The sequence below is a fragment of the Salmo salar genome, chromosome 02 (assembly GCF_965601325.2).
Source record: "Salmo salar chromosome 02, fSalSal1, whole genome shotgun sequence".
Classification (NCBI taxonomy): domain Eukaryota; kingdom Metazoa; phylum Chordata; class Actinopteri; order Salmoniformes; family Salmonidae; genus Salmo; species Salmo salar.
In genome coordinates this window covers 83,860,215-83,924,742 of record NC_138292.1, presented here as the reverse complement: position 1 = coordinate 83,924,742, position 64,528 = coordinate 83,860,215, and the positions used below count along the sequence as shown (strand labels likewise).

General features: G+C 46.8%; 2 protein-coding genes across 4 annotated transcripts; one reads left to right on the top strand and one right to left on the bottom strand.

Moving 5' to 3' along the window:
* Window positions 1–4,926: 4,926 nt before the first annotated feature.
* Window positions 4,927–38,241, bottom strand: LOC106593793 (eukaryotic translation initiation factor 3 subunit B). Its single transcript, XM_045713062.1, has 18 exons — window positions 37,973–38,241; window positions 36,922–37,123; window positions 36,387–36,506; window positions 35,768–35,825; window positions 35,530–35,658; window positions 35,158–35,315; window positions 33,829–33,960; window positions 32,012–32,078; window positions 31,082–31,128; window positions 10,609–10,819; window positions 10,329–10,422; window positions 9,648–9,773; window positions 9,293–9,371; window positions 8,381–8,519; window positions 7,996–8,121; window positions 5,904–6,090; window positions 5,644–5,753; window positions 4,927–5,554 (listed from the first exon to the last, which is right to left on the bottom strand). The coding sequence occupies exons 1-17, from the start codon at window positions 38,070–38,072 to the stop codon at window positions 5,656–5,658; spliced, it is 2,073 nt and encodes a 690-aa protein (XP_045569018.1). The 5' UTR covers window positions 38,073–38,241; the 3' UTR covers window positions 4,927–5,554; window positions 5,644–5,655.
* LOC106593780 (integrator complex assembly factor BRAT1) lies at window positions 37,474–62,092 on the top strand. 3 transcript variants are annotated; one of them, XM_045713034.2, is made up of 13 exons: window positions 37,474–37,570; window positions 38,766–38,907; window positions 39,815–39,969; window positions 41,755–41,902; window positions 47,570–47,838; window positions 52,871–53,034; window positions 53,323–53,433; window positions 53,838–54,219; window positions 54,527–54,701; window positions 54,792–54,865; window positions 54,998–55,082; window positions 55,964–56,193; window positions 60,992–62,092. In XM_045713034.2, exons 2-13 carry the CDS (start codon window positions 38,781–38,783, stop codon window positions 61,925–61,927), a joined length of 2,856 nt encoding a protein of 951 aa, XP_045568990.2. In that variant the 5' UTR covers window positions 37,474–37,570; window positions 38,766–38,780; the 3' UTR covers window positions 61,928–62,092. The 3 variants fall into 3 exon arrangements, with proteins under 3 accessions (XP_045568990.2, XP_045568989.2, XP_082823756.1); XM_045713033.2 differs by lacking the exon at window positions 37,474–37,570 and adding an exon at window positions 38,392–38,528; XM_082967630.1 differs by lacking the exons at window positions 37,474–37,570; window positions 39,815–39,969; window positions 41,755–41,902 and adding an exon at window positions 38,392–38,528.
* The last annotated feature ends 2,436 nt before the right edge of the window (window positions 62,093–64,528 follow it).

Below are 64,528 nucleotides of genomic sequence, written 5' to 3'. Positions count from 1 at the left end.
CAAACAGTTTAATCAATTTTAGAATAAGGCTGTAAAGTAACAAAATGCGGGAAAAGTCAAGGGGTCTGAATAATTTACGAATGCACTGTATATACTGTATTCTTGTCAAGGCTCATCCTATAGAACTACTGGTGTACACACCTTTTCTATTCATATACTGTCCATACGGTATATACACACCATTATATACACACATACAGTACTAGTCAAAAGTTTGGACACCTACTTATTCAAGGGTTGTATTTATTTTTACTATTTACTACATTGTCGAATAATAGTGAAGACATCACAACTATGAAATAACACATGGAATCATGTAGTAACCAAAAAATATATTTTAGATTATTCAAAGTAGGCACCCTTTGCCTTGATGACAGCTTTGCAAACTCTTGGCATTCTCTCAACCAGCTTCACCTGGAATGCTTTTCCAACAGTCTTGAAGGATTTTCTACATATGCTGAGTACTCGTTGGCTGATTTTCCTTCACTCTGCGATCCAACTCATCCCAAACCATCTCAATTGTGTTGAGGTCGGGTGATTATGGAGGCCAGGTCATCTGATGCAGCACTCCATCACTCTCCTTCTTGGTCAAATAGCCCTTACACAGCCTGGAGGTGTGTTTTGGGTCATTGTCCTGTTGAAAAACAAATGATATTCCCACTAAGCCCAAACCAGATGGGATGGCATATTGCTGCAGAATGCTGTGGTAGCCATGCTGGTTAAGTGTGCCTTGAATTCTAAATAAATCACAGTGTCACCAGCAAAGCACCATCACACCTCTTCCTCCATTCTTCATGGTGGGAACCACACATGCGGAGATCATCCGTTCACCTACTCTGCATCTCACAAAGACACGGCGGTTGGAACCCAACATTTTGACTAATCAGACCAAAGGACAGATTTCCACCGGTCTGATGTCCATTGCTTGTGTTTCTTGGCCCACGCAAGTGTGACAGGTTAAAGGAAATACTCATAGCCTGTTATACATTAAAAAGTATTAGTAAGTTCATAGTATGTGAGGATCTTAAAACATCTAAGGTTAAAAAGATCATGCATTCTGTATTAGTTGATAGAGATTGATAACATTCATAATTGTGTTAAAGTTAAAATCCATCAAGCGTACAAAAGGTAAGAATTGTAAAAGGAATGTTATATTGATTACTTTATTTTGTGGTGCCTAATTGAAGGGGAAAAGTGTTAATCTATGATCTACTAAATGCTCTTTAATCTATGAGCCTGAGATCGATTGCTCTGGTCTCCACCCAAGTTCGCGGGGAAATCGCGGTCTTTTCCTCATTACAGTAAAAGTTCTCACTGAGGAAATAATACCGTATCACTCTCGTGATTATTTCTCCCCTTTTTCAGGGGCGTAACACAAGTCTCTTCTTATTGGTGTCCTTTAGTGGTTTCTTTGCAGCAATTTGACCATGAAGGCCTGATTCACATGGTCTCCTCTGAACAGATGATGTTGAGATGTGTCTGTTACTTGAACTCTGTGAAGCATTTATTTGGCCTGCAATCTGAAGTGCAGTTAACTCTAATGAATTTATCCTCTGCAGCAGAGGTAACCCTGGGTCTCCCTTTCCTGTGGCGGTCCTCATGAGAGCCAGTTTCATCATAACGCTTAATGGTTTTTTTCGACTGCACTCGAAGAAACTTTAAAAGTTCTTGAAATTTGCCGGATTGACTGACCTTCATGTCTTAAAGTAATGATGGACTGTCATTTCTCTTTGCTTATTTAAGCTGTTCTTGCCATAATATGGACTTGGTCTTTTACCAAATAGGGCGTCTTCTGTATACCCACCTACCTTGTCACAACACAACTGATTGGCTCAAATGCATTAAGAAGGAAAGAAATTCCACAAATTAACTTTTTCTTGCCCCTGTAGGTTACGCAGTATATCAAACGAGCACGGCAGACAGACAGGCAGTCAATGGCAATTGAATGTGCAAATATTGGCTATTGGGAGTTTACGTTGTCAAACAAAACGCATGGCAATATCCGTTACAACAGGCAGAGAAGGTTGTAGCCTTTATCTTTTTGGAATGTTCCTTCAAATCACTGCCAAGTTATTATTTCAGCTGTTCAGAAATATGAGACATACTGTAAACTACATCATGTTCAGACCAGGGTGAGTCAACTACATCATGTTCAGACCAGGGTGAGTCAACTGCATCATGTTCAGACCAGGGTGAGTCAACTGCATCACGTTCAGACCAGGGTGAGTCAACTACATCATGTTCAGACCAGGGTGAGTCAACTACATCATGTTCAGACCAGGGTGAGTCAACTGCATCATGTTCAGACCAGGGTGAGTCAACTGCATCACGTTCAGACCAGGGTGAGTCAACTACATCATGTTCAGACCAGGGTGAGTCAACTACATCATGTTCAGACCAGGGTGAGTCAACTACATCATGTTCAGACCAGGGTGAGTCAACTGCATCATGTTCAGACCAGGGTGAGTCAACTGCATCACGTTCAGACCTGGGTGAGTCAACTGCATCATGTTCAGACCAGGGTGAGTGAAGCAGAAAGAGAGAAACTTGTAAAATAATGTGTGCAGAATGAGATTCAGATCCTCAGTTTGAGAGAAGTTTCCAGAGGGGCAGGACTGAGAATCTACTGTATGTAAAGGACCAGACAACCTACCTACCTCTGCTTTATGTAAAGGACCAGACTACCTACCTCTGCTTTATGTAAAGGACCAGAGTACCTACCTCTGCTTTATGTAAAGGACCAGACTACCTACCTACCTCTGCTTTATGTAAAGGACCAGACTACCTACCTACCTCTGCTTTATGTAAAGGACCAGACTACCTACCTACCTCTGCTTTATGTAAAGGACCAGACTACCTACCTACCTCTGCTTTATGCAAAGGACCAGACTACATACCTACCTCTGCTTTATGTAAAGGACCAGACTACCTACCTCTACTTTATGTAAAGGACCCGAGTACTTAACAACCTCTGATTTATGTAAAGGACCAGACTACCTACCTACCTCTGCTTTATGTAAAGGACCAGACTACCTACCTCTGCTTTATGTAAAGGACCAGAGTACCTACCTCTGCTTTATGTAAAGGACCAGACTACCTACCTACCTCTGCTTTATGTAAAGGACCAGACTACCTACCTACCTCTGCTTTATGTAAAGGACCAGACTACCTACCCACCTCTGCTTTATGTAAAGGACCAGACTACCTACCTCTGCTTTATGTAAAGGACCAGAGTACCTACCTCTGCTTTATGTAAAGGACCAGACTACCTACCTACCTCTGCTTTATGCAAAGCACCAGACTACCTACCTACCTCTGCTTTATGTAAAGGACCAGACTACCTACCTCTGCTTTATGTAAAGGACCAGAGTACCTACCTCTGCTTTATGTAAAGGACCAGACTACCTACCTACCTCTGCTTTATGTAAAGGACCAGACTACCTACCTACCTACCTCTGCTTTATGTAAAGGACCAGACTACCTACCTACCTCTGCTTTATGTAAAGGACCAGACTACCTACCCACCTCTGCTTTATGTAAAGGACCAGACTACCTACCTACCTCTGCTTTATGAAAAGGACCAGACTACCTACCTCTGCTTTATGTAAAGGACCAGCCTACCTACCTACCTCTGCTTTATGTAAAGGACCAGACTACCTACCTACCTCTGCTTTATGTAAAGGACCAGACTACCTACCTACCTCTGCTTTATGTAAAGGACCAGACTACCTACCTACCTCTGCTTTATGTAAAGGACCATACTACCTACCTACCTCTGCTTTATGTAAAGGACCAGACTACCTACCTACCTCTGCTTTATGTAAAGGACCAGACTACCTACCTACCTACCTCTGCTTTATGTAAAGGACCAGACTACCTACCTACCTCTGCTTTATGTAAAGGACCAGACTACCTACCTACCTCTGCTTTATGTAAAGGACCAGACTACCTACCTCTGCTTTATGTAAAGGACCAGACTACCTACCTACCTCTGCTTTATGTAAAGGACCAGACTACCTACCTACCTCTGCTTTATGTAAAGGACCAGACTACCTACCTACCTCTGCTTTATGTAAAGGACCAGACTACCTACCTACCTCTGCTTTATGTAAAGGACCAGACTACCTACCTACCTACCTCTGCTTTATGTAAAGGACCAGACTACCTACCCACCTCTGCTTTATGTAAAGGACCAGACTACCTACCTACCTCTGCTTTATGTAAAGGACCAGACTACCTACCTACCTCTGCTTTATGTAAAGGACCAGACTACCTACCTACCTCTGCTTTATGGTAACTAAAAACTCACATGTTCCATTGGAAGACACCGTGAAGACAGGACACCAGTTATTTACATTTACGTCATTTAGCAGACGCTCTTATCCAGAGCGACTTACAAATTGGTGCATTCACCTTATGATATCCAGTGGAACAACCACTTTACAGTAGTACATCTATATATTTTTTTTTGGGGGGGGGGGGATTACTTCTTCCTATCCCAGGTATTCCTTAAAGAGGTGGGGTTTCAGGTGTCTCCGGAAGGTGGTGATTGACTCCGCTGTCCTGGCGTCGTGAGGGAGCTTGTTCCACCATGGGGTGCCAGAGCGGCGAACAGTTTTGACTGGGCTGAGCGGGAACTGTGCTTCCGCAGAGGTAGGGGGGGCCAGCAGGCCAGAAGTGGATGAACGCAGTGCCCTTGTTTGGGTGTAGGGCCTGATCAGAGCCTGAAGGTACGGAGGTGCCGTTCCCCTCACAGCTCCGTACCGTTATGAACGGTACGATGCACGAAACCGATGTTGAATGCACTGCCTGCACTACGTCACACTGGTATGAGAACGTCTGGCTAAATGAAGAAAATATAAAACACTTTCAACACATGCAGAACAAAAAAAACCTTAAGCACATGTAAAAACCAGACACAGTGAATGATTTGTATGACCTTTATCTTTATTGACGTAGATGATGATGTGATAGTTGTGGTCTAGTATGACAACAACAACAACAACAGGTAGTCTAAATGGAGGAGGATACTGCCACTTCAACACAGTACTACTACTACTACACAGCCTTGAACGTTTGGTCATCAGGAGAACACACTCTCTAGCCTCACACACACTCTGCCACGTCACACAGCCCGTTCTCATCCCTCCCGGTGGTGCAACGCTCTCCGTCTCTTTATGGTAAGGTGGGACCGTTGCCACGGTAACGACGGTTAAGACTGCAAGGGGGTGTAGTCAAGATAAGGATAAAGTGAGCGAGCGAGGATAGATTATGAGAAAGGGAGAAAAAAAACGACAGAGTACTGTTCTATTTCAAAAAGTGCCAGAAAAAGACCAAGGTGTTGGAAGAAAAAAAAGAGTTTAAAAGTTTGTTTCCTCCCTCCCTCCTTCCTCAGTTGCTAGCTTGCTGTAGTCGCTATACCACAAGGCACACTTTGATGATGTCACAAAGAGAGAATGGTGGAACTCTGGCAACTCCCAAGATTCTCAGCGTAGTTTTCCCTCCTCCAGTCGACACGGCAACGCCCCCCTCTAGTCCCCACGCAAAAATGGACCTGGAGAGAAAGAGGGGGAGAGAGACCGTCAAAACCACAGCAAGGTAGTGTGTGTGTGTGTGTGGGTGGGTAGTGTGTGTAAGTGTTACCTGCGTAGGGGACTACTCTCCGAGGGGAATGATTTCTTCGTTGATAAAAAACTCAATGGTCTCCTCCTCCCAGTCATCTGTGTTACTGTCCAGCTCATCAGTGTCCACTCCTAGAGACAGAGAGAGGTCAGGGGTCAGGCTTAGTAAGCCTGGTCCCAAGCCACAACGGCCTACCTCCCCGTTTCTGTAGCGTGAGGCAGTTGGATGAAAGTGTCTGGGCCGTCATAGGTGCAGACGGTCAGGGGGGTTTATCTACGTACCTCCTCGGAGCTGCAGGCGGGCGGCTTTCTGTTCATCGTGTTGTAGCAGGGCAGCCTCTCGGTAGGTACGGTAGTCCTCCATCATGCTCCTCCTCTTGTCCACCAGCTCCTTGGAGGCCTTCGACTGGCTCAGACGATCCTTCTGCTCAAAGATCTTAGAGTACTTCTTCAGGTCCTTCTTGATCACCTGGGGAACGTGTCAAAACCCAGAAGAAAACATGTTATACGTAGCAACAAGACTGTCAAGGGTCCCAGCTAAGCCCATGTTATACGTAGCAACAAGACTGTCAAGGGTCCCAGCTAAGCCCATGTTATACGTAGCAACAAGACTGTCAAGGGTCCCAGCTAAGCCCATGTTATACACTGCTCAAAAAAATTAAGGGAACACTAAAATAACACATCCTAGATCTGAATGAATGAAATAATCTTATTAAATACTTTTTTGTTTACATAGTTGAATGTGCTGACAACAAAATCACACAAAAATAATCAATGGAAATCCAATTTATCAACCCATGGAGGTCTGGATTTGGAGTCACACTCAAAATTAAAGTGGAAAACCACACTACAGGCTGATCCAACTTTGATGTAATGTCCTTAAAACAAGTCAAAATGAGGCTCAGTAGTGTGTGTGGCCTCCACGTGCCTGTATGACCTCCCAACAATGCCTGGGCATGATCCTGATGAGGTGGCGCCAACTCCTGGACAGTCTGTGGTACAACATGGCGTTGGTGGATGGAGCGAGACATGATGTCCCAGATGTGCTCAATTGGATACAGGTCTGGGGAACAGGCGGGCCAGTCCATAGCATCAATGCCTTCCTCTTGCAGGAACTGCTGACACACTCCAGCCACATGAGGTCTAGCATTGTCTTGCATTAGGAGGAACCCAGGGCCAACCGCACCAGCATATGGTCTCACAAGGGGTCTGAGGATCTCATCTCGGTACCTAATGGCAGTCAGGCTACCTCTGGCGAGCACATGGAGGGCTGTGCGGCCCCCCAAAGAAATGCTACCCCACACCATGACTGACCCACCGCCAAACCGGTCATGCTGGAGGATGTTGCAGGCAGCAGAACGTTCTCCACGGCGTCTCCAGACTCTGTCACGTCTGTCACATGTGCTCAGTGTGAACCTGCTTTCATCTGTGAAGAGCACAGGGCGCCAGTGGCGAATTTGCCAATCTTGGTGTTCTCTGGCAAATGCCAAGCGTCCTGCACGGTGTTGGCCTGTAAGCACAACCCCCACCTGTGGACGTCGGGCCCTCATACCACCCTCATGGAGTCTGTTTCTGACCGTTTGAGCAGACACATGCACATTTGTGGCCTGCTGGAGGTCATTTTGCAGGGCTCTGGCAGTGCTCCTCCTTGCACAAAGGCGGAGGTAGCGGTCCTGCTGCTGGGTTGTTGCGCTCCTACGGCCTCCTCCACGTCTCCTGATGTACTGGCCTGTCTCCTGATAGCGCCTCCATGCTCTGGACACTACGCTGACAGACACAGCAAACCTTCTTGCCACAGCTCGCATTGATGTGCCATCCTGGATGAGCTGCACTACCTGAGCCACTTGTGTGGGTTGTAGACTCCGTCTCATGCTACCATTAGAGTGAAAGCACCGCCAGCATTCAAAAGTGACCAAAACATCAGCCAGGAAGCATAGGAACTGATACGTGGTCTGTGGTCACCACCTGCAGAACCACTCCTTTATTGGGGGTGTCTTGCTAATTGCCTATAATTTCCACCTGTTGTCTATTCCATTTGCACAACAGCATGTGAAATTTATTGTCAATCAGTGTTGCTTCCTAAGTGGACAGTTTGATTTCACAGAAGTGTGATTGACTTGGAGTTACATTGTGTTGTTTAAGTGTTCCCTTTATTTTTTTGAGCAGTGTATATACACAGTCAAGACACATGACAACAAAACTCTCAACACACAGAGGTTTAGACAGGAGTCACTACTTGTCCAGACACTGAACAGGTTTTGGATTCTATTGGTTTAAAACAACTTTGATACCAGAGTAAATACCCTTTATAAATACTGGGGCCACACACACACACCACACCAACATACCACACACTACACACACGGGTTCGTACCTTGATGGCGTCCTGTGTGAGCAGGGTAGCAGGCCGAGGTCTCCAGAGTAGCTGACAGAAGCGGTCCTTGTTGTTCTTCTGGAGGAGACGACCCTGGAAGGTCCACAGCCAGTAGGCATTGTCCACCTGATGGAGAGACAACCCCTTTTAAGAACCCACTTGATCTGGCTCAGATAAAAACACACCATTGTTCTTTTCAACCTCAAAACAAAAAGGAAACAAAAGTACAGGATCAACAGAAGGGATTTTCTGAAGTTGTGTCTGTGTGTTGTGGTACAACCTTACTTTTGTTGAACCTCCGTTTAAAAAACATGACAGTAGGAATTTATTCCCTGTGTGTGTCAGGTCTGTGTGTGTGTGTCAGGTGTGTGTGTGTGAGGTGTACCTTGTGACTCCACCAGGACACAGAGGTGACCAGGTATCGTCCTGTAGGGTCCCACTCTACATCAGAAGCCATGTAGTGTTCAACCATGTTCATCATGGTGCAGTCAGAGGTATCCACAAACGCCAGGGCCCCGTTCATACTGGAGGAGAGGACAGGGTTAACACAGGGCCCCGTTCATACTGGAGGAGAGGACAGGGTTAACACAGGGCCCCGTTCATACTGGAGGAGAGGACAGGGTTAACACAGGGCCCCGTTCATACTGGAGGAGAGGACAGGGTTAACACAGGGCCCCGTTCATACTGGAGGAGAGGACAGAGTTAACACAGGGTCCCGTTCATACTGGAGGAGAGGACAGGGTTAACACAGGGCCCCGTTCATACTGGAGGAGAGGACAGGGTTAACACAGGGCCCCATTCATACTGGAGGAGAGGACAGGGTTAACACAGGGCCCCGTTCATACTGGAGGAGAGGACAGGGTTAACACAGGGCCCCGTTCATACTGGAGGAGAGGCCAGGGTTAACACAGGGCCCCGTTCATATTGGAGGAGAGGACAGGGTTAACACAGGGCCCCGTTCATACTGGAGGAGAGGACAGGGTTAACACAGGGCCCCCTTCATACTGGAGGAGAGGACAGGGTCAACACAGGGCCCCGTTCATACTGGAGGAGAGGACAGGGTTAACACAGGGCCCCGTTCATACTGGAGGAGAGGACAGGGTCAACACAGGGTCCCGTTCATACTGGAGGAGAGGACAGAGTTAACACAGGGCCCCGTTCATACTGGAGGAGAGGACAGGGTTAACACAGGGCCCCGTTCATACTGGAGGAGAGGACAGGGTTAACACAGGAGGGGAGATCTCTCTCACACACACACATACACACACACACACATACACACACACACGCCTTGTACCTCCTGAGTCCAGCCAGCACCATGAACTGTCCCTGAGGACTCCAGAAGATGCTGTTGGCCTGCTGCTTGTCAAACATCTCTGGAGAGAGAGAAGAGGGGAGAGGAGAGAGAGAGGGGGGGAGAGCGTGGGGAGGGGAGGAGAGCGGGAGGAGAGAGAGAGAGAGAGGGAGAGAATGTTACAGTAAATCTGGAAGCTGGCTATGTTACAGTACCAGACTGTGTTGTTTGCCAAAGGACTGAATACGACATCTGACAACAGTAGAGACGGAATAACAATCCTTCTAGACATTACAGAGTCAATGTTTTTAAAGGTTCCTTTCAGCGTGTGATATTTTCAGGTAAACGTTGTACTTACTGATGAGTTCTATCTTTCCGTTGTTCTTGACGTGGTAGAACGAGGCGTTGATTCTGGGAGATTCACCGTGCAGGACGGCAAACTTACTGCCGTTAGGCTCCCATGCAAACGCTATGATGCTCTCCGCTAGGGGACGACAACACTGTTACTGTACCTGGTGGTGTTACTGCACATTATCAGTGGGGGTTGTCTGTCCGTCTTGTCAGAGCGGGGGGTGTCTGTCCGTCTTGTCAGAGCGGGGGGGTGTCTGTCCGTCTTGTCAGAGCGGGGGGGGGTGTCTGTCCGTCTTGTCAGAGCGGGGGGTGTCTGTCCGTCTTGTCAGAGCGGGGGGGGTGTCTGTCCGTCTTGTCAGAGCGGGGGGGGTGTCTGTCCGTCTTGTCAGAGCGGGGGGGTGTCTGTCCGTCTTGTCAGAGCGGGGGGGTGTCTGTCCGTCTTGTCAGAGCGGGGGGGTGTCTGTCCGTCTTGTCAGAGCGGGGGGGTGTCTGTCTGTCTTGTCAGAGCGGGGGAGGGTGTCTGTCCGTCTTGTCAGAGCGGGGGGGGGGTGTCTGTCCGTCTTGTCAGAGCGGGGGGGGGGTGTCTGTCTGTCTGTCTTGTCAGAGTGGGGGGGTGTCTGTCTGTCTGTCTTGTCAGAGTGGGGGGGTGTCTGTCTGTCTGTCTTGTCAGAGTGGGGGTGTGTGTTACCAGTTTTAGATTCCGGGTCTCCCTTCATCTCCACCACGTCAACAGGAACCTGCTTCTCTCTCATCCTGAAGATCTCAAAGTTGGTCACCACACCCTGATAGGAGAGAACGATAGGAGAGGACAGAGAGGAGAGGGAACGATAGAGGAGAGGACAGACAGGAGGAGAGGACCATGAGAGAATGACAGGATGAGAGGACAGAGAAAGGAGACTTGTAAATGAGGTTTAGCAACAAAGCAGTCACATTTACCCTCCCTCTTTTCTCCTCCCCCCTTCACTAACCTGAGTTCCTTTAGGTGTCCGGTCCACCTTGACACAGAGGTAGTCTCCCTGTCTCTGCCAGTGGAGTTTACAGTCGACCACATTGAAGAGGTTCCTGACTCTGATCTCCTGTCTGGAGGGAAGCTGCATCAGAGTCACTCTGGCTGGGATGTCTTTGTCCTCGGGTACCCAGAACGCTATGATGTTATCACCTGGGGACCAGGAGAAGTCCCTGCAGAGGAGAGGAGAGCATTAACACACACACCACTATGATGTCATCACCTGGGGACCAGGAGAAGTCCCTGCAGAGGAGAGGAGAGCATTAATACACACACACCACTATGATGTCATCACCTGGGGACCAGGAGAAGTCCCTGCAGAGGGGAGGAGAGCATTAATACTAACACATCACTATGATGTCATCACCTGGGGACCAGGAGGTCCCTGCAGAGGGGAGGAGAGGATTAATACTAACACATCACTATGATGTCATCACCTGGGGACCAGGAGGTCCCTGCAGAGGGGAGGAGAGGATTAATACACACACACACCACTATGATGTCATCACCTGGGGGCAGGTGGTGTTCATCTCCTCTAACTAGTCTCTGTATGCCGTCTGACAGGTGGTATTCCTCTAACTAGTCTCTGTATGCCGTCTGACAGGTGGTATTCCTCTAACTAGTCTCTGTATGCTGTCTGACCGGTGGTATTCCTCTAACTAGTCTCTGTATGCTGTCTGACAGGTGGTATTCCTCTAACTAGTCTCTGTCTGACAGGTGGTATTCCTCTAACTAGTCTCTGTATGCTGTCTGACAGGTGGTATTCCTCTAACTAGTCTCTGTCTGACAGGTGGTATTCCTCTAACTAGTCTCTGTATGCTGTCTGACAGGTGGTATTCCTCTAACTAGTCTCTGTCTGACAGGTGGTATTCCTCTAACTAGTCTCTGTATGCTGTCTGACAGGTGGTATTCCTCTAACTAGTCTCTGTATGCTGTCTGACAGGTGGTATTCCTCTAACTAGTCTCTGTATGCTGTCTGACCGGTGGTATTCCTCTAACTAGTCTCTGTATGCCGTCTGACCGGTGGTATTCCTCTAACTAGTCTCTGTCTGACAGGTGGTATTCCTCTAACTAGTCTCTGTATGCTGTCTGACAGGGGGTATTCCTCTAACTAGTCTCTGTCTGACAGGTGGTATTCCTCTAACTAGTCTCTGTATGCTGTCTGACCGGTGGTATTCCTCTAACTAGTCTCTGTATGCTGTCTGACAGGTGGTATTCCTCTAACTAGTCTCTGTCTGACAGGTGGTATTCCTCTAACTAGTCTCTGTATGCAGTCTGACCGGTGGTATTCCTCTAACTAGTCTCTGTATGCTGTCTGACCGGTGGTATTCCTCTAACTAGTCTCTGTATGCTGTCTGACCGGTGGTATTCCTCTAACTAGTCTCTGTCTGACAGGTGGTATTCCTCTAACTAGTCTCTGTATGCTGTCTGACCGGTGGTATTCCTCTAACTAGTCTCTGTATGCTGTCTGACCGGTGGTATTCCTCTAACTAGTCTCTGTACGCTGTCTGACAGGTGGTATTCCTCTAACTAGTCTCTGTATGCTGTCTGACAGGTGGTATTCCTCTAACTAGTCTCTGTCTGACAGGTGGTATTCCTCTAACTAGTCTCTGTATGCTGTCTGACCGGTGGTATTCCTCTAACTAGTCTCTGTATGCTGTCTGACCGGTGGTATTCCTCTAACTAGTCTCTGTATGCTGTCTGACCGGTGGTATTCCTCTAACTAGTCTCTGTATGCTGTCTGACAGGTGGTATTCCTCTAACTAGTCTCTGTCTGACAGGTGGTATTCCTCTAACTAGTCTCTGTATGCTGTCTGACAGGTGGTATTCCTCTAAACTAGTCTCTGTATGCTGTCTGACAGGTGGTATTCCTCTAACTAGTCTCTGTCTGACAGGTGGTATTCCTCTAACTAGTCTCTGTATGCTGTCTGACCGGTGGTATTCCTCTAACTAGTCTCTGTATGCTGTCTGACAGGGGGTATTCCTCTAACTAGTCTCTGTATGCTGTCTGACCGGTGGTATTCCTCTAACTAGTCTCTGTATGCTGTCTGACCGGTGGTATTCCTCTAACTAGTCTCTGTATGCTGTCTGACAGGTGGTATTCCTCTAACTAGTCTCTGTCTGACAGGTGGTATTCCTCTAAATAGTCTCTGTATGCAGTCTGACCGGTGGTATTCCTCTAACTAGTCTCTGTATGCTGTCTGACCGGTGGTATTCCTCTAACTAGTCTCTGTATGCTGTCTGACCGGTGGTATTCCTCTAACTAGTCTCTGTATGCTGTCTGACAGGTGGTATTCCTCTAACTAGTCTCTGTCTGACAGGTGGTATTCCTCTAACTAGTCTCTGTATGCTGTCTGACCGGTGGTATTCCTCTAACTAGTCTCTGTATGCCGTCTGACAGGTGGTCTTCCTCTAACTAGTCTCTGTCTGACAGGTGGTATTCCTCTAACTAGTCTCTGTATGCTGTCTGACCGGTGGTATTCCTCTAACTAGTCTCTGTATGCTGTCTGACCGGTGGTATTCCTCTAACTAGTCTCTGTATGCTGTCTGACAGGTGGTATTCCTCTAACTAGTCTCTGTCTGACAGGTGGTATTCCTCTAACTAGTCTCTGTATGCTGTCTGACTGGTGGTATTCCTCTAACTAGTCTCTGTATGCTGTCTGACCGGTGGTATTCCTCTAACTAGTCTCTGTATGCTGTCTGACCGGTGGTATTCCTCTAACTAGTCTCTGTATGCTGTCTGACAGGTGGTATTCCTCTAACTAGTCTCTGTCTGACAGGTGGTATTCCTCTAACTAGTCTCTGTATGCTGTCTGACCGGTGGTATTCCTCTAACTAGTCTCTGTATGCTGTCTGACCGGTGGTATTCCTCTAACTAGTCTCTGTATGCCGTCTGACAGGTGGTATTCCATTAACTAGTCTCTGTCTGACAGGTGGTATTCCTCTAACTAGTCTCTGTATGCTGTCTGACCGGTGGTATTCCTCTAACTAGTCTCTGTATGCTGTCTGACAGGTGGTATTCCTCTAACTAGTCTCTGTATGCTGTCTGACAGGTGGTATTCCTCTAACTAGTCTCTGTCTGACAGGTGGTATTCCTCTAACTAGTCTCTGTATGCTGTCTGACCGGTGGTATTCCTCTAACTAGTCTCTGTATGCTGTCTGACCGGTGGTATTCCTCTAACTAGTCTCTGTATGCTGTCTGACCGGTGGTATTCCTCTAACTAGTCTCTGTATGTCGTCTGACAGGTGGTATTCCTCTAACTAGTCTCTGTCTGACAGGTGGTATTCCTCTAACTAGTCTCTGTCTGACAGGTGGTATTCCTCTAACTAGTCTCTGTATGCTGTCTGACAGGTGGCATTCCTCTAACTAGTCTCTGTATGCTGTCTGACAGGTGGTATTCCTCTAACTAGTCTCTGTATGCTGTCTGACAGGTGGTATTCCTCTAACTAGTCTCTGTCTGACAGGTGGTATTCCTCTAACTAGTCTCTGTATGCTGTCTGACCGGTGGTATTCCTCTAACTAGTCTCTGTATGCTGTCTGACAGGGGGTATTCCTCTAACTAGTCTCTGTATGCTGTCTGACCGGTGGTATTCCTCTAACTAGTCTCTGTATGCTGTCTGACAGGTGGTATTCCTCTAACTAGTCTCTGTCTGACAGGTGGTATTCCTCTAACTAGTCTCTGTATGCTGTCTGACAGGTGGTATTCCTCTAACTAGTCTCTGTATGCTGTCTGACCGGTGGTATTCCTCTAACTAGTCTCTGTATGCTGTCTGACCGGTGGTATTCCTCTAACTAGTCTCTGTCTGACAGGTGGTATTACTCTAACTAGTCTCTGTCTGACAGGTGGTATTCCTCTAACTAGTCTCTGTCTGACAGGTGGTATTCCTCTAACTAGTCTCTGTCTGACAGGTGGTATTCCTCTAACTAGTCTCTGTATGCTGTCTGACAGGTGGTATTCCTCTAACTAGTCTCTGTCTGACAGGTGGTATTCCTCTAACTAGTCTCTGTATGCTGTCTGACCGGTGGTATTCCTCTAACTAGTCTCTGTATGCTGTCTGACCGGTGGTATTCCTCTAACTAGTCTCTGTATGCTGTCTGACCGGTGGTATTCCTCTAACTAGTCTCTGTATGCTGTCTGACAGGTGGTATTCCTCTAACTAGTCTCTGTCTGACAGGTGGTATTCCTCTAACTAGTCTCTGTATGCTGTCTGACCGGTGGTATTCCTCTAACTAGTCTCTGTATGCCGTCTGACAGGTGGTATTCCTCTAACTAGTCTCTGTCTGACAGGTGGTATTCCTCTAACTAGTCTCTGTATGCTGTCTGACCGGTGGTATTCCTCTAACTAGTCTCTGTATGCTGTCTGACCGGTGGTATTCCTCTAACTAGTCTCTGTATGCTGTCTGACCGGTGGTATTCCTCTAACTAGTCTCTGTATGCTGTCTGACAGGTGGTATTCCTCTAACTAGTCTCTGTCTGACAGGTGGTAGTCCTCTAACTACTCTCTGTCTGACAGGTGGTATTCCTCTAACTAGTCTCTGTATGCTGTCTGACCGGTGGTATTCCTCTAACTAGTCTCTGTATGCCGTCTGACAGGTGGTATTCCTCTAACTAGTCTCTGTCTGACAGGTAGTATTCCTCTAACTAGTCTCTGTATGCTGTCTGACCGGTGGTATTCCTCTAACTAGTCTCTGTATGCTGTCTGACCGGTGGTATCCCTCTAACTAGTCTCTGTATGCTGTCTGACCGGTGGTATTCCTCTAACTAGTCTCTGTATGCTGTCTGACCGGTGGTATTCCTCTAACTAGTCTCTGTATGCTTTCTGACAGGTGGTATTCCTCTAACTAGTCTCTGTATGCTGTCTGACCGGTGGTATTCCTCTAACTAGTCTCTGTATGTCGTCTGACAGGTGGTATTCCTCTAACTAGTCTCTGTCTGACAGGTGGTATTCCTCTAACTAGTCTCTGTATGCTGTCTGACAGGTGGTATTCCTCTAACTAGTCTCTGTATGCTGTCTGACAGGTGGTATTCCTCTAACTAGTCTCTGTATGCTGTCTGACAGGTGGTATTCCTCTAACTAGTCTCTGTATGCTGTCTGACAGGTGGTATTCCTCTAACTAGTCTCTGTCTGACAGGTGGTATTCCTCTAACTAGTCTCTGTCTGACAGGTGGTATTCCTCTAACTAGTCTCTGTCTGACAGGTGGTATTCCTCTAACTAGTCTCTGTATGCTGTCTGACAGGTGGTATTCCTCTAACTAGTCTCTGTATGCTGTCTGACCGGTGGTATTCCTCTAACTAGTCTCTGTATGCTGTCTGACCGGTGGTATTCCTCTAACTAGTCTCTGTCTGACAGGTGGTATTCCTCTAACTAGTCTCTGTCTGACAGGTGGTATTCATCTAACTAGTCTCTGTCTGACAGGTGGTATTCCTCTAACTCGTCTCTGTCTGACAGGTGGTATTCCTCTAACTAGTCTCTGTATGCTGTCTGACAGGTGGTATTCCTCTAACTAGTCTCTGTCTGACAGGTGGTATTCCTCTAACTAGTCTCTGTCTGACAGGTGGTATTCCTCTAACTAGTCTCTGTATGCTGTCTGACAGGTGGTATTCCTCTAACTAGTCTCTGTATGCTGTCTGACCGGTGGTATTCCTCTAACTAGTCTCTGTATGCTGTCTGACAGGTGGTATTCCTCTAACTAGTCTCTGTCTGACAGGTGGTATTCCTCTAACTAGTCTCTGTATGCTGTCTGACCGGTGGTATTCCTCTAACTAGTCTCTGTATGCTGTCTGACCGGTGGTATTCCTCTAACTAGTCTCTGTATGCTGTCTGACCGGTGGTATTCTTCTAACTAGTCTCTGTATGCTGTCTGACCGGTGGTATTCCTCTAACTAGTCTCTGTATGCTGTCTGACCGGTGGTATTCCTCTAACTAGTCTCTGTATGCTGTCTGACAGGTGGTATTCCTCTAACTAGTCTCTGTATGCCGTCTGACAGGTGGTATTCCTCTAACTAGTCTCTGTCTGACAGGTGGTATTCCTCTAACTAGTCTCTGTATGCTGTCTGACAGGTGGTATTCCTCTAACTAGTCTCTGTCTGACAGGGGGTATTCCTCTAACTAGTCTCTGTATGCTGTCTGACCGGTGGTATTCCTCTAACTAGTCTCTGTATGCTGTCTGACAGGTGGTATTCCTCTAACTAGTCTCTGTCTGACAGGTGGTATTCCTCTAACTAGTCTCTGTATGCTGTCTGACAGGTGGTATTCCTCTAACTAGTCTCTGTATGCTGTCTGACAGGTGGTATTCCTCTAACTAGTCTCTGTATGCTGTCTGACCGGTGGTATTCCTCTAACTAGTCTCTGTATGCTGTCTGACCGGTGGTATTCCTCTAACTAGTCTCTGTATGCTGTCTGACAGGTGGTATTCCTCTAACTAGTCTCTGTCTGACAGGTGGTATTCCTCTAACTAGTCTCTGTCTGACAGGTGGTATTCCTCTAACTAGTCTCTGTATGCTGTCTGACCGGTGGTATTCCTCTAACTAGTCTCTGTATGCTGTCTGACAGGAGGTATTCCTCTAACTAGTCTCTGTCTGACAGGTGGTATTCCTCTAACTAGTCTCTGTATGCTGTCTGACCGGTGGTATTCCTCTAACTAGTCTCTGTATGCTGTCTGACAGGTGGTATTCCTCTAACTAGTCTCTGTATGCTGTCTGACCGGTGGTATTCCTCTAACTAGTCTCTGTATGCTGTCTGACAGGTGGTATTCCTCTAACTAGTCTCTGTCTGACAGGTGGTATTCCTCTAACTAGTCTCTGTATGCTGTCTGACCGGTGGTATTCCTCTAACTAGTCTCTGTATGCTGTCTGACCGGTGGTATTCCTCTAACTAGTCTCTGTATGCTGTCTGACCGGTGGTATTCTTCTAACTAGTCTCTGTATGCTGTCTGACCGGTGGTATTCTTCTAACTAGTCTCTGTATGCTGTCTGACCGGTGGTATTCCTCTAACTAGTCTCTGTATGCTGTCTGACCGGTGGTATTCCTCTAACTAGTCTCTGTATGCTGTCTGACAGGTGGTATTCCTCTAACTAGTCTCTGTATGCCGTCTGACAGGTGGTATTCCTCTAACTAGTCTCTGTCTGACAGGTGGTATTCCTCTAACTAGTCTCTGTATGCTGTCTGACAGGTGGTATTCCTCTAACTAGTCTCTGTCTGACAGGGGGTATTCCTCTAACTAGTCTCTGTATGCTGTCTGACCGGTGGTATTCCTCTAACTAGTCTCTGTATGCTGTCTGACAGGTGGTATTCCTCTAACTAGTCTCTGTCTGACAGGTGGTATTCCTCTAACTAGTCTCTGTATGCTGTCTGACAGGTGGTATTCCTCTAACTAGTCTCTGTATGCTGTCTGACAGGTGGTATTCCTCTAACTAGTCTCTGTATGCTGTCTGACCGGTGGTATTCCTCTAACTAGTCTCTGTATGCTGTCTGACCGGTGGTATTCCTCTAACTAGTCTCTGTATGCTGTCTGACAGGTGGTATTCCTCTAACTAGTCTCTGTCTGACAGGTGGTATTCCTCTAACTAGTCTCTGTCTGACAGGTGGTATTCCTCTAACTAGTCTCTGTATGCTGTCTGACCGGTGGTATTCCTCTAACTAGTCTCTGTATGCTGTCTGACAGGAGGTATTCCTCTAACTAGTCTCTGTCTGACAGGTGGTATTCCTCTAACTAGTCTCTGTCTGACAGGTGGTATTCCTCTAACTAGTCTCTGTATGCTGTCTGACAGGTGGTATTCCTCTAACTAGTCTCTGTATGCTGTCTGACCGGTGGTATTCCTCTAACTAGTCTCTGTATGCTGTCTGACCGGTGGTATTCCTCTAACTAGTCTCTGTCTGACAGGTGGTATTCCTCTAACTAGTCTCTGTCTGACAGGTGGTATTCCTCTAACTAGTCTCTGTATGCTGTCTGACAGGTGGTATTCCTCTAACTAGTCTCTGTCTGACAGGTGGTATTCCTCTAACTAGTCTCTGTCTGACAGGTGGTATTCCTCTAACTAGTCTCTGTATGCTGTCTGACCGGTGGTATTCCTCTAACTAGTCTCTGTATGCTGTCTGACCGGTGGTATTCCTCTAACTAGTCTCTGTATGCTGTCTGACCGGTGGTATTCCTCTAACTAGTCTCTGTATGCTGTCTGACAGGTGGTATTCCTCTAACTAGTCTCTGTCTGACAGGTGGTATTCCTCTAACTAGTCTCTGTATGCTGTCTGACCGGTGGTATTCCTCTAACTAGTCTCTGTATGCTGTCTGACCGGTGGTATTCCTCTAACTAGTCTCTGTATGCCGTCTGACAGGTGGTATTCCTCTAACTAGTCTCTGTCTGACAGATGGTATTCCTCTAACTAGTCTCTGTCTGACAGGTGGTATTCCTCTAACTAGTCTCTGTATGCTGTCTGACAGGTGGTATTCCTCTAACTAGTCTCTGTATGCTGTCTGACAGGTGGTATTCCTCTAACTAGTCTCTGTATGCTGTCTGACAGGTGGTATTCCTCTAACTAGTCTCTGTATGCTGTCTGACCGGTGGTATTCCTCTAACTAGTCTCTGTATGCTGTCTGACCGGTGGTATTCCTCTAACTAGTCTCTGTATGCTGTCTGACCGGTGGTATTCCTCTAACTAGTCTCTGTATGCTGTCTGACCGGTGGTATTCCTCTAACTAGTCTCTGTATGCTGTCTGACAGGTGGTATTCCTCTAACTAGTCTCTGTCTGACAGGTGGTATTCCTCTAACTAGTCTCTGTATGCTGTCTGACCGGTGGTATTCCTCTAACTAGTCTCTGTATGTCGTCTGACCGGTGGTATTCCTCTAACTAGTCTGTCTGACAGGTGGTATTCCTCTAACTAGTCTCTGTATGCTGTCTGACAGGTGGTATTCCTCTAACTAGTCTCTGTATGCTGTCTGACAGGTGGTATTCCTCTAACTAGTCTCTGTATGCTGTCTGACAGGTGGTATTCCTCTAACTAGTCTCTGTCTGACAGGTGGTATTCCTCTAACTAGTCTCTGTATGCTGTCTGACCGGTGGTATTCCTCTAACTAGTCTCTGTATGCTGTCTGACCGGTGGTATTCCTCTAACTCGTCTCTGTATGCTGTCTGACAGGTGGTATTCCTCTAACTAGTCTCTGTATGCCGTCTGACAGGTGGTATTCCTCTAACTAGTCTCTGTCTGACAGGTGGTATTCCTCTAACTAGTCTCTGTATGCTGTCTGACCGGTGGTATTCCTCTAACTAGTCTCTGTATGCTGTCTGACAGGTGGTATTCCTCTAACTACTCTCTGTATGCTGTCTGACAGGTGGTATTCCTCTAACTAGTCTCTGTATGCTGTCTGACAGGTGGTATTCCTCTAACTAGTCTCTGTCTGACAGGTGGTATTCCTCTAACTAGTCTCTGTATGCTGTCTGACCGGTGGTATTCCTCTAACTAGTCTCTGTATGCTGTCTGACCGGTGGTATTCCTCTAACTAGTCTCTGTCTGACAGGTGGTATTCCTCTAACTAGTCTCTGTATGCTGTCTGACAGGTGGTATTCCTCTAACTAGTCTCTGTCTGACAGGTGGTATTCCTCTAACTAGTCTCTGTATGCTGTCTGACCGGTGGTATTCCTCTAACTAGTCTCTGTATGCTGTCTGACAGGTGGTATTCCTCTAACTAGTCTCTGTATGCTGTCTGACAGGTGGTATTCCTCTAACTAGTCTCTGTATGCTGTCTGACCGGTGGTATTCCTCTAACTAGTCTCTGTATGCTGTCTGACCGGTGGTATTCCTCTAACTAGTCTCTGTATGCTGTCTGACAGGTGGTATTCCTCTAACTAGTCTCTGTATGCTGTCTGACCGGTGGTATTCCTCTAACTAGTCTCTGTATGCTGTCTGACCGGTGGTATTCCTCTAACTAGTCTCTGTATGCTGTCTGACCGGTGGTATTCCTCTAACTAGTCTCTGTATGCCGTCTGACAGGTGGTATTCCTCTAACTAGTCTCTGTCTGACAGGTGGTATTCCTCTAACTAGTCTCTGTATGCTGTCTGACAGATGGTATTCCTCTAACTAGTCTCTGTCTGACAGGTGGTATTCCTCTAACTAGTCTCTGTATGCTGTCTGACAGGTGGTATTCCTCTAACTAGTCTCTGTATGCTGTCTGACAGGTGGTATACCTCTAACTAGTCTCTGTATGCTGTCTGACAGGTGGTATTCCTCTAACTAGTCTCTGTATGCTGTCTGACCGGTGGTATTCCTCTAACTAGTCTCTGTATGCTGTCTGACCGGTGGTATTCCTCTAACTAGTCTCTGTATGCTGTCTGACCGGTGGTATTCCTCTAACTAGTCTCTGTATGCTGTCTGACCGGTGGTATTCCTCTAACTAGTCTCTGTATGCTGTCTGACAGGTGGTATTCCTCTAACTAGTCTCTGTCTGACAGGTGGTATTCCTCTAACTAGTCTCTGTATGCTGTCTGACCGGTGGTATTCCTCTAACTAGTCTCTGTATGTCGTCTGACCGGTGGTATTCCTCTAACTAGTCTGTCTGACAGGTGGTATTCCTCTAACTAGTCTCTGTATGCTGTCTGACAGGTGGTATTCCTCTAACTAGTCTCTGTATGCTGTCTGACAGGTGGTATTCCTCTAACTAGTCTCTGTATGCTGTCTGACAGGTGGTATTCCTCTAACTAGTCTCTGTCTGACAGGTGGTATTCATCTAACTAGTCTCTGTATGCTGTCTGACCGGTGGTATTCCTCTAACTAGTCTCTGTATGCTGTCTGACCGGTGGTATTCCTCTAACTCGTCTCTGTATGCTGTCTGACAGGTGGTATTCCTCTAACTAGTCTCTGTATGCCGTCTGACAGGTGGTATTCCTCTAACTAGTCTCTGTCTGACAGGTGGTATTCCTCTAACTAGTCTCTGTATGCTGTCTGACCGGTGGTATTCCTCTAACTAGTCTCTGTATGCTGTCTGACAGGTGGTATTCCTCTAACTACTCTCTGTATGCTGTCTGACAGGTGGTATTCCTCTAACTAGTCTCTGTATGCTGTCTGACAGGTGGTATTCCTCTAACTAGTCTCTGTCTGACAGGTGGTATTCCTCTAACTAGTCTCTGTATGCTGTCTGACCGGTGGTATTCCTCTAACTAGTCTCTGTATGCTGTCTGACCGGTGGTATTCCTCTAACTAGTCTCTGTCTGACAGGTGGTATTCCTCTAACTAGTCTCTGTATGCTGTCTGACAGGTGGTATTCCTCTAACTAGTCTCTGTCTGACAGGTGCTATTCCTCTAACTAGTCTCTGTATGCTGTCTGACCGGTGGTATTCCTCTAACTAGTCTCTGTATGCTGTCTGACAGGTGGTATTCCTCTAACTAGTCTCTGTATGCTGTCTGACAGGTGGTATTCCTCTAACTAGTCTCTGTATGCTGTCTGACCGGTGGTATTCCTCTAACTAGTCTCTGTATGCTGTCTGACAGGTGGTATTCCTCTAACTAGTCTCTGTCTGACAGGTGGTATTCCTCTAACTAGTCTCTGTATGCTGTCTGACTGGTGGTATTCCTCTAACTAGTCTCTGTATGTCGTCTGACAGGTGGTATTCCTCTAACTAGTCTCTGTCTGACAGGTGGTATTCCTCTAACTAGTCTCTGTATGCTGTCTGACAGGTGGTATTCCTCTAACTAGTCTCTGTCTGACAGGTGGTATTCCTCTAACTAGTCTCTGTATGCTGTCTGACCGGTGGTATTCCTCTAACTAGTCTCTGTATGCTGTCTGACCGGTGGTATTCCTCTAACTAGTCTCTGTATGCCGTCTGACAGGTGGTATTCCTCTAACTAGTCTCTGTCTGACAGGTGGTATTCCTCTAACTAGTCTCTGTATGCTGTCTGACAGGTGGTATTCCTCTAACTAGTCTCTGTCTGACAGGTGGTATTCCTCTAACTAGTCTCTGTATGCTGTCTGACCGGTGGTATTCCTCTAACTAGTCTCTGTATGCTGTCTGACCGGTGGTATTCCTCTAACTAGTCTTTGTATGCTGTCTGACCGGTGGTATTCCTCTAACTAGTCTCTGTATGCTGTCTGACAGGTGGTATTCCTCTAACTAGTCTCTGTATGCTGTCTGACAGGTGGTATTCCTCTAACTAGTCTCTGTATGCTGTCTGACCGGTGGTATTCCTCTAACTAGTCTCTGTATGCTGTCTGACCGGTGGTATTCCTCTAACTAGTCTCTGTATGCTGTCTGACCGGTGGTATTCCTCTAACTAGTCTCTGTCTGACAGGTGCTATTCCTCTAACTAGTCTCTGTCTGACAGGTGGTATTCCTCTAACTAGTCTCTGTATGCTGTCTGACCGGTGGTATTCCTCTAACTAGTCTCTGTATGCTGTCTGACAGGTGGTATTCCTCTAACTAGTCTCTGTCTGACAGGTGGTATTCCTCTAACTAGTCTCTGTCTGACAGGTGGTATTCCTCTAACTAGTCTCTGTATGCTGTCTGACAGGTGGTATTCCTCTAACTAGTCTCTGTATGCTGTCTGACCGGTGGTATTCCTCTAACTAGTCTCTGTATGCTGTCTGACCGGTGGTATTCCTCTAACTAGTCTCTGTCTGACAGGTGGTATTCCTCTAACTAGTCTCTGTCTGACAGGTGGTATTCCTCTAACTAGTCTCTGTATGCTGTCTGACAGGTGGTATTCCTCTAACTAGTCTCTGTCTGACAGGTGGTATTCCTCTAACTAGTCTCTGTCTGACAGGTGGTATTCCTCTAACTAGTCTCTGTATGCTGTCTGACCGGTGGTATTCCTCTAACTAGTCTCTGTATGCTGTCTGACCGGTGGTATTCCTCTAACTAGTCTCTGTATGCTGTCTGACCGGTGGTATTCCTCTAACTAGTCTCTGTATGCTGTCTGACAGGTGGTATTCCTCTAACTAGTCTCTGTCTGACAGGTGGTATTCCTCTAACTAGTCTCTGTATGCTGTCTGACCGGTGGTATTCCTCTAACTAGTCTCTGTATGCTGTCTGACCGGTGGTATTCCTCTAACTAGTCTCTGTATGCTGTCTGACCGGTGGTATTCCTCTAACTAGTCTCTGTATGCTGTCTGACCGGTGGTATTCCTCTAACTAGTCTCTGTATGCCGTCTGACAGGTGGTATTCCTCTAACTAGTCTCTGTCTGACAGGTGGTATTCCTCTAACTAGTCTCTGTATGCTGTCTGACAGATGGTATTCCTCTAACTAGTCTCTGTCTGACAGGTGGTATTCCTCTAACTAGTCTCTGTATGCTGTCTGACAGGTGGTATTCCTCTAACTAGTCTCTGTATGCTGTCTGACCGGTGGTATTCCTCTAACTAGTCTCTGTATGCTGTCTGACCGGTGGTATTCCTCTAACTCGTCTCTGTATGCTGTCTGACAGGTGGTATTCCTCTAACTAGTCTCTGTATGCCGTCTGACAGGTGGTATTCCTCTAACTAGTCTCTGTCTGACAGGTGGTATTCCTCTAACTAGTCTCTGTATGCTGTCTGACCGGTGGTATTCCTCTAACTAGTCTCTGTATGCTGTCTGACAGGTGGTATTCCTCTAACTACTCTCTGTATGCTGTCTGACAGGTGGTATTCCTCTAACTAGTCTCTGTATGCTGTCTGACAGGTGGTATTCCTCTAACTAGTCTCTGTCTGACAGGTGGTATTCCTCTAACTAGTCTCTGTATGCTGTCTGACCGGTGGTATTCCTCTAACTAGTCTCTGTATGCTGTCTGACCGGTGGTATTCCTCTAACTAGTCTCTGTCTGACAGGTGGTATTCCTCTAACTAGTCTCTGTATGCTGTCTGACAGGTGGTATTCCTCTAACTAGTCTCTGTCTGACAGGTGGTATTCCTCTAACTAGTCTCTGTATGCTGTCTGACCGGTGGTATTCCTCTAACTAGTCTCTGTATGCTGTCTGACAGGTGGTATTCCTCTAACTAGTCTCTGTATGCTGTCTGACAGGTGGTATTCCTCTAACTAGTCTCTGTATGCTGTCTGACCGGTGGTATTCCTCTAACTAGTCTCTGTATGCTGTCTGACCGGTGGTATTCCTCTAACTAGTCTCTGTATGCTGTCTGACAGGTGGTATTCCTCTAACTAGTCTCTGTATGCTGTCTGACCGGTGGTATTCCTCTAACTAGTCTCTGTATGCTGTCTGACCGGTGGTATTCCTCTAACTAGTCTCTGTATGCTGTCTGACCGGTGGTATTCCTCTAACTAGTCTCTGTATGCCGTCTGACAGGTGGTATTCCTCTAACTAGTCTCTGTCTGACAGGTGGTATTCCTCTAACTAGTCTCTGTATGCTGTCTGACAGATGGTATTCCTCTAACTAGTCTCTGTCTGACAGGTGGTATTCCTCTAACTAGTCTCTGTATGCTGTCTGACAGGTGGTATTCCTCTAACTAGTCTCTGTATGCTGTCTGACAGGTGGTATTCCTCTAACTAGTCTCTGTATGCTGTCTGACAGGTGGTATTCCTCTAACTAGTCTCTGTATGCTGTCTGACCGGTGGTATTCCTCTAACTAGTCTCTGTATGCTGTCTGACCGGTGGTATTCCTCTAACTAGTCTCTGTATGCTGTCTGACCGGTGGTATTCCTCTAACTAGTCTCTGTATGCTGTCTGACCGGTGGTATTCCTCTAACTAGTCTCTGTATGCTGTCTGACAGGTGGTATTCCTCTAACTAGTCTCTGTCTGACAGGTGGTATTCCTCTAACTAGTCTCTGTATGCTGTCTGACCGGTGGTATTCCTCTAACTAGTCTCTGTATGTCGTCTGACCGGTGGTATTCCTCTAACTAGTCTGTCTGACAGGTGGTATTCCTCTAACTAGTCTCTGTATGCTGTCTGACAGGTGGTATTCCTCTAACTAGTCTCTGTATGCTGTCTGACAGGTGGTATTCCTCTAACTAGTCTCTGTATGCTGTCTGACAGGTGGTATTCCTCTAACTAGTCTCTGTCTGACAGGTGGTATTCCTCTAACTAGTCTCTGTATGCTGTCTGACCGGTGGTATTCCTCTAACTAGTCTCTGTATGCTGTCTGACCGGTGGTATTCCTCTAACTCGTCTCTGTATGCTGTCTGACAGGTGGTATTCCTCTAACTAGTCTCTGTATGCCGTCTGACAGGTGGTATTCCTCTAACTAGTCTCTGTCTGACAGGTGGTATTCCTCTAACTAGTCTCTGTATGCTGTCTGACCGGTGGTATTCCTCTAACTAGTCTCTGTATGCTGTCTGACAGGTGGTATTCCTCTAACTACTCTCTGTATGCTGTCTGACAGGTGGTATTCCTCTAACTAGTCTCTGTATGCTGTCTGACAGGTGGTATTCCTCTAACTAGTCTCTGTCTGACAGGTGGTATTCCTCTAACTAGTCTCTGTATGCTGTCTGACCGGTGGTATTCCTCTAACTAGTCTCTGTATGCTGTCTGACCGGTGGTATTCCTCTAACTAGTCTCTGTCTGACAGGTGGTATTCCTCTAACTTGTCTCTGTATGCTGTCTGACAGGTGGTATTCCTCTAACTAGTCTCTGTCTGACAGGTGCTATTCCTCTAACTAGTCTCTGTATGCTGTCTGACCGGTGGTATTCCTCTAACTAGTCTCTGTATGCTGTCTGACAGGTGGTATTCCTCTAACTAGTCTCTGTATGCTGTCTGACAGGTGGTATTCCTCTAACTAGTCTCTGTATGCTGTCTGACCGGTGGTATTCCTCTAACTAGTCTCTGTATGCTGTCTGACAGGTGGTATTCCTCTAACTAGTCTCTGTCTGACAGGTGGTATTCCTCTAACTAGTCTCTGTATGCTGTCTGACTGGTGGTATTCCTCTAACTAGTCTCTGTATGTCGTCTGACAGGTGGTATTCCTCTAACTAGTCTCTGTCTGACAGGTGGTATTCCTCTAACTAGTCTCTGTATGCTGTCTGACAGGTGGTATTCCTCTAACTAGTCTCTGTATGCTGTCTGACCGGTGGTATTCCTCTAACTAGTCTCTGTATGCTGTCTGACCGGTGGTATTCCTCTAACTAGTCTCTGTATGCCGTCTGACAGGTGGTATTCCTCTAACTAGTCTCTGTCTGACAGGTGGTATTCCTCTAACTAGTCTCTGTATGCTGTCTGACAGGTGGTATTCCTCTAACTAGTCTCTGTCTGACAGGTGGTATTCCTCTAACTAGTCTCTGTATGCTGTCTGACCGGTGGTATTCCTCTAACTAGTCTTTGTATGCTGTCTGACCGGTGGTATTCCTCTAACTAGTCTCTGTATGCTGTCTGACAGGTGGTATTCCTCTAACTAGTCTCTGTATGCTGTCTGACAGGTGGTATTCCTCTAACTAGTCTCTGTATGCTGTCTGACAGGTGGTATTCCTCTAACTAGTCTCTGTATGCTGTCTGACCGGTGGTATTCCTCTAACTAGTCTCTGTATGCTGTCTGACCGGTGGTATTCCTCTAACTAGTCTCTGTATGCTGTCTGACAGGTGGTATTCCTCTAACTAGTCTCTGTCTGACAGGTGCTATTCCTCTAACTAGTCTCTGTCTGACAGGTGGTATTCCTCTAACTAGTCTCTGTATGCTGTCTGACCGGTGGTATTCCTCTAACTAGTCTCTGTATGCTGTCTGACAGGTGGTATTCCTCTAACTAGTCTCTGTCTGACAGGTGGTATTCCTCTAACTAGTCTCTGTCTGACAGGTGGTATTCCTCTAACTAGTCTCTGTATGCTGTCTGACAGGTGGTATTCCTCTAACTAGTCTCTGTATGCTGTCTGACCGGTGGTATTCCTCTAACTAGTCTCTGTATGCTGTCTGACCGGTGGTATTCCTCTAACTAGTCTCTGTCTGACAGGTGGTATTCCTCTAACTAGTCTCTGTCTGACAGGTGGTATTCCTCTAACTAGTCTCTGTATGCTGTCTGACAGGTGGTATTCCTCTAACTAGTCTCTGTCTGACAGGTGGTATTCCTCTAACTAGTCTCTGTCTGACAGGTGGTATTCCTCTAACTAGTCTCTGTATGCTGTCTGACCGGTGGTATTCCTCTAACTAGTCTCTGTATGCTGTCTGACCGGTGGTATTCCTCTAACTAGTCTCTGTATGCTGTCTGACCGGTGGTATTCCTCTAACTAGTCTCTGTATGCTGTCTGACAGGTGGTATTCCTCTAACTAGTCTCTGTCTGACAGGTGGTATTCCTCTAACTAGTCTCTGTATGCTGTCTGACCGGTGGTATTCCTCTAACTAGTCTCTGTATGCTGTCTGACCGGTGGTATTCCTCTAACTAGTCTCTGTATGCCGTCTGACAGGTGGTATTCCTCTAACTAGTCTCTGTCTGACAGGTGGTATTCCTCTAACTAGTCTCTGTATGCTGTCTGACAGATGGTATTCCTCTAACTAGTCTCTGTCTGACAGGTGGTATTCCTCTAACTAGTCTCTGTATGCTGTCTGACCGGTGGTATTCCTCTAACTAGTCTCTGTATGCTGTCTGACAGGTGGTATTCCTCTAACTAGTCTCTGTATGCTGTCTGACAGGTGGTATTCCTCTAACTAGTCTCTGTATGCTGTCTGACAGGTGGTATTCCTCTAACTAGTCTCTGTATGCTGTCTGACCGGTGGTATTCCTCTAACTAGTCTCTGTATGCTGTCTGACCGGTGGTATTCCTCTAACTAGTCTCTGTATGCTGTCTGACCGGTGGTATTCCTCTAACTAGTCTCTGTATGCTGTCTGACCGGTGGTATTCCTCTAACTAGTCTCTGTATGCTGTCTGACAGGTGGTATTCCTCTAACTAGTCTCTGTCTGACAGGTGGTATTCCTCTAACTAGTCTCTGTATGCTGTCTGACCGGTGGTATTCCTCTAACTAGTCTCTGTATGTCGTCTGACCGGTGGTATTCCTCTAACTAGTCTGTCTGACAGGTGGTATTCCTCTAACTAGTCTCTGTATGCTGTCTGACAGGTGGTATTCCTCTAACTAGTCTCTGTATGCTGTCTGACAGGTGGTATTCCTCTAACTAGTCTCTGTATGCTGTCTGACAGGTGGTATTCCTCTAACTAGTCTCTGTCTGACAGGTGGTATTCCTCTAACTAGTCTCTGTATGCTGTCTGACCGGTGGTATTCCTCTAACTAGTCTCTGTATGCTGTCTGACAGGTGGTATTCCTCTAACTACTCTCTGTATGCTGTCTGACAGGTGGTATTCCTCTAACTAGTCTCTGTATGCTGTCTGACAGGTGGTATTCCTCTAACTAGTCTCTGTCTGACAGGTGGTATTCCTCTAACTAGTCTCTGTATGCTGTCTGACCGGTGGTATTCCTCTAACTAGTCTCTGTATGCTGTCTGACAGGTGGTATTCCTCTAACTAGTCTCTGTATGCTGTCTGACAGGTGGTATTCCTCTAACTAGTCTCTGTATGCTGTCTGACCGGTGGTATTCCTCTAACTAGTCTCTGTATGCTGTCTGACAGGTGGTATTCCTCTAACTAGTCTCTGTATGCTGTCTGACAGGTGGTATTCCTCTAACTAGTCTCTGTCTGACAGGTGGTATTCCTCTAACTAGTCTCTGTATGCTGTCTGACTGGTGGTATTCCTCTAACTAGTCTCTGTATGTCGTCTGACAGGTGGTATTCCTCTAACTAGTCTCTGTCTGACAGGTGGTATTCCTCTAACTAGTCTCTGTATGCTGTCTGACAGGTGGTATTCCTCTAACTAGTCTCTGTCTGACAGGTGGTATTCCTCTAACTAGTCTCTGTATGCTGTCTGACCGGTGGTATTCCTCTAACTAGTCTCTGTATGCTGTCTGACCGGTGGTATTCCTCTAACTAGTCTCTGTATGCCGTCTGACAGGTGGTATTCCTCTAACTAGTCTCTGTCTGACAGGTGGTATTCCTCTAACTAGTCTCTGTATGCTGTCTGACAGGTGGTATTCCTCTAACTAGTCTCTGTCTGACAGGTGGTATTCCTCTAACTAGTCTCTGTATGCTGTCTGACCGGTGGTATTCCTCTAACTAGTCTCTGTATGTCGTCTGACAGGTGGTATTCCTCTAACTAGCCTCTGTCTGACCGGTGGTATTCCTCTAACTAGTCTCTGTATGCTGTCTGACCGGTGGTATTCCTCTAACTAGTCTCTGTATGCCGTCTGACAGGTGGTATTCCTCTAACTAGTCTCTGTATGCTGTCTGACTGGTGGTATTCCTCTAACTAGTCTCTGTATGCTCTCTGACAGGTGGTATTCCTCTAACTAGTCTCTGTATGCTGTCTGACCGGTGGTATTCCTCTAACTAGTCTCTGTATGCTGTCTGACCGGTGGTATTCCTCTAACTAGTCTCTGTATGCCGTCTGACAGGTGGTATTCCTCTAACTAGTCTCTGTATGCTGTCTGACAGGTGGTATTCCTCTAACTAGTCTCTGTCTGACAGGTGGTATTCCTCTAACTAGTCTCTGTATGCTGTCTGACAGGTGGTATTCCTCTAACTAGTCTCTGTCTGACAGGTGGTATTCCTCTAACTAGTCTCTGTATGCTGTCTGACCGGTGGTATTCCTCTAACTAGTCTCTGTATGCTGTCTGACCGGTGGTATTCCTCTAACTAGTCTCTGTATGCCGTCTGACAGGTGGTATTCCTCTAACTAGTCTCTGTCTGACAGGTGGTATTCCTCTAACTAGTCTCTGTATGCTGTCTGACAGGTGGTATTCCTCTAACTAGTCTCTGTCTGACAGGTGGTATTCCTCTAACTAGTCTCTGTATGCTGTCTGACCGGTGGTATTCCTCTAACTAGTCTCTGTATGCTGTCTGACAGGTGGTATTCCTCTAACTAGTCTCTGTATGCTGTCTGACAGGTGGTATTCCTCTAACTAGTCTCTGTATGCTGTCTGACCGGTGGTATTCCTCTAACTAGTCTCTGTATGCTGTCTGACAGGTGGTATTCCTCTAACTAGTCTCTGTATGCTGTCTGACAGGTGGTATTCCTCTAACTAGTCTCTGTCTGACAGGTGGTATTCCTCTAACTAGTCTCTGTATGCTGTCTGACCGGTCAACATCCTCAGGATAAAGACGTAACTTACTTGATGACAGATTGAACTAACTGATTAAGGGTCAACATCCCCAGGATAAAGACGTGACTTACTTGATGACAGATTGAACTAACTGATTAAGGGTCAACATCCCCAGGATAAAGACGTAACTTACTTGATGACAGATTGAACTAACTGATTAAGGGTCAACATCCCCAGGATAAAGACGTAACTTACTTGATGACAGATTGAACTAACTGATTAAGGGTCAACATCCCCAGGATAAAGACGTAACTTACTTGATGACAGATTGAACTAACTGATTAAGGGTCAACATCCCCAGGATAAAGACGTAACTTACTTGATGACAGATTGAACTAACTGATTAAGGGTCAACATCCCCAGGATAAAGACGTAACTTACTTGATACCACTGATCTTCAGACTCTTCTTGTCCAACAGGCCCATGGACTACGACAGGAGAAAACAGGCTGTTAAGTATGAACACACCAGTCTGTTATAGATACAGAGACACTCAGAGTAATACTGGTCAATCTAACTTACTGGGGTCATAGACGCTCAGTGTGGGGACTTACTGGGGTCATAGACGCTCAGTGTGGGGACTTACTGGGGTCATAGACGCTCAGTGTGGGGACTTACTGGGGTCATAGACGCTCAGTGTGGGGACTTACTGGGGCCATAGACGCTCAGTGTGGGGACTTACTGGGGTCAAAGATGCTCAGTGTGGGGACTTACTGGGGTCATAGATGCTCAGTGTGGGGACTTACTGGGGTCATAGATGCTCAGTGTGGGGACTTACTGGGGTCATAGATGCTCAGTGTGGGGACTTACTGGGGTCCCATAGATGCTCAGTGTGGGGACTTACTGGGGTCCCATAGATGCTCAGTGTGGGGACTTACTGGGGTCCCATAGATGCTCAGTGTGGGGACTTACTGGGGTCCCATAGATGCTCAGTGTGGGGACTTACTGGAGTTTCATAGATGCTCAGTGTGGGGACTTACTGGGGCCAAAGACGCTCAGTGTGGGGACTTACTGGGGTCATAGATGCTCAGTGTGGGGACTTACTGGAGTCCCATAGATGCTCAGTGTGGGGACTTACAGGAGTCCCATAGATGCTCAGTGTGGGGACTTACTGGGGCCAAAGACGCTCAGTGTGGGGACTTACTGGGGTCATAGATGCTCAGTGTGGGGACTTACTGGAGTCCCATAGATGCTCAGTGTGGGGACTTACTGGAGTCCCATAGATGCTCAGTGTGGGGACTTACTGGAGTCCCATAGATGCTCAGTGTGGGGACTTACTGGAGTCCCATAGATGCTCAGTGTGGGGACTTACTGGAGTCTCATAGATGCTCAGAGTGTCCTGGGTCATCCTGGCAAAGAACTTCCCATCGTGACTCCACCTGGAGAAACAGACACACGTTAGAATGCTGCAGTTAGGGAGAGAACCAAGACAGGCCGCTGCAGTTAGGGAGAGAACCAAGACAGGCCGCTGCAGTTAGGGAGAGAACCAAGACAGGCCGCTGCAGTTAGGGAGAGAACCAAGACAGGCCGCTGCAGTTAGGGAGAGAACCAAGACAGGCCGCTGCAGTTAGGGAGAGAACCAAGACAGGCCGCTGCAGTTAGGGAGAGAACCAAGACAGGCCGCTGCAGTTAGGGAGAGAACCAAGACAGGCCGCTGCAGTTAGGGAGAGAACCAACACAGGCCGCTGCAGTTAGGGAGAGAACCAACACAGGCCGCTGCAGTTAGGGAGAGAACCAAGACAGGCCGCTGCAGTTAGGGAGAGAACCAAGACAGGCCGCTGCAGTTAGGGAGAGAACCAAGACAGGCCGCTGCAGTTAGGGAGAGAACCAAGACAGGCCGCTGCAGTTAGGGAGAGAACCAACACAGGCCGCTGCAGTTAGGGAGAGAACCAAGACAGGCCGCTGCAGTTAGGGAGAGAACCAAGACAGGCCGCTGCAGTTAGGGAGAGAACCAAGACAGGCCGCTGCAGTTAGGGAGAGAACCAAGACAGGCCGCTGCAGTTAGGGAGAGAACCAAGACAGGCCGCTGCAGTTAGGGAGAGAACCAAGACAGGCCGCTGCAGTTAGGGAGAGAACCAAGACAGGCCGCTGCAGTTAGGGAGAGAACCAAGACAGGCCGCTGCAGTTAGGGAGAGAACCAAGACAGGCCGCTGCAGTTAGGGAGAGAACCAAGACAGAACGCGAGAGAAACAAGTTCTGCTACAGTTCTTGGCTACTTGAAGATGTAGAGACAGGAACAGAGACATGAAAACAGACAGGTGGGTAGTCAGTCCTTACTAGAAGATGTAGAGACAGGAACAGAGACATGAAAACAGACAGGTGGGTAGTCAGTCCTTACTAGAAGATGTAGAGACAGGAACAGAGACATGAAAACAGACAGGTGGGTAGTCAGTCCTTACTAGAAGATGTAGAGACAGGAACAGAGAAATGAAAACAGACAGGTGGGTAGTCAGTCCTTACTAGATGATGTAGAGACAGGAACAGAGACAGGTGGGTAGTCAGTCCTTACTAGATGATGTAGAGACAGGAACAGGACAGAGACATGAAAACAGACAGGTGGGTAGTCAGTCCTTACTAGAAGATGTAGAGACAGGAACAGAGACATGAAAACAGACAGGTGGGTAGTCAGTCCTTACTAGAAGATGTAGAGACAGGAACAGAGACATGAAAACAGACAGGTGGGTAGTCAGTCCTTACTAGATGATGTAGAGACAGGAACAGGACAGAGACATGAAAACAGACAGGTGGGTAGTCAGTCCTTACTAGAAGATGTAGAGACAGGAACAGAGACATGAAAACAGACAGGTGGGTAGTCAGTCCTTACTAGAAGATGTAGAGACAGGAACAGAGACATGAAAACAGACAGGTGGGTAGTCAGTCCTTACTAGAAGATGTAGAGACAGGAACAGAGACATGAAAACAGACAGGTGGGTAGTCAGTCCTTACTAGAAGATGTAGAGACAGGAACAGAGACATGAAAACAGACAGGTGGGTAGTCAGTCCTTACTAGAAGATGTAGAGACAGGAACAGAGACATGAAAACAGACAGGTGGGTAGTCAGTCCTTACTAGAAGATGTAGAGACAGGAACAGAGAAATGAAAACAGACAGGTGTGTAGTCAGTCCTTACTTGAAGATGGGCCAGTGGGCGGAGCTCTCACAGTGGAAGCCTCTCTTCTTCTGGCCAGTCAGAATGTCCCAGATGATGATGGCCTGGGGGTCTTCCTTAGTGTCCATCAGGGGACTGAACGTCACCACGTACCTACCAAGCATATAACACCTTTATGTAGCTTCATACGGATTCATACAGCTGACATAGACAGGTTATAACCACACTAGGCTAACTGCCAAAATAAAAGGAGACATTTGAGTCAACAAGGGATACAAAGTATGTTGAAAGCAGGTGCTTCCACACAAGTGTGGTTCCTGAGGTAATTAAGCAATTAACATCCCATCATGCTTAGGGTCATGTATAAACATGCCCAGTTGACCATTATCTGGGCTACCATGGCTAGAAGAGACTTTGAAAGAGGGCTCTCAAAGGAGCATAGGGGTTTTAAAGGGTGTGTGAGTCTTAGTAAATTTAACACTTCTGGGAGATTCTGGAGCGGTGCCTGAGACAGTGTTTTTCAACACAACACCAAATTAAGGACTTTATCGTGGAAGAATGGTTTCACACTGTCACGGATCCCTCCGGAACTTTCATTATGCACACCTGGCCCCTATTCCCAGTGATTATATAAGTGTGTCCTTGGTTTACCATTGTCCTGTCGATTTATTGTTACAATGTCCGTTGGTGCGTGTGAGTAACTGTGCTGTGTGTTTTGGACTTTCGTGCCATTCTGCATTGTGCAGATGATTACGGGTCTCGTCCCGTGTCTTAATCATTGTGCGCTTGTGTTATTTATTCGAGGTAATCCTCGCTCTTTTGTTTTGGGGTTTCAACCCTGTGTGTTGTATACGTGTTTGTTTGGTCTTTGTCCCGGTACCTGTACACGGCACGCTGTCATTTGGGTAAAGAAAAAAAAGAAGAAAAAGAACATTACGCATTCCTGCGCCTGTCTCCCGATCCCTTATGCCAGCGTGACACATCCCTCCAATAGAGTGGTGGTCCAACTGGTGGTCCAACTGAGATACTTTATGTTGGGGTTTCCTTTATTCTGGCAGTTACCTGTACCTACCAAGCATTATAACCCCTTTATGTAGCTTCACATGGCTTCATACCGTTGACAGAGCTACACTAGGGCATGGGGTGTCCACAGTGTCCATCGGGACTGAACGTCACGGCAACATACCTATGAAGCGTTATAACACCTTAAAAGGCTTAATAAAACTACATAGTTACATTACGGCCTGAGGGTCCTCAGTTTCCATCAGGGAATTAAGCATTATAACAACTTAATGTAGCTTCATAGATGTGATATAGACAGGCATTGATTATTCATTAGTGATTGGTTACCTCTCGCAGGGGGAGAAGTCGATCAGAGACACTCCCTGGTGGCTGAAACGTTGAATCTGCTTGAACTTCTCTCCGCCCCACAATGCAATGCCTCGCTGGTGGAACGTGGCCAGGTAGGTTCCCTTGGGAGACCAGCGCACATACGTCTCTGTCCAGCGCTACAGGGAAACAACACAGTCAGAACACACAACCTCAGAATCAATCAATATACACCATGGCAGACATTTTGACTTACACAATCAAGCCTTCTACTTTTTAAGCATCAAAGCCATCAAAAGTATTTCTGTAGATGTAGAATGGTCAGTGCAACAACAAAAAAATCTGATTGGTTGAACCATCATCTCACTGCTCTGTCGTGATTGGTTGACTCACCGCCCTCTCCTCGGAGACGATTGGATCCTTGGCGTCGTTGTTGAAGATGGCGGTCCTCTCTCCTGATTCGTAGATGACGCTGTACTGGTCACGACAGTCAGGGTCCTCCATCCAGTGACGCATGTTACCCTGGCAACACAAACAGGAAGTGACCGTTAGTAATGACTTTTCCCCCCTCCACAACCCCGGGTGGGTATTCTCTGAATGTGTGGTTGAAGTGACAGTGTGTAACACTCACAAAGTCCTTGAAGGGCTGCTTCTCAGGAGTCTCCCACTCATCACTGATGCTCATGTACCTGGAACACAACATCACAATCTACAGCAGACAGTTCTATATCATGTATATCTATGTCAAACATTTCTGCCGTGTTTCTGCCGTGCTGGAATGATGCCCTGGACACCCCATATAACAGCTGGAATGATGCCCTGGACACCCCATATAACAGCTGGAATGATGCCCTGGACACCCCATATAACAGCTGGAATGATGCCCTGGACACCCCATATAACAGCTGGAATGATGCCCTGGACACCCCATATAACAGCTGGAATGATGCCCTGGACACCCCATATAACAGCTGGAATGATGCCCTGGACACCCCATATAACAGCTGGAATGATGCCCTAGACACCCCATATAACAGCTGGAATGATGCCCTGGACACCCCATATAACAGCTGGAATGATGCCCTGGACACCCCATATAACAGCTGGAATGATGCCCTGGACACCCCATATAACAGCTGGAATGATGCCCTGGACACCCCATATAACAGCTGGAATGATGCCCTGGACACCCCATATAACAGCTGGAATGATGCCCTGAACCCATGTGTTTGTGTGTAGTGTATTCTTACTTGTCGAAGTCGGTGAACACATTGACTCTGAAGGTGTGCTGCTTGTCCAGCTTGTAGCCGTCAGCGTTCTTCACTGCCTCCAGAGCCTGAGTGGGAGCTCCATACTCCAGGAAGATGTACCTACAGAGACAATATTAACTACAGGTTAACTAACTATAGGTCTGAGTAGGTAAAACTCTACTACTCACCCTACACCATAACAGTGTCAGCCTTGGTAAAACTCTACTACTCACCCTACACCATAACAGTGTTGCCATGATACCAGTATTGTTATACTAACATACCAGATTTCCTTGGCAAACAATAAAACAAAGACTACGCTCTTTGGTCCTTTAAAAACCTACTTTGTGTAAAATATTGTGCTATACCTTGGAAAATAAACGTGACTGTGGTTGACAACATACAGCTGTTTTTCCCAACATTAAGACTGTCTTCCTCAAGAAATTCAGTCTGTTTCATGTTCTTTCCTTCCTTAATACTTAGTATCGTGACAACCCTTTACCCTGCCACAGCCTCCCTGCACCCTACTGCTCACCCCTTAGTGAGTCCTTCAGGTCCATCTACTGTCGGGTAGAACTCGTTGGTGATCTTGCCGAACTTGGAGAATATCTTGTGGATGACGTTCTTCAGTTTCTCCAGGCGCTCGGGGCCGACCTGGGGCACATTGTCCACGACAACCACAGAGTCTATCCCGTCTGCCTCCTGAGGCTTCTCCCGCAGCAGGTCACCCAGCAACTCTACAGGGGGGAGGGAGCGGGTAAAGAGAATGTTATTTGGTGAGGTAGTTTATCAAACCAGGGTTTTCCATACCATTGATTGTGTATAGACAAAGATGGGCCCCATGTAATAATAATGCCATTTAGCATATACTTTTTAATCTAAAGCGACTCATGTGTGCATACATTTTTACATGTTTTACCAATTAACTGGAGACAATGTCACCTAAAGTTAGCTCTGTTGTCCCCCAGAAAGTGAATTTACCATTTTTGCCACACCTGCTGAAAATTAAACTTGGGTAAAGGTTGTGAGGGTGTAGTTTGGGCTATGCTATAGTTTATAAAACATCCGCATTCACTATTATCTGACAGCTGGTAGTTTCGTTAGTTAGCTAGTAATACACTGACGGCGGGGAGTCACCATGTCCCGCTTCAGCTAACAACTGGAAACAAAACAGTGATGCTAAGGTTTGTTGCAGATCGTTTACAATAAGAACATCGCTAACAAACAAATGTGTAAAATGTCACAGGCGTAGTAAATGGTTCTTCTTTGGCACGCCATTTGTATGGACAACTTTGCGTGGATGGGCGAGGTATGAAGGAACCCACTGTTAGCTTTAACAGCTACTGTAGCTGGCTAACATGATCACTTTACGAACGTTCTCAAAAATGATCATTAGCTGATCTTTTCGTTGACCCTTCAAAAAATGATAAATATTTTAACAATTATTTCTACACATTTGGTGTACATGTCATGTATTGCAACGATAGCCTTGTAGCTAACTACATACACTAAAACAGTTAGGTTAGCGAACCCAACTAGCTCTCCAGGCCGCAAAAAAAGCCGGCATCTTTCCTGCATTTTCTCACCCTCGTCGTCGACATCATCTTCGAAGTCTTCTGGGTCACTGAACGAAGGTTCCTCCTCGTCGAAGTCGACATCAGCCGGCATATCCTCCGTGTCGTGCATTTAACAGGCTTGGAAGTGTGTTAGTCTACGCTAAATCGGTGGAAATGTAGATTTCTACAAGGCTATCGGTTAGCCGCTGGTGTACCACCATGTGCGATTACGTGAAAATGGACGACTTGCGGGAAACGTCGAGGAGGAGTTAACTCCAGGTTTCGACTCGCGATAAGCACTAGACACGTAGTGTGTAGATGGGCTGCAGTGCGATGCAATACCGTTTCCATTCAGTTTACCAGATTGTATGAGATCGGAGAAAATGCGCAGTTGCTGTTCATTTTATCGATTTTATGCACACCTTGAATTGTCCTTCTTCCTTTCCGTAGTGAGGGAATCCATGAAGCTCCGGTAAAACGAAACACGGTTTCAGTCCCCCGACATACTTTTCAGGCGGTTGCTAGCTATCAAGCTCCATGAATTTGTCCCTTAATTGCTTCTCAGATAACTTCAACATATACCTAGGTACTGCAGTTAGCATGCATTTGTCATTCAACTTAGTTCTTTGTGTCGCTGACTTGGTTAGCTTGCTAACGAACGTGTTGCCATAAAGTTTCTTACTTTACCTAGCTAGCAAGCTAGCTCTGGTCCAGGGCGGTAGTGTGCTTTACTATTAGACTCGATGAACGCTTCCTAAACGCCCTGGACCAGAGCTAGTGAGCGACTATCTGTCTAACTAAAGTAATATGTTTCCCCCCATAGACATCTATAAGCAGCATGGACAGTGAGTGCCTGGTGTTGTTGCCTCGGGTGTGCGCTGTACTAGCGGACCCCAGACAGTCCCTACCAGATGACACCAGCCTCGAGAAACTGCTGGACTGGTTCACTGGTCTCACCAAGGAGGGTGAGGAGACACACACACACACACAGAGAAAGGTCTCACCAAGGAGGGTGAGGAGACACACACACACAGAGAAAGGTCTCACCAAGGAGGGTGAGGAGACACACACACACACACACACACACACAGAGAAAGGTCTTACCAAGGAGGGTGAGGAGACACACACACACACACACAGAGAAAGGTCTCACCAAGGAGGGTGAGGAGACACACACACACACACACAGAGAAAGGTCTTACCAAGGAGGGTGAGGAGACACACAGAGAAAGGTCTCACCAAGGAGGGTGAGGAGACACACACACACACAGAGAAAGGTCTCACCAAGGAGGGTGAGGAGACACACACACACACAGAGAAAGGTCTCACCAAGGAGGGTGAGGAGACACACACACACAGAGAAAGGTCTCACCAAGGAGGGTGAGGAGACACACACACACACACAGAGAAAGGTCTTACCAAGGAGGGTGAGGAGACACACACACACACACACACGAGAAAGGTCTCACCAAGGAGGGTGAGGAGACACACAGAGAAAGGTCTTACCAGCAAGAATAAGGAGGAGAGACTTCCTATAATCTCTCTCACACACAGCGAGGATGAGAGACTACTGATACTTTACTGAATACTGGCCTTATAACTGGTTTATAACCTTTGGTTTATTTGACAATGTGTTACAGTACTGTTGGGCAGGAATAAAAGTTTGAGCCAAGCAGGCCACACCAGCTCTTTCTGGATATTGGCCATAGCAGCTCTAAGTGATCATGACCTACACAAATGACACCCTGCTATTCCCTACATAGGGAACTTTTGACCAGGCATTATGGCACTGCAGTGCACTGTGGGAATAGGTTGCCATTTGGGACACAGACAATAATACCACCTAATAACACCTGTGGTGATGTTTTCCAGACCATGGCCTGGCCCTGTTGGAGTCCTGCCCCTGTCTGGTGGACTACATATCCACTGTGTGTCTTGATAAAACTACACATCCCAGCATGCTTTCCTTCAGCCTCAAGCTTTCCGGCCTGCTGGCGGCCAGCCAACACGGCTTCAACCTGCTGCAGGTGAACTGACTGACTGACTGACTGACTGATAGATATATTCAATCCATCCAGGTAGTATTGCATGGGTAGAAGGAAATGCACACAAATCAAATCAAATTGGATTGGTCACATACACATGGTTAGCAGATGTTAATGTTACATACACATGGTTAGCAGATGTTATTGGTCACATACACATGGTTAGCAGATGTTATTGTTACATACACATGGTTAGCAGATGTTAATGGCCACATACACATGGTTAGCAGATGTTATTGGTCACATACACATGGTTAGCAGATGTTATTGGTCACATACACATGGTTAGCAGATGTTATTGTTACATACACATGGTTAGCAGATGTTATTGGTCACATACACATGGTTAGCAGATGTTATTGGTCACATACACATGGTTAGCAGATGTTATTGTTACATACACATGGTTAGCAGATGTTATTGGTCACATACACATAGTTAGCAGATGTTATTGTTACATACACATGGTTAGCAGATGTTATTGGTCACATACACATGGTTAGCAGATGTTATTGGTCACATACACATGGTTAGCAGATGTTATTGTTACATACACATGGTTAGCAGATGTTATTGGTCACATACACATGGTTAGCAGATGTTATTGTTACATACACATGGTTAGCAGATGTTATTGGTCACATACACATGGTTAGCAGATGTTAATGCGAGTGAAGCAAAATGCTTGCGCTTCTAGTCGCGTCAATGCAGTAATATCTAACAAGTAATAAAACAAATTCACAACAACTACCTGATACACACATCTAAAGGGATGGAATAAGAATATATACATATACATACATGGATGAGCGATGGCCGAGCAGCATAGGCTAGAGATTAGAGTTGAGATTATCCTGTCCTCCTACTCAGTTATTCAACCATCCATTCTGCTCACTGACTTGCCTAGTAAAATAAAGGTTAAATACAAATAATAAATAAACTGAATAAGACAGAAACACATACAGTTCCCATGAATCCCAACAGGTGTCGTCACTATGGTAATGGAATAGAGTCAGGTGTAGTCACTATGGTAATGGGATAGAGTCAGGTGTAGTCACTATGGTAATGGGATAGAGTCAGGTGTAGTCACTATGGTAATGGGATAGAGTCAGGTGTAGTCACTATGGTAATGGGATAGAGTCAGGTGTAGTCACTATGGTAATGGGATAGAGTCAGGTGTAGTCACTATGGTAATGGGATAGAGTCAGGTGTAGTCAATATGGTGATAGGATAGAGTCAGGTGTAGTCACTATGGTAATGGGATAGAGTCAGGTGTAGTCACTGGTAATGGGATAGAGTCAGGTGTAGTCACTATGGTAATGGGATAGAGTCAGGTGTAGTCACTATGGTAATGGGATAGAGTCAGGTGTAGTCACTATGGTAATGGGATAGAGTCAGGTGTAGTCACTATGGTAATGGGATAGAGTCAGGTGTAGTCACTATGGTAATGGGATAGAGTCAGGTGTAGTCACTATGGTAATGGGATAGAGTCAGGTGTAGTCACTATGGTAATGGGATAGAGTCAGGTGTCGTCACTATGGTAATGGGATAGAGTCAGGTGTAGTCACTATGGTAATGGGTTAGAGTCAGGTGTAGTCACTATGGTAATAGCTCTTATCTCGACAGGTGGAAGTTTCACCATATTGCTTACACCAATCAAATCCTCTCAGCTCTCCACAAGTGCATAGGATTTAGGGGTCCATTTGTGATTGGGCGTTGGCCTATCTTCACCTCCTAGACATTCGTTATCTCTTCATCCCATCTCAGGATCGATCCATCCTGGGCATGGCCTACGACAGCGAGCGCTGGCAGGTGGCTGGCCTATGGGAGGATCCGAGCGTGCGGATTGGCTGGATCCATGGCCTGAGTAACATGATGCGCCACACACAGGCCTTCCACTTCCTGGATCAGGCTGGTAGGTATGCCGCAACTGGCAACTCCGAAATCTCCGACTTCCGACTTCAGTACATTAAAGAGAACTGGGAACTGGTCATCCAACTCGAAATTCGAAGTCAGTAACTCGGGCATCTTTCTAGAGCTCCGACTTTCCAACCTGAAGATCACTGACATCATGATTTGAATGCGTTTTGCTCCGAGTTCCCAGCTGTCATGAAAGCAACAGTAATACTACAGTAGTATACTATCTAGGGCAGCCTTTCTATGGGTTTCTATCAACAGCAGTACTACAGTAGTATACTATCTAGGGCAGCCTTTCTATGGGTTTCTATCAACAGTAGTACTACAGTAGTATACTATCTAGGGCAGCCTTTCTATGGGTTTCTATCAACAGTAGTACTACAGTAGTATACTATCTAGGGCAGCCTTTCTATGGGTTTCTATCAACAGCAGTACTACAGTAGTATACTATCTAGGGCAGCCTTTTTATGGGTTTCTATCAACAGTAGTACTACAGTAGTATACTATCTAGGGCAGCCTTTCTTAAAGTATGGATTTCTATCCACGGGCTAGCAACAACGTCACGAAAACGAAGCACTCTTCAAAGGGGCAGAATGCAGTGTGTTGTTATGGTTCTGGACGGTCGAATAGCATCATCGACAAGAAACTGCCATGTGTGGAATCTGAAGTGGCTCATTTCAGTTCGTTTGAGCTTATTCTGAGGTGGGGTTTTTTGTGTTTTTGCTTATATCGCAAAAAATAAATTGCTAGCTAGCTAAACAACAACTGTAACAGTGTATTTGAGACATGTTCTCATTGTGAAACTTTATGTTTTCAATTAACATTGGAGATTAAATATAGTTTACATGTCATCAACAATATAAGCCAACCCTGTCTGTTTCCCCATAGTTGGGCATCCGTCGGTTTTGTTGCTAAACAACCAACCTGTCTATGTTAATGGTAGGTCTCGACATGTCAGTGACCTCAGTCGGGGTCTCAACATACTGTTGAGAGGTAGAATAGTAGAATACGCATACTGTTGAGAGGTAGAATAGTAGAACACGCATACTGTTGAGAGGTAGAATAGTAGAATACGCATACTGTTGAGAGGTAGAATAGTAGAATACGCATACTGTTGAGAGGTAGAATAGTAGAATACGCATACTGTTGAGAGGTAGAATATGCATGCTGTTGAGAGGTAGAATACGCATGCTGTTGAGAGGTAGAATACGCATGCTGTTGAGAGGTAGAATACGCATGCTGTTGAGAGGTAGAATACGCATGCTGTTGAGAGGTAGAATAGTAGAATACGCATACTGTTGAGAGGTAGAATAGTAGAATACGCATACTGTTGAGAGGTAGAATAGTAGAATACGCATACTGTTGAGAGGTAGAATAGTAGAATACGCATACTGTTGAGAGGTAGAATAGTAGAATACGCATACTGTTGAGAGGTAGAATACGCATGCTGTTGAGAGGTAGAATACGCATGCTGTTGAGAGGTAGAATACGCATGCTGTTGAGAGGTATAATACGCATACTGTTGAGAGGTAGAATAGTAGAATACGCATACTGTTGAGAGGTAGAACACGCATACTGTTGAGAGGTAGAATAGTAGAATACGCATACTGTTGAGAGGTAGAATACGCATACTGTTGAGAGGTAGAATACGCATACTGTTGAGAGGTAGAATACGCATACTGTTGAGAGGTAGAATAGTAGAATACGCATACTGTTGAGAATTAGGATAGTAGAATACGCATACTGTTGAGAATTAGAATAGTAGAATACGCATACTGTTGAGAGGTAGAATACGCATACTATTGAGAGGTAGAATACGCATACTGTTGAGAGGTAGAATACGCATACTGTTGAGAGGTAGAATAGTAGAATACGCATACTGTTGACAATTAGAATAGTAGAATACGCATACTGTTGACAATTAGAATACTAGCCCGCTATCTAAACTGGTCAGGTAGTCTAGCCAGCTATCTAAACTGGTCAGGTAGTCTAGCCAGATACAGTGCCTTCTGAAAGTATTCAGACCCCTTGACTTTTTCCACATTTTGTTACGTTACATCCTTATTCTGAAATGGATTAAATCGTTTTTTCCCCCTCACCAATCTACACACAATACCCCTTAATGAGAAAGCAAAAACTTTGAGCTCAGGTGCATCCTGTTTCCATTGATCATCCTTGGGATGTTTCTACAACTAGATTGGAGTCCACCTGGGGTAAATTCAATTGATTGGACATGATTTGGAAAGGCACACACCTGTCTATATAAGGTCACACAGTTGACAGTGCATGTCAGAGCAAAAACCAAGCCATGAGTTCAAAGGAATTGTCCGTAGAGCTCTGAGACAGGATTGTGTCGAGGCACAAATCTGGGAAAGGGTACCAAAACATTTCTGTAGCATTGAAGTTCCCAAAGGACACAGTGCCCTCCATCATTCTTAAATGGAAGAAGTTTGAAACCACCACGACTCTTCCTAAAGCTGATCAATCGGGGGAGAAGGGCCTTGGTCAGGGAGGTGACCAAGAACCCGATATGTCACTCTGACAGCACTCCAGAGTTCCTCTGTGGAGATGGAAGAACTTCCAGAAGGACAACCATCTCTGCAGCCCTCCACCAATCAGGCCTTTATGGTAGAGTGGCCAGATGGAAGCCACTCCTCAGTAAAAGGCACATGACAGCCCACTTGGAGTTTGCCAAAAGGCACCTAAAGATTCTCTGGTCTGATGAAACCAAGATTGAACTCTTTGGCCTGAATGCCAAGTGTCACGTGTGGAGGAAACCTGGCACCATCCCTACGGTGAAGCATGGTGGTGGCAGCATCATGCTGTGGGGATGTTTTTAAGCGGCAGGGACTGGGAGACTAGTCAGGATCGAGGGAAAGATGAACAGAGCAAAGTACAGAGAGATCTTTGATGAAAACCTGCTCAGGACCTCAGACTGGGGAGAAGGTTCACCTTCCAACAGGACAACGACACTAAGCACACAGCCAAGACAACGCAGGAATGACTTCGGGCCAAGTCTCTGAATGTCATTGAGTAGCCCAGCCAGAGCCCGGACTTGAACCCGTTTGAACATCTCTGGAGAGACCTGAAAATAGCTGTGCAGCAACGCTCCCCATCCAACCTGACAGAGCTTGAGAGGATCTGCAGAGAAGAATGAGAGAAACTCCCCAAATACAGGTGTGACAAGCTTGTCGCGTCATACTCAAGAAGACTCGAGGCTGTAATCGCTGCCAAAGGTGCTTCAACAAAGTATTGAGTAAAGGGTCTGAATACTTATGCAAAGTGATATGATTTTTTTGCAACCGAATGTGTTATCTAATCCACAATTACGTTGATTCCCACCAGGCTGTAATCACTGCCAAAGGTGCTTCAACAAAGTAAAGGGTCTGTATACTTATGTAAATATCATTTATTTTTTATACATTTGCTAAAATAATCTGACAAACACTTAGCTGTTGTATGAGTGATCTGAGGCAGGCATTTAGATTACAAGCTGAACACCTCCCTCTGCAACTGGATCCTGGACTTCCTGACGGGCCGCCCCCCAGGTGGTAAGGGTAGGTAACAACACATCCTCCACGCTGACCCTGAGCACGGGGGTCCCTCGGGTGCATGCTTAGTCCCCGCCTGTACTCCCTGTTCACCCACCACTCCAACAGCATCATTAAGTTTGCAGACGACGCGACAGTGCTAGGCCTGATCACTGATGACGATGAGCTCGCCTATAGGGTGGAGGTCAGAGACCTGGCGGTGTGGTGCCAGGACAATAACCTCTCTCTCAACGTCAGCAAGACGAAGGAGCTGATCGTGGACTACAGGGAACTGAGACCCGAGCACGCCCCTATTCACATCGAGGGGGCTGTAGTGGAGCGGGTCGAGAGCTTCAAGTTCCTCGGTGTCCACATCACTAAGGATCTATCATAGTCTACACACACCAACACAATCGTGAAGAGGACACGACAACGCTTCTTCTCCTCAAGAGACTGAAAAGATTTGGCCTCAGATCCTCAAAGTTCTACAGCTGCACCATTGAGAGCATCGTGACTGGCTGCATCACGGCTTGGTATGGCAACTGCTTGGCATCCGACCGTAAGGTGCTAATAAGGGTAGTGCGTACCGCCCAGTACATTACTGGGGAAGAACTCCCAGCCATCCAGTACTGGTACTCTGTGTATACAGCCATGTTATTACCTAGTACCCCTACACATCAACTCAGTACTGTTACCCCTGTGTTTACAGCCATGTTATTACCTAGTACCCCTATACATCAACTCAGTACTGGTACTCTGTGTGTTTACAGCCATGTTATTACCTAGTACCCCTACACATCAACTCAGTACTGTTACTCTGTGTTTACAGCCATGTTATTACCTAGTACCCCTACACATCAACTCAGTACTGTTACCCCTGTGTTTACAGCCATGTTATTACCTAGTACCCCTACACATCAACTCAGTACTGTTACCCCTGTGTTTACAGCCATGTTATTACCTAGTACCCCTACACATCAACTCACTACTGTTACCCCTGTGTATACAGCCATGTTATTACCTAGTACCCCTACACATCAACTCAGTACTGTTACCCCTGTGTATACAGCCATGTTATTACCTAGTAACCCTACACATCAACTCAGTACTGTTACCCCTGTGTATACAGCCATGTTATTACCTAGTACCCCTACACATCAACTCAGTACTGTTACCCCTGTGTATACAGCCATGTTATTACCTAGTACCCCTACACATCAACTCAGTACTGTTACCCCTGTGTTTACAGCCATGTTATTACCTAGTACCCCTACACATCAACTCAGTACTGTTACCCCTGTGTTTACAGCCATGTTATTACCTAGTACCCCTACACATCAACTCAGTACTGTTACCCGTGTTTACAGCCATGTTATTACCTAGTACCCCTACACATCAACTCAGTACTGTTACCCCTGTGTATACAGCCATGTTATTACCTAGTACCCCTACACATCAACTCACTACTGTTACCCCTGTGTATACAGCCATGTTATTACCTAGTACCCCTACACATCAACTCAGTACTGTTACCCCTGTGTTTACAGCCATGTTATTACCTAGTACCCCTACACATCAACTCAGTACTGGTACTCTGTGTTTACAGCCATGTTATTACCTAGTACCCCTACACATCAACTCAGTACTGTTACCCCTGTGTATACAGCCATGTTATTACCTAGTACCCCTACACATCAACTCAGTACTGTTACCCCTGTGTTTACAGCCATGTTATTACCTGGTACCCCTACACATCAACTCAGTACTGGTACTCTGTGTATACAGCCATGTTATTACCTAGTACCCCTACACATCAACTCAGTACTGGTACTCTGTGTGTTTACAGTCATGTTATTACCTAGTACCCCTACCCATCAACTCAGTACTGTTACCCCTGTGTTTACAGCCATGTTATTACCTAGTACCCCTACACATCAACTCAGTACTGTTACCCCTGTGTATACAGCCATGTTATCGTTACTCGTTGTGTATTTATTATTACATGTTTTACTTCTCTATTGTCTTCTCTCCTCATTGTTGGGAAGGGCCCGTAAGTAAGCAGTTCACTGTTAGAATACACCTGTTGTTTACGAAGAATGTGACAAATTAAAATGTGTTTGATTGTATCTCGTCAGGCCTGACCAAACCCCTCCTCCAGCTACAGACTGACCCCAGCCTATTCGTCGCCTCAGCCGCAAATCACCTCCTGGCCCGCCTCCTAACCTTCCACCAGCCAGCTACAACCTCACACACAACCCAGGGGAATGGCCTCACTGTTCCACCCAATAAGGAAGAGGTAGAATTGGACGTAACCATGGAGACAAGTCCAGGAAGCGGGTGTTCCATCACCATGGAGATCTTGAAGCACCTGGAGAGCTCTCTGGAGTCAGACAGCCACACCCAGGTACGATTGGTTGATTGAGAATATATATTTTTTACAGCAGTGCCCCTAGAGGAGATGGGAGGAAAGGAAAGGAAAGGAGGGGAGGGGAAGAGAAGGAGTGGTTGAAGACAGATAAATATCCACTTTTCACTATGTTCAGACCACATAACAGGGCAACAATATGTTCTTTTCTATTTTTATATGTGATAACGTGCATCTGTATGTACAGTGTGGTCATATTTGAATGCAGCAAATAATTCCATAGCAGGCACAACAGTTGAAACTGGAGCAGCAGCACGGCCAGGTGGACTGGGGACAACGAGTCATCATGCCAGGTAGTCCTGAGGCATGGTCCTAGGGCTCAGGTCCTCCGAGAGAGAGAAAGAAAGAGAATTAGAGAGAGCATATTTAAATTCACACAGGACACCGGATAAGACAAGAGAAATACTCCAGATGTAACAGACTGACCCTAGCCCCCCGACACATAAACTACTGCAGCATAAATACTGGAGGCTGAGACAGGAGGGGTCAGGAGACACTGTGGCCCCATCCGATGATACCCCCGGACAGGGTCAAACAGGCAGGATAAAACCCCACCCACTTTGCCAAAGCACAGCCCCCACATCACTAGAGGGATGTCTCCAACCACCAACTTACCGTCCTAAGACAAGGCCGAGTATAGCCCACAAAGATCTCCGCCACGGCACAACCCAAAGGGGGGCGCCAACCCAGACAGGCAGGCCAGAGTAGGTATGGCCTCTGTCTTTAACCAGAGTCTTAACATGGTTTATCATGGTAGGGATGGCCTCTGTCTTTAACCAGAGTCTTAACATGGTTTATCATGGTAGGGATGGCCTCTGTCTTTAACCAGAGTCTTAACATGGTTCATCATGGTAGGGATGGACTGTCTTTAACCAGAGTCTTAACATGGTTTATTATGGTAGGGATGGCCTCTGTCTTTAACCAGAGTCTTAACATGGTTTATCATGGTAGGGATGGAATGTCTTTAACCAGAGTCTTAACATGGTTTATCATGGTAGGGATGGCCTCTGTCTTTAACCAGAGTCTTAACATGGTTCATCATGGTAGGGATGGACTGTCTTTAACCAGAGTCTTAACATGGTTTATTATGGTAGGGATGGCCTCTGTCTTTAACCAGAGTCTTAACATGGTTTATCATGGTAGGGATGGAATGTCTTTAACCAGAGTCTTAACATGGTTTATCATGGTAGGGATGGACTGTCTTTAACCAGAGTCTTAACATGGTTTATCATGGTAGGGATGGCCTCTGTCTTTAACCAGAGTCTTAACATGGTTTATCATGGTAGGGTTGGACTGTCTTTACCCAGAGTCTTAACATGGTTTATCATGGTAGGTATGGCCTCTGTCTTTAACCAGAGTCTTAACATGGTTTATCATGGTAGGGATGGACTGTCTTTACCCAGAGTCTTAACATGGTTCATCATGGTAGGGATGGAATGTCTTTAACCAGAGTCTTAACATGGTTTATCATGGTAGGTATGGCCTCTGTCTTTAACCAGAGTCTTAACATGGTTTATCATGGTAGGTATGGCCTCTGTCTTTAACCAGAGTCTTAACATGGTTTATCATGGTAGGGATGGACTGTCTTTAACCAGAGTCTTAACATGGTTTATCATGGTAGGGATGGACTGTCTTTAACCAGAGTCTTAACATGGTTTATCATGGTAGGGATGGACTGTCTTTAACCAGAGTCTTAACATGGTTTATCATGGTAGGGGTGGACTGTCTTTAACCAGAGTCTTAACATGGTTTATCATGGTAGGGATGGACTGTCTTTAACCAGAGTCTTAACATGGTTTATCATGGTAGGGATGGACTGTCTTTAACCAGAGTCTTAACATGGTTTATCATGGTAGGGATGGACTGTCTTTAACCAGAGTCTTAACATGGTTTATCATGGTAGGGATGGACTGTCTTTAACCAGAGTCTTAACATGGTTTATTATGGTAGGGATGGACTGTCTTTAACCAGAGTCTTAACATGGTTTATCATGGTAGGGATGGACTGTCTTTAACCAGAGTCTTAACATGGTTTATCATGGTAGGGATGGCCTCTGTCTTTAACCAGAGTCTTAACATGGTTTATCATGGTAGGGTTGGACTGTCTTTACCCAGAGTCTTAACATGGTTTATCATGGTAGGTATGGCCTCTGTCTTTAACCAGAGTCTTAACATGGTTTATCATGGTAGGGATGGCCTCTGTCTTTAACCAGAGTCTTAACATGGTTTATCATGGTAGGTATGGCCTCTGTCTTTAACCAGAGTCTTAACATGGTTTATCATGGTAGGGATGGACTGTCTTTAACCAGAGTCTTAACATGGTTTATCATGGTAGGGATGGACTGTCTTTAACCAGAGTCTTAACATGGTTTATCATGGTAGGGATGGACTGTCTTTAACCAGAGTCTTAACATGGTTTATCATGGTAGGGGTGGACTGTCTTTAACCAGAGTCTTAACATGGTTTATCATGGTAGGGATGGACTGTCTTTAACCAGAGTCTTAACATGGTTTATCATGGTAGGGATGGACTGTCTTTAACCAGAGTCTTAACATGGTTTATCATGGTAGGGATGGACTGTCTTTAACCAGAGTCTTAACATGGTTTATCATGGTAGGGATGGACTGTCTTTAACCAGAGTCTTAACATGGTTTATCATGGTAGGGATGGACTGTCTTTAACCAGAGTCTTAACATGGTTTATCATGGTAGGGATGGACTGTCTTTAACCAGAGTCTTTACATGGTTTATCATGGTAGGGATGGACTGTCTTTAACCAGAGTCTTAACATGGTTTATCATGTCTTTAACTAAAGATAACTTTTTTTTTAAATACTGTGAAACTATTTGTTGTTCCATGTAGAACATTCCAAGGAATAATAATAATAATAATAATAAATATAAGCCATAATAAACTCAATCAAACGTCTGTATATCAAAAAGAAGACAGGTTTTGATTTGTAACCCTGAAAAATGTATTTTAACTTGTTGAGCCTCGTTTCAAATGATCACTTCTTAGAAGAACTGTTCCTGACGTAATGAGGGGTGGAGAAGTACCACACTGTGTCATACTGTATATAAATCATTTCCATTTCTGTTTATTATTAGTCAAACCCTTTTCTTGTTTCTATTTACGGATAGCCAGGGGGCACGCTGCAACACTCAGACATCATTCACAGATAGCCAGGGGGCACGCTGCAACACTCAGACATCATTCACAGATAGCCAGGGAGCACGCTGCAACACTCAGACATCATTCACAGATAGCCAGGGGGCACGCTGCAACACTCAGACATCATTCACAGATAGCCAGGGAGCACGCTGCAACACTCAGACATCATTCACAGATAGCCAGGGAGCACGCTGCAACACTCAGACATCATTCACAGATAGCCAGGGAGCACGCTGCAACACTCAGACATCATTCACAGATAGCCAGGGAGCACGCTGCAACACTCAGACATCATTCACAGATAGCCAGGGGGCACGCTGCAACACTCAGACATCATTCACAGATAGCCAGGGAGCACGCTGCAACACTCAGACATCATTCACAGATAGCCAGGGGGCACGCTGCAACACTCAGACATCATTCACAGATAGCCAGGGAGCACGCTGCAACACTCAGACATCATTCACAGATAGCCAGGGAGCACGCTGCAACACTCAGACATCATTCACAGATAGCCAGGGAGCACGCTGCAACACTCAGACATCATTCACAGATAGCCAGGGAGCACGCTGCAACACTCAGACATCATTCACAGATAGCCAGGGAGCACGCTGCAACACTCAGACATCATTCACAGATAGCCAGGGAGCACGCTGCAACACTCAGACATCATTCACAGATAGCCAGGGAGCACGCTGCAACACTCAGACATCATTCACAGATAGCCAGGGAGCACGCTGCAACACTCATTTACGGATGAAGCGTGTATGTTTAGTGAGTCCACCAGATCAGAGGAAGTAGGGATGACCAGGGATGTTCTCTGTTTAGTGAGTCCACCAGATCAGAGGCAGTAGGGATGACCAGGGATGTTCTCTGTTTAGTGAGTCCACCAGATCAGAGGCAGTAGGGATGACCAGGGATGTTCTCTGTTTAGTGAGTCCACCAGATCAGAGGCAGTAGGGATGACCAGGGATGTTCTCTGTTTAGTGAGTCCCCCATATCAGAGGCAGTAGGGATTTTAGGATTTGTTATCTGTAATAGTTATGATAAATGAGATGTTGTTGCTCACTGTTGGCATATAGATAAATGTGGCCATATTGCTATAAAAATCTTATTTTTGTTGTTTTTGAGCACTCTGTTACAGCGCCACCTATAGGCCAATCTGTGACATTATGTTTTACCATGTTACTCATGGCCTCCTAGTTATTTACATTTTGTACCCCTTTTTCTCCCCAATTTCATGGTATCCAATTGGTAGTTACAGTCTTGTCTCATCCCTGCAACTCCCGTATGGACTCGGGAGAGGTGAAGGTCGAGAGCCATGCGTCCTCTGAAACATGGCCCTGTCAAGTCGCACTGCTTCTTGACACACTGCTCCCTTACCCCGGAAGCCAGCCGCACCAATGTGTCGGAGGAAACACCGTACAACTGGCTCCCGGCCGGCACAAGGAGTCGCTAGAGCGCGATGGGCCAAGGACGTCCTGGCTGGTCAAATCCTCCCCTAACCCGGACGACACTGGGCCAATTGTGCGCCGCCTCATGGGTCTCCCGGTCGCGGCCGGCTGCAACACAGCCCGGGATCGAACCCGGATCTGTAGTGATGCCTCTAGCACTGCGGATGCATTGCCTTAGACCGCTGTGCTGCTCGCGAGGACCTAAGGCCTCTAGTTTCTGGGTGCCAACTTAGAATAAAGTGAACAATCTATGCTTGAGTTACTTGACCATGTCAACAAAATATATAGATTTATGAGAATAACAACAGGTTTCACGCTGCGAACCCTTAATAACGATATTTTATAAAGGTGTTTCTAATGGTCTTCTATTGTTATGATGTGTCACCAGGTGCTCCAGGGGCTGAGGCTGCTGGCCCTGACTATCCCCAAGCTGGAAGCTCCTCTCCGGGGATGGGTGATCAGGCGAGTCCTGAGGCCTCTGGAGGGGTTGGTCCTAGAAGGCCGCAGAGCAGTCACACAGCCTCTAATGGACGTCCTACTGGCTACATACAGGTGTGTTTGGTAATTTAACGGAATTATGGCGATGGTTGATTCTGAACATCGTTTATGTTTCCAAGGTAACCAGGTTGCTACGTCAACGTGGTGTTTATTTAGTACTAAAAAGGAGGGGAAAAAATCACTGAAACGGGGAGGGACTACATGGACTTGTCCAATAAGATTAGTCTCTGTCCTCACTCAGTCCTACACACACACACACACACACACACACACACACACACCTTGTAATATGAACATTTAACGTAAGATTGTTCAATAAGATTGTGAAGTTTTGTTTTGCAGGTCCGGTCCGTGTGACTCCAGACTCGTCTCTCTGATGGCGTCCATGTTGAACTCCCAGAATCCCTCTGACGCTGCGCTGTGTGCCGCCGCCATCCTCCATCCGGAGACCTGGTAACAGACACACACTATTCCGTGGCCAGCGTAGCTGACTGACTAACTGGGTATTGTTTCAGTCCTCCAGGCCTCAGACAGAAGGGCGTAGCTGACTGACTAACTGGGTATTGTTTCAGTCCTCCAGGCCTCAGACAGAAGGGCGTAGCTGACTGACTAACTGGGTATTGTTTCAGTCCTCCAGGCCTCAGACAGAAGGGCGTAGCTGACTGACTAACTGGGTATTGTTTCAGTCCTCCAGGCCTCAGACAGAAGGTCGTAGCTGACTGACTAACTGGGTATTGTTTCAGTCCTCCAGGCCTCAGACAGAAGGTCGTAGCTGACTGACTAACTGGGTATTGTTTCAGTCCTCCAGGCCTCAGACAGAAGGGCGTAGCTGACTGACTAACTGGGTATTGTTTCAGTCCTCCAGGCCTCAGACAGAAGGTCGTAGCTGTTCTACTGGGACCTCTACAGATGGTTACTGGAGTAACTCTGCTGGACTGGCACAATGACAGACACACTGATGGACAGACTGACCACAGACACACTGATGGACAGACTGACCACAGTCACACTGTTGATGACAACAGACAGACTGATGGACAGACTGACCACAGACACACTGATGAAGACCACAGACAGACTGATGGACAGACTGACCACAGACACACTGACACTGACCAGGACAGACAGACGGAGGGTCGTAGCTCTCTCTCTCTCCTGCGGGATCATCTCAATCACAAACCCTCCTGTATCTCTCTGCTCTGTGTCTCTGTGTCCAGTGCTCCCTACATAACAGACATGGTAAGAGACTATCCTCCTCCACCGCTCTGTGTGTTTGTCATTGTGTACAAAACCTTTTTTCTGGCCCTTTGAGCCGGATAGCATATCCCATAGCAGTAGAGGGATTTACAATTGTTACCACCTGAATTTGGAGGCTGCTGGACAAACCCCCTCTTTTTCATATGGTCCTTCAATCTCTCTCTCTCACTCTCACTCTCTCTGTCACTCTCTCTCTCTCTGTCTCTCTCTCTCACTCTCTGTCACTCTCTCTCTCTCTGTCTCTCTCTCTCACTCTCTGTCACTCTCTCTCTGTCTCTGTCTCTCTCAGGAGTCATCTGCCGCTGTCATCCTTGCTGTGGTGTCACTCCTGAGGATCTGTAACGGCCACTCACCCGAGAGCAAGGCTGCTATTGGCTGTAGCAAAGCATCCACCAACCTGATTGGCTGCAGCAAGGTCCAGAGGTGTGGCCTAGACTCCCTGGCTAGTCTTAGCACCTGCCCTGGTGAGAATCTAGACTCTGGGAGCGTGTTCAGGAATACAATCATGTTTAAAAGCGTAAATAATCCATTTTTAAAAAGCGTTGTTGTTTTAGGAGCTGTGGAACGGGTGGTGGAGGTGTTCCATGTTCTAGTGCAGAACCTACAGAACCCTGACTCAGACCCCACCGTGAGACACACCTTACAAACAGCCAACCACAACATCTAACTCAGTTTGGTTTCTCTTCCGCTGGCTAGTTTCCTAGTTGATTAATGACCACTGTGTGTGTGTTCCTTCTTTCGTACTGTCTCCTGTGTTCAGGTGCTCCAGAAGAACTACCAGGCCATGTTGAGGTGGCTTAGTGTGTCTGCAGAGTCTTCCTCACTGGCTGATCTGGTCAATGAAGGTACAGAGAGAACCAATCAAACATCAATATATCTGGTCAATGAATGTACAGGAAGTCAACATCAATATATCTGGTCACTGAAGGTACAGGAAGTCAACATCAATATATCTGGTCACTGAAGGTACAGGAAGTCAACATCAATATATCTGGCTGTTTCTGTTGATATTGCTTAACAGATATTTATACTGATGTTTTTTCCTGTGTGTGTGTGTCGTAACAGACCTCTTTCCTGTGCTAAAGAAGCGTGTGTGTATGTGTGTGTGTTGTAACAGACCTCCTTCCCGTGCTAAAGAAGTGTGTGTGTGTGTATGTCGTAACAGACCTCTTTCCCGTGCTAAAGAAGCGTGTGTGTGTCGTAACAGACCTCTTTCCCGTGCTAAAGAAGCGTGTGTGTGTCGTAACAGACCTCTTTCCCGTGCTAAAGAAGCGTGTGTGTGTCGTAACAGACCTCTTTCCCGTGCTAAAGAAGCGTGTGTGTGTCCTAACAGACCTCTTTCCCGTGCTAAAGTGTGTGTGTGTGTTGTAACAGACCTCTTTCCCGTGCTAAAGAAGTGTGTGTGTGTTGTAACAGACCTCTTTCCCGTGCTAAAGAAGCGTGTGTGTGTTGTAACAGACCTCCTTCCCGTGCTAAAGAAGCGTGCGTGTGTGTGTGTGTGTGTGTGTGTGTGTGTGTGTGTGCGTGCGTGTGTGTGTGTGTGTGTCGTAACAGACCTCTTTCCCGTGCTAAAGAAGTGTGTGTGTGTTGTAACAGACCTCTTTCCCGTGCTAAAGAAGCGTGTGTGTGTTGTAACAGACCTCCTTCCCGTGCTAAAGAAGCGTGCGTGTGTGTGTGTGTGTGTGTGTGTGTGTGTGTGTGTGTGTGTGTGTGTGTGTGTTAACAGACCTCCTTCCCGTGCTAAAGAAGCGTGTGTGTGACGTGCGTTGGGAGGTTCGAGACTCCACTCTAGAGTTCCTCGGCCAGCTGTGTGAGGCGTTCAGCTGCACTGTCACTCCTATCCTGCTGGAGGCGCTGTGTGATCAGGAGAGCTATGTGAGGGCTAGTGCCATCTCTGCCCTGGCCAGGACTCTACCACTCAGTGACCAGCAGGGGGAGCCAGGGAACCAGACACAGGTGAGACTCTGACCTACACATTTCATTTACTGTATAACGGATGCCTCGCTTCACATTTCTCTATCTATCTATCTATCTATCTATATATATATATATATATATATATATATATAAATATTATTTTTTTTAAATGAAGATTTGTTTAATTCGTATAAATCTAATCTTTTAAACAATACATTTTGACGAATCAAATGATTCGATTCGCGATTGTAGTAGTTGGAATTCGGTTCAATCGCGGTGAATCAAACCAAAAATAATAATTAGTGAATCGCAGACAGTGAAAGGACAAAATAGCAGCTGTAGTCTTTGTGATGATACTATAGTGGACAGAGAGTTGATGGGACACGTGGATGATTCTAGTCAGTCTGGAGTCAACACTTCCATGGTCAGATATGCTGTGTACTGAGCCTTCAGAGAGGACTGTCCAATCCTAGGTCAGATATGCTGTGTACTGAGCCTTCAGAGAGGACTGTCCAATCCATGGTCAGATATGCTGTGTACTGAGCCTTTAGTGAGGACTGTCCAATCCATGGTCAGATATACTGTGTACTGAGCCTTCAGAGAGGACTGTCCAATCCTAGGTCAGATATGCTGTATACTGAGCCTTCAGAGAGGACTGTCCAATCCTAGGTCAGATATGCTGTGTACTGAGCCTTCAGAGAGGACTGTCCAATCCATGGTCAGATATGCTGTGTACTGAGCCTTCAGAGAGGACTGTCCAATCCATGGTCAGATATACTGTATACTGAGCCTTCAGAGAGGACTGTCCAATCCATGGTCAGATATGCTGTGTACTGAGCCTTCAGAGAGGACTGTCCAATCCATGGTCAGATATGCTGTATACTGAGCCTTCAGAGAGGACTGTCCAATCCAAGGTCAGATATACTGTATACTGAGCCTTCAGAGAGGACTGTCCAATCCTAGGTCAGATATGCTGTATACTGAGCCTTCAGAGAGGACTGTCCAATCCTAGGTCAGATATGCTGTATACTGAGCCTTCAGAGAGGACTGTCTAATCCTAGGTCAGATATGCTGTGTACTGAGCCTTCAGAGAGGACTGTCAGATATTGCCTATTTAAATAAAGGTTAAATAAAAAATTAAATGCCTTTTGTTATGACAAGCCTAAATAAGTTCAGGAGTCAAAATTAGTTTAATAAGTTGCATGTGATGGGAGAAAACTGAGGATGGATCAACATCATTGTAGTTACGCCACAATAGTAACCTAAATGACAGTGAAAAGAAGGAAGTCTGTACAGAATATATATATTCCAAAACATGCATCCTATTTGCAACAAGGCACTAAAGTAATAATGCAAAAATTGTGGCAAAGCAAGTCCCTTTTTGTCCTGAATACAAAGTGTTACATTTGGGGCAAATCCAGTTCAACACATTACTGAGTACCACTCTCCATATTTTCAAGCATAGTGGTGGCTGCATCATGTTATGGGTATGCTTGTAGTTGTTAAGGACTGGGTAGTTTTTCAGGATAAATAATAAACTGAATGGAGCTAAGCACAGTCAAAATCCTAGAGGAAAACCTGGTTCAGTCTGCTTTCCACCAGACACTGGGAGATGAATTCACCTTTCAGCAGGACAACAACCTAAAACACAAGGCCAAATCTACACTGGAGTTGTTTACCAAGAAGACAGTGAATGCTCCCGAGTGGCTTAGATAGATTTGACTTAAATCTGCTTGAAAATCTATTTCAAGACCTGAAAATGGTTGTCTAGCAATGATCAACAACCAATTTAACAGAACTTGAAGAATTTTGAAAAGAATAATGGGTAAATGTTGTACAATCCAGGTGTGCAAAGCTCTTAGAGACTTACCCAGAAAGACTCATAGCTGTAATCACTGCAAAAGGTGATTCGAACATGTATTGACTCAGGGGTGTGAATACTTATGTAAATGAGATATTTCTGTATTTCATTTTCAAAGAATTTGCAAAGAAATCTAAAAACCGTGTTTTCACTTTGTCATTATGGGGTAAATAACGTCCACTTGACAAAAAGTGTCGTCCTCCACGTGTCGCAGTGGGATTTGATAAGCTATTAGCGGCCGTTGCTATATCAACGGTGTGACAACCTAACGCTTCCAATTTCAAAATTACATTCTTTTCATCCCCGCTATGTAAACAAAGTTGATTTCCTCAACAATTTCACTGCGTAAAATAGTTTTGTTTAGCTAATAAGATGAAAACATTTGTTCAAACGACTTTTGTTAACATTTCAACATCATGAAATCCATGTCTTAAACGTTGCTATGTTTTCTGAAATAGCAAAGTGTGTAATCTGCTTGACACGTTGTTACTTACCTCACAGACCAGGAAGTCCGCTCATTTCCTCTCCATTCATATACAAGTCTGTTTGATTCATACACTGGCTTGTCTGGCTGTTATGCATTTATTTAGAGATTTCCCTGGTCTGTCTACTCTGAGATAATAATTATAACAATAATATTTCAGTTAGTTCTCTATGATGGTTGTTGTATATGTCACATAGCTCATTAGCATTACCCTGGTGGTGTAATATATATGTATGTACTGTAGGTCCTAGGATACAACAATGAATAATGTTGAACTAACAAAATACCATCAAGGGATACCTTACAGTTTACAACAATCAACACCTCAGGAAACAGCTGTTTTTCCCCCCCAGACCTCAAAAGTGGACTTCTGATGTGGTTAAAGCATTTTTCTGGACTTATAACATACATTATTTTGGTACTTTTATACAAAAAAAAAAGTGTGCATTTTTGTGATAACCTGTAAAAATCAAACAGAGAAAACAGAATTAGAGGAGAAAATCGATTGGGTTTTATTAGACCCCTATAAATGGGGTCTATAAATGGGTTAACTGCCTTGCTCAGGGGCAGAACGACAGATTTTTACCTTGTCGGCTCGGGGATTTGATCCAGTAACCTTTCGGTTAAACAACGCTCTAACCACTAGGCTACCTGCTGCCCCCGTTGAGCTTGCTTCAGCTGTCAAAACATATTGTATGGTAGTGGATATGTGGTAAATATAGAATACAACAGAAGCTGAAGAAGTTCAGTAGCAGTAAGTTCAGTAACAGTCTGCTATATATTTTAGCACATCAATTATGAACAATCATAGATCTATGCCTCTGAAAAATGTACTGTGACTAAAACTGGGCTGGGACATGCTTCCAATGGTTCTGTCCAACACCTGGTACCAGTGTAGTAGTTTAGGAGGGGGTACGCTTCCAATGGTTCTGTCCAACACCTGGTACCAGTGTAGTAGTTTGGGAGGGGGGGGGGGTTCCCTGACTGGGATTCAAACCCTGGTCCCTGTGACTGTCATTTCAAAACTATTATACTGTCGCGATCCTCGCTATATGACCCACGTTACAAGTAGGTTCACCCTATTGGCACGTTGCGTAGGGGGTTTGTCTTTCACACCAGAGACACAGGTTCTAAAAGGCTGAAATCTCTTGTGTTGAGGTGTGGTGAGGTGAGGTGAGGTGTGTTGTGTTGTGTTGAGATGTGAGGTTGTGTTGTGGTGAGGTGTGTTGTGAGGTTGTGTTGAGGTGAGGTGTGTTGTGTATTGAGGTTGTTGTGGTGGTATTGAGGTTGTTGTGGTGGTATTGAGGTTGTTGTGGTGGTGTTGAGGTTGTTGTGGTGGTATTGAGGTTGTTGTGGTGGTGTTGAGGTTGTTGTGGTGTTGAGGTTGTTGTGGTGTTGTTGAGGTTGTTGTGGTGGTATTGAGGTTGTTGTGGTGGTGTTGAGGTTGTTGTGGTGGTATTGAGGTTGTTGTGGTGGTGTTGAGGTTGTTGTGGTGTTGAGGTTGTTGTGGTGGTGTTGAGGTTGTTGTGGTGGTATTGAGGTTGTTGTGGTGGTGTTGAGGTTGTTGTGGTGGTGTTGAGGTTGTTGTGGTGGTGTTGAGGTTGTTGTGGTGTTGAGGTTGTTGTGGTGGTATTGAGGTTGTTGTTGAGGTTGTTGTGGTGGTGTTGAGGTTGTTGTGGTGGTGTTGAGGTTGTTGTGGTGGTATTGAGGTTGTTGTGGTGGTATTGAGGTTGTTGTGGTGGTGTTGAGGTTGTTGTGGTGGTGTTGAGGTTGTTGTGGTGGTATTGAGGTTGTTGTTGAGGTTGTTGTGGTGGTGTTGAGGTTGTTGTGGTGGTATTGAGGTTGTTGTGGTGGTGTTGAGGTTGTTGTGGTGGTGTTGAGGTTGTTGTGGTGGTATTGAGGTTGTTGTTGAGGTTGTTGTGGTGGTGTTGAGGTTGTTGTGGTGGTGTTGAGGTTGTTGTGGTGGTATTGAGGTTGTTGTGGTGGTATTGAGGTTGTTGTGGTGGTGTTGAGGTTGTTGTGGTGGTGTTGAGGTTGTTGTGGTGGTGTTGAGGTTGTTGTTGAGGTTGTTGTGGTGGTATTGAGGTTGTTGTGGTGGTGTTGAGGTTGTTGTGGTGGTGTTGAGGTTGTTGTGGTGGTATTGAGGTTGTTGTTGAGGTTGTTGTGGTGGTGTTGAGGTTGTTGTGGTGGTGTTGAGGTTGTTGTGGTGGTGTTGAGGTTGTTGTGGTGGTGTTGAGGTTGTTGTGGTGGTGTTGAGGTTGTTGTGGTGGTGTTGAGGTTGTTGTTGAGGTTGTTGTTGAGGTTGTTGTTGAGGTTGTTGTGTTGTTGTTGAGGTTGTTGTGGTGGTGTTGAGGTTGTTGTGGTGGTGTTGAGGTTGTTGTGGTGGTGAGGGTGTTTACTGTTGTAACAAATGGTTCATATTTTAGTGTTCATCATGATGATTGTATTTCCATTATACAGTTAACTGTTGTTACTGTGTGTGTTCCCTCCAGGAGCAGACCCTGGGTCAGTTACTACACATCCTGTCTCAGGATTCAGAGGGCTTCCCCAGACGTGCTGTGGTCCAGTTCTTCATCAACTGGCAAAAGACACACCCATCATCCTCCTCCTCCTCGCTGCGTTCTGTCCTATCGCTGGGCAGCACTGATCTGGACTGGGAGGTCAAAGTTCACACCCTGGAGCTGGTTGAGCTCCTGATGGAGGAAACACTTCCAGGTCACCAGGAGTCAGAGCTGGGGTCAGCTCCTCCCCCTTACGGTGGCTCTGGAGGGACAAACCTACTAACACACACTGACCTCACACACCCCTACGCTGTGACGCCAAGCCAGCCCTCACCCCTTCTAACACACACCACAACTGACACACACACACCCCCAACACACACATCTGTAGTGTGTGGTCTGTCTCGGTTGGTGGAGCTCGGTGTTGTAACAGCGTTACTCAACGGCCTGTTTGATTGTGACAGACCTGTAGCTTTAAAAGCCTGTAGTCTGTTGCTACGACTACGAGACGCGGTGTGTGTCCCCCGGTCGCTAGGGAAAGGTGCTATGACAACTGACGACGCCACAGCAACCGTTGCCAAGGTGACTTTTGACCTGAGGGGTCAGGTTTGGGAGCGGGAGGTCACGAGGAAGTTACAGGAGAAGAGAGGATCTGGTTGGGTTAAAGAGTCCAGGGAAGTAGGTTGTGATAGGCTGAACAGGAACAGAGTTTCTGATAGGACAGACGGGGCTGGTTCCGAAGCCTGCGATAGGTTGACAGGGAAGAGTGTGTGTGAGGTGCTGTGGTCGTTGGGTCTAGAGGAGAGACAGAGTGTGTTATCACTGAGCAGTGACCATGTCCAGAACTCACCCCTCTCTCTACTGGAGGACATCCTGAACCCTACACACACCTCACTCACTGACGAGGTTATAGTAGACTGTTACTGACCCACACATCACAAACACTACACACCTTGTTATGGAATAAAACCGTTTTATTTGTGATTTTTGTTTCTCCTCTACGTTGACTAGTGAGTACTGTAGTTAGAGTTCCATTGGGACATAACTCTTGATCACCCACCTACCAGGAAAATAAACAAAGATTTCAAACCACTGGTGTCAACGTTTTCCTGACTTGGTATGTTGAACAATGTTGCGAGGAAAGAGAGAGCGAGAGAGAGCGAGCCAACGAGGAGAGAGAGCGAGAGAGAGCGAGCCAACGAGGAGAGAGAGCGAGAGAGAGCGAGCCAACTAGGAGAGAGAGCGAGCCAACGAGGAGAGAGAGCGAGAGAGAGCGAGCCAACGAGGAGAGAGAGCGAGGAGAGAGCGAGCCAACGAGGAGAGAGAGCGAGGAGAGAGCGAGCGAGCGAGGAGAGAGAGCGAGCAGAGAGAGCGAGCGAGAGCGAGCCAACGAGGAGAGAGCGAGCCAACGAGGAGAGAGCGAGCCAACGAGGAGAGCGAGCGAGCGAGGAGAGAGAGCGAGCAGAGAGAGTGAGCGAGGAGCGAGAGCGAGCCAACGAGGAGAGAGCGAGCCAACGAGGAGAGAGAGCGAGAGAGAGCGAGCCAACGAGGAGAGAGCGAGCGAGGAGAGAGCGAGCGAGGAGAGAGAGCGAGCAGAGAGAGCGAGCGAGAGCGAGCCAACGAGGAGAGAGCGAGCCAACGAGGAGAGAGAGCGAGCGAGGAGAGAGAGCGAGCCAACGAGGAGAGAGAGCGAGCAGGGAGAGCGAGCGAGGAGAGAGAGCGAGCCAACGAGGAGAGAGAGCGAGCGAGGAGAGAGCGAGCCAACGAGGAGAGAGAGCGAGCGAGGAGAGAGCGAGCCAACGAGGAGAGAGAGCGAGCGAGGAGAGAGCGAGCGAGGAGAGAGCGAGCGAGCGAGGAGAGAGCGAGCGAGCGAGGAGAGAGCGAGCGAGCGAGGAGAAAGAGCGAGGAGAGAGTGAGAGAGGGAGAGTGAGCGAGGAGAGAGAGGGAGGGAGGGGAGAGAGAGGGAGGAGAGAGAGAGCGAGCGAGGAGAGAGCGAGCGAGGAGAGCGGAGAGAGCGAGGGAGAGGGAGAGAGAGGAAGAGAGAGAGGAGAGAGCGAGCCAACGAGGAGAGAGAGCGAGCCAACGAGGAGAGAGAGCGAGCGAGGAGAGAGCGAGCCAACGAGGAGAGAGAGAGAGCGGAGAGAGCGAGGCGAGAGCGAGGAGAGAGGGAGCGAGGAGAGAGCGAGCGAGGAGAGAGCGAGCGAGGAGAGAGGGAGGGGAGAGAGAGGGAGGAGAGAGCGAGCGAGGAGAGAGCGAGCGAGAGAGAGGAAAGAGAGGAGAGAGCGAGCCAACGAGGAGAGAGAGCGAGAGAGAGCGAGCCAACGAGGAGAGAGAGCGAGCCAGCGAGGAGAGAGCGAGCCAACGAGGAGAGAGAGCGAGCGAGGAGAGCGGAGAGAGCGAGGAGAGCGGAGAGAGCGAGGAGAGAGAGAGAGCGAGGAGAGCGAGGAGAGAGCGAGCGAGGAGAGAGCGAGCGAGGAGAGAGCGAGCGAGGAGAGAGGGAGGGGAGAGAGAGGGAGGAGGGAGAGAGCGAGCCAACGAGGAGAGAGAGCGAGCCAACGAGGAGAGAGAGCGAGCCAACGAGGAGAGAGAGCGAGCCAACGAGGAGAGAGAGCGAGCCAACGAGGAGAGAGAGCGAGGAGAGAGCGAGCGAGGAGAGAGCGAGCGAGGAGAGAACAAGCGAGGAGAGAGCGAGCGAGGAGAGAGAGGGAGAGTGAGCGAGGGAGAGTGAGCGAGGAGAGAGGGGGAGGGGAGAGAGAGGGAGGAGAGAGCGAGCGAGGAGAGAGAGCGAGGAGAGTGAGAGAGGGAGAGTGAGCGAGGAGAGAGAGGGAGGGGAGAGAGAGAGCAAGGAGAGAGCGAGGGAGGAGAGAGCGAGTGAGGTAGAGAGAGAGCGAGCGAGGAGAGAGCGAGCGAGTAGAGAGCGAGCGAGGAGAGAGCGAGGGAGAGGGAGAGAGAGGAAGAGAGAGAGGAGAGAGCGAGCCAACGAGGAGAGAGAGCGAGCCAACGAGGAGAGAGAGCGAGCGAGCGAGGAGAGAACGAGCCAACGAGGAGAGAGAGAGAGCGGAGAGAGCGAGGCGAGAGCGAGGAGAGAGAGGGAGAGAGCGAGGAGAGAGGGAGCGAGGAGAGAGGGAGCGAGGAGAGAGCGAGCGAGGAGAGAGCGAGCGAGAGAGAGGAAAGAGAGGAGAGAGCGAGCCAACGAGGAGAGAGAGCGAGAGAGAGCGAGCCAACGAGGAGAGAGAGCGAGCCAACGAGGAGAGAGAGCGAGCGAGGAGAGCGGAGAGAGCGAGGAGAGAGAGAGCGAGGAGAGAGAGAGAGCGAGGAGAGCGAGGCGAGAGCGAGGCGAGAGCGAGGAGAGAGCGAGCGAGGAGAGAGCGAGCGAGGAGAGAGGGAGGGGAGAGAGAGGGAGGAGAGAGCGAGCGAGAGAGAGGAAAGAGAGGAGAGAGCGAGCCAACGAGGAGAGAGAGCGAGCGAGAGAGAGCGAGCCAACGAGGAGAGAGAGCGAGCCAACGAGGAGAGAGAGCGAGCGAGGAG

Bases quoted from the DNA above. Each gene is read 5' to 3' on its own strand.
- LOC106593793 (XM_045713062.1), bottom strand. From the start codon at position 38,072: ATGCACGACACGGAGGATATGCCGGCTGATGTCGACTTCGACGAGGAG. The intron at 9,372-9,647 runs GTAAGTACAACG...CTCTCTCTCCAG, and splicing joins CGGAAAGATAGAACTCATCA to AGATGTTTGACAAGCAGCAG. The intron at 8,122-8,380 runs GTACACCTCACA...TCTCTCCATCAG, and splicing joins TGTCCTGGTGGAGTCACAAG to GTGGACAATGCCTACTGGCT.
- LOC106593780 (XM_045713034.2), top strand. From the start codon at position 38,781: ATGGACAGTGAGTGCCTGGTGTTGTTGCCTCGGGTGTGCGCTGTACTA. The intron at 54,866-54,997 runs GTGAGACACACC...TCCTGTGTTCAG, and splicing joins ACCCTGACTCAGACCCCACC to GTGCTCCAGAAGAACTACCA. The intron at 56,194-60,991 runs GTGAGACTCTGA...TGTTCCCTCCAG, and splicing joins AGCCAGGGAACCAGACACAG to GAGCAGACCCTGGGTCAGTT.